The sequence below is a fragment of the Myxine glutinosa genome, chromosome 3, assembly GCF_964187855.1.
Source record: "Myxine glutinosa chromosome 3, kmMyxGlut1.1, whole genome shotgun sequence".
Lineage (NCBI taxonomy): Eukaryota > Metazoa > Chordata > Myxini > Myxiniformes > Myxinidae > Myxine > Myxine glutinosa.
The window spans coordinates 206,752,250-206,824,338 of record NC_136263.1 but is presented as its reverse complement, the minus strand read 5'-3'; the positions used below and the strand labels follow the sequence as shown (position 1 = coordinate 206,824,338).

Here is a 72,089-nt window from a genome sequence, read left to right as displayed (position 1 = left end):
CTGAGCCTCGTCCTGGAGGTGGGGTTGCTATCTTTATAAAAAAAACCTCTCTTCCTCAATCGCCCTGCACTGCCCTCTTTCCACCTCACCCCCAGGAATACCTTTGGCTACGGCTTCCCCTTCGCTCCCACCTTTTGTTCATATGTGTGTTGTACAGTCCACCAAACAGTGATGATGCCATCGACATCTCGCTGTCTGATAATATGGACCAACTTCGATCTACCCATCCCAACTCTCTCTTCCTCATATGTGGTGATTTCAATTGTCACGATGCCAGTTGGCTGGGTGTGGGTACCTCTCTCACCAGCCATGGCTCTTCAGCAAAGGACTTCTGTGACTCACTGGGACTGACACAATCTATCAATTTCCCGACCCAGATCTCAGTCAACGGAGCATCTTCTCTTCTGGACCTGGTTATGACTAACTTCCCTGAAAATACCTGCTGCTCTTCTTCTGCTCCATTCGGCTCATCCGATCATGTGCTTGTTAAAGTGGACATCTCTCTGACCATTCTCAGAGAGCCTCTTCAGCATCGACGAGTCTAGCATTTCACTCAGGCCAACTGGCACAGTCTTCAAGCAGCCATCAATCATCTGGACTGGTCTCCCATCTCTACCGCCTCTGACATCAACTCATCCTGGGAATTCTTCCAAAGTAAACTGCTCTCTCTCATGCACAGATTTATCCCTTCTCGTCTTCAGTTGTCATACCCTTCCTCCCGTCCATGGTACACGGAATCTTGTGGTGAGGCTATTGCCCAGAAACAACTTGCTTTCGTCTCCTGGAAAGCAAATCCAACGGAAGGAAATCTCATTTCCTTTCACAAAGCCCGAAACAAGTGTGTGTCCACCCTCAGTAGAGCCAGGAAACAATATCTCTCTATTCTCAGGACCGAACTCTCTTATCTGTCTCCCTCTTCCAAATCCTGGTGGCGTCTGTTCAAATCTGTTTCTGGTGTTTGTTTCGCCTCCATCCCCTCCCTCACCTCAAACGGCCACACGGCTTACTCCGCACGTGAAAAAGCTGAATGCCTCAACTTGGTGTTTGCCTCTAAATCTTGTGTCCCAAACCCATCCCTCTCTGTACCCACCATACCCAGTCGTACCCAGCTGCTCCTGGACTATGTGTCCTTTCCTCCTGACAAGGTGGAAAAGTTTCTGCCAACCCTCGACTCTGATTCTGCAACTGGACCTGATGGCATCAGCCCATGGGTCCTAAAATCCTGTTCATCCACTCTTTCACTCCCTCTCTCTGTTCTCTTCACCCTCTCTTTTGCTCAAGGTCATCTGCCATCTGCTTGGAAATCTGACAACATCACTGCTTTGAACAAAAAAGGTGCAAAAACAGATCCCAGCTACTACAGACCAATCAGCCTTCTCCCAATTATCAGCAAAGTCATGGAATCCATCATTGCTTCAGATATGAAACCTTTCCTCTTCTCCAATGGCTTGAACTCTGATCATCAATTTGGTTTCAGACCTGGTCACTCTACTCTGGACATGATGCTTCTGCTTTCTCAACAATGGATGGAGGTCCTCAATGCCAAACAGGAAATTAGAGCTGTCTCCCTTGACATATCACGTGCCTTCTATACGGTCTGGCACCCCACTCTGCTCACCAAACTCTCCTCTTTTGGTATGCATGGAAATCTCCACGCATGGCTGGCGGACTTCCTCTCGTCATAGTCAACGTGTGGCCCTGAATGGGTTTCTCTCATCTCCTCTTCCTGTTCAGGCTAGGGTTCCACAAGGCAGTGTTCTGGGCCCTGTGCTTTTTCTGGTCTTCATCAATGATCTCTCTGACTCTCTTGAAAATCCTCTATCTCTTTGCTGATGACTCTACTCTCTGTCACTCCATTCTTCATCCCTCAGATCAGCAGTCTGTAGCCTCCTCACTCTCTGCAGACCTGGACAAAATCACAGACTGGGCAAACAAGTGGAACATGTCTTTCAATCCTGACAAATCTCACACTCTTACGATGTCTCTCCGAAAAGACCGACTGGACAACCCTCCCATCCACTTTCTGAATAATCCTCTCCAAGAAGTTCTGTCACTCAAGCTTTTGGGTCTCACTATCTGCCATGATCTTTCCTGGAAAAACCACATTTCAAATCTGGCCTCCAAAGCCAGTCGCCGACTGGGCATCCTCCGTCGTGCGAAGTCCATCCTTGACACACCTGAGCTCCTCACCACATACAAGGCTTTCATCTGCAGCTCAATGGAATACTGCTCTCCCCTCTGGGCTGGTGCTCCTGCCTCACACCGAGCTCGTCTTCACGCTGTTGAAACCAAAGCATTCAGAATCATTGGAATCTCCCGCGATAAAGCTAACTCCAAGGGCCTCTCACTCACTCACTCACCGCAGGCAGGTTGGTGGTCTTTCCGTTTTCTAACGACTCCTTTCTGGCCTTGCCCCCCCCCCCCAGCTCTCTCTGGGCTCTGTCCTGCAAATATTCCTACACGTCGCACAAGATCTGCCTGCAACCCTCTTATGGTCAAACTGCCAAAATCAAGACTCTCTGCTCACCTTCACTCTTTCGTTCCTCTTTTCTCCCGCGTCTGGAACAAACTCCCACACTCTCTTCAATCCCACTCCTCCCTCCAGGTCTTTAAAACTGCTGTTCACCACCATTTCCCCCATCCAAAACTTTGATCTTTTCTACCCCCGTTAATTTCACCCCAATTCCACTTGTTTGAAATCCCAACTTCTGTCCTGGAAATCCTTGGTGTCCTTGTGTTTTATACTTCTCTCACCCCCCCCCCCCCCTTCCCACACCGCCTCCCCCCAAGCCTTCTCCCTCCCACACATCTCCCTGCTCTCAAATGTTGTGTTTGTGCGCTTCCCCTTCTCTCCCCATCTTGTCTTCCGCTCCGTCTTTTTATATATTTTGTTTGTCTGGTTGATTTGTTTGTGAAGTAAATGTTAGCTCTTTCACGAGCCTCGATTCAGTATCCAAAGAAAAAAAAAAAATCTCCGTTACCCCACGGCGCCCAACCAGACCCTCCACCTACGAGCTCCAATTTCCAGATACCACTGGCTGCCAGGGGTAATTACCGCAGACGGGGGCCGCAGGCATCGCTCCTCCGAGCTTGACTGTACCTGCGAGAACACACACCTTCCCCACCCACAAGATCCCCAAAACACACTTCCTCCCCTGCTGCCATTCAATCCTCAACACAATTCCATAGATGATGCAAAATATGTTACAAAAAGTTGCCATGGCCTGCCCCATGTGAAATCCCAATTCACATTTAAATCACATATTTCCAGAAGCACTTTTCCAATAATCACTTCTTCTCCAATCTCACGACCACATCAAAACACATAACCACAACACCAACACAAACGCCACCCACAAGACTCTGTGGCACACATTCCACCCCCCTCACCGACTATGTCATCACTCTCACCCGCCTCGAACTCCAAAATACATGTCCCAATTTCAATAGCATGTTCTGGAGCCTGGGACAGTAGGGTGGTCCAAACATTTGAAGATTGGATTTGCATTTCTCCACAAGCCTGCCCCTATTCCTATTGAGGAACGTAGTTTGTGGTGAAGATTTGAGCTCGATTGGACAATATTTAGAGATTGCTCAAAATGTTGACAATTTTAATGAAGAATAAGATACAGAATTTTTAGCATCATACATCAATTCATAGATAATTATCTCTTTTCAATACTCAAATTATTTATTATTGTTGGCTTGCACTTGTCTTCAATGGTATGACCAAGAGATTGTGCAATAGCACTGGCCACAAACAGAGCACGCCGATCTGAGAGATTTACGCTGTCCAGAGTTGCCACTATTGCTGGAGTGATCACCTTGATGGGAACCTTTTTCGCCTGTTTGACAGAAGATGGACTTTGGAGTTTGAATTCATTGTCCCCTGAATCAGAGCTTTCAATCTCAGACTCATCATCATCAACCACAGCCGATGTTGATGGAACAGATGGCATTGCTGTTCAAGTCTCAGCAGCATGTTTCCTCTTTCTTTTATCTTCATTCTCAAGCCTGATACGCTTTCTGTTCTCCTTCACTGCCAGGGTGTTGTCCACAGATCCCATACGTGAACACGGGGGATCCTCACGCTGCATGATAAGGAATGCTTTGTCTTCTTCATTCGTCATTTTCTCAAGCGCATCATTTGGTGAGATATCGAAGAGGGATTGAAGATAATCTTTGAACATCTGCTCCTTCACTCTATAGTTTTCGAATGTCTTGGTTCTATTTTTCTTTACCAGTTTGTAGGCATCATACAACTTCAAAAGTTGGCGCTCACAGGAATCTACTCTCTGCACTGGAATTCGTGCTTTCTCCCAGTATGCACACACAGCTTGTACAATAAGTTTGGCACTTTCACGACCTGTATGGTGTTCTTGTATGTGATGGTACACCATTTTCTGCAATGTGTGTCCTTTGGTTGGCAGTCCCCCCACATATTATTTCCTTTTCAGACTTGCCCAGCAACCAAACTGTGGAAGAGCTGCGAGTTTCTGCCATCTGAAAAAAACAGGATATATTAAAAATGCTATTTTTTGAGCAACCTCTAAATAAGTTCCAATTGACCTCATGTTTGGTTCATATGATCTGTATATACATACAAACAAGATTAGCCTTGTGGAGAATGGATGTTCTATCGTATTCATTATTATATATATCTGTGGAAACCCTACTGGGACAATACATCATCAAGGCCTCAACTCGACCTTGATGCACATGTAACTTCCGGTTGGTCAAGCCCAAAGTGCCATCCACCCTCAAAATCCCAAAATTTAACTTTGGACCAATCAAATTTTCCAAATTTCTCTTTTGTCCCCACGACACTGGCAGTATGTGGATCCGCATCCAACAGTGATCATCACTACACAACTATCTGTGGCCACGACAGCTCTGCAACTCTACCGTGCAAGGGTCATCAGGACAAGGTGAGCAGTCAAAACGCCAACATGGCCCATGAGTGTCCAAAAGGGTGCGACCCAACATCCATCCTTCGGCCCCCCTGCGAGGAACACAGCTGCACCAGCCCCAGCTGGCCAATGTGGTGAGCACTTGCTGCCAACAACACACAGTACCGCACACACAACCTCGGCCCTGGGGTAGACGGTCGCAGTGCGTGGCATTCCCCTCACGTCACCTACGCCGCCCTCTCGTCCCCCAGTCCACAGAACCGCAGCCCCCAGTGCTCACCCACACTTGTCCACACCAAGGTCCAGTCGACAGCCATGCTCCACCAGGAGATCCATCTAGAAGACATGGTCCACACCCCTCGGACACATGTATAGCACCACGTTGAAGCCAAGACTACCCAACTACATCCCCATGACTCCGCGTCCCAAATATCAGCACAGTCGCCCCCGCAACCAGTTGAAGGCTGTCCTGCTACCCTATGAATTTTATCACAGCCAATAACATTTTGTTCTCACGCACCTGGATCAATAATGGTGTCACAAAACAGTGTCCACCATTTCTCATCACAAAATTCACCCTTAAATTTGCATCTAACCCTCAGATTACCCATGCCAAACATTTTTCACATTTTACTAAACTCACCAAAGAAAGATGCTTTGCCATACACATGCCAGCCGAGCATGTCCCATATGCTCAGCATGTTACACATTCTCGATTCATCAAACCCGTGGTTCTCTTCCCAAACCGAGAGTCCATAAATCATAACGAGGCACCTGTGGAAGATCATTCTCACCATCATGTTCCACAGATGCCCCAATGGTTGTCCAGCAGGCTATGTCCATCCCTGTCCATTCGGTTCGACCCACGTCCATAGCCCAGCCAGCATGGCAGGTCACCACATGCTGGCTGTCCCAAAGTCTCAGGAGGAGGGTGTCAGGCCGCATGCCTGGATGGCCACCACATCAGGCCCAAGCTGGCCGTCCGCAGTGCCACCATCAAAGCGCGACCCACAACACCTTCCCCTTGTGGTCCTCAATAAATGCCATCTCAGGCTTGAGAGACCACCTCGGACCCCCTGGAGGTCTTAACCCCCACCAGGGTGACCCTGCAGGCCCGAGCCACACGCCCGGACGGTCCCCCGATGGACAAGGGATATCACACTCCACCAGACCCCCCGTGGGGCCCAGGTCGTACCATGCCACCCAAGGCTGGACCCAATGTCCAAATCTCGCCAGCGCAGCCCCCCAGCTGGCTGGCATACCCAAATTTTCAAAGGGGCAACTTTTGCCCGAGGCCATCACCAATGACCTCTCCTGGTCCACATTCCACAGCCCGGGGACCAACTCCAACCAAGGCTGCTCCAAATCAATTTCCCATTTTAATTTTATTTTAGACTTCCTTTTAAAAATTTTCACCACCTGTGTCAAGCCGCAGCTACAGGTAACAACTCCTACAGGTTGTTCTGCCCCTCCCTGCAGCTGCTCCAAATTCCCTACGGGGACCAAATAGTCTGAGGCTCGATCTCCCGACCCGCCAATGTCCAAATTCAGCCCGGAGCAAACACACTCCCCCAACTGGTCATTCAATTTCGGAGCCTCCGTTAGCAAATTCGAGTGCATGGTGGGGGTCTCCACGGTCACCACAACCACCTCCTCGGACCTACTCACCTCATCCCCCAAACTCCTTTGGGCCTGCTCAAACCCTACCTCCATGGGACTGTCCCAGGTCCCCAGCCGCCGAATCACCTCATGCTCATCATCCCCATCATCATCACCAATCATTTCTGGCCCCGACAGGTCTTCTTCCCCAATAAATACCCGGTCCGGCTCCATCGCACGGACCCACAATACTTCTACCCACTGTTGCTCTGCACCACCGCCCTGGTGCTGCAAAGATTCCAATCCATCCCCCTGTTGGTGCGTTGGGGCATCCAGCCGGTCCCGATAAACCTCCAGGCCACCATGTATCAAACATTCGCCATTACAATTTTGGCACCCCACGCTCACCTGTGGACACGCCCCATTTACCTGTATGCATTCCCCATCGACATGTAAATTTGCAGTCTCCCGTTTCAATTCGCTTGCCATTACAATTCCCTGCTCCTGAGCCCCATTGGCCCCATTCGTTTGTTCCTCCTTCAACTCACTCGTCCCGGCATCCATTTTGCTAATCATTCGGTCCATCTGCTCAATCTGAGCATCCATTTTTCCTTCCAATCGCTCACCCTGAGCCTTCATGTTGTTTTCCAATTCCCCAATTTTGCCATTTATTCCCCGAATTTCGTCCTTCAATTCCGCACTGGCTCGCTCACTGCTCTCCCTCATTACCCTAAAGAGTCGATCCCACATCGGTTCGGGTATCGGGCCAAGGGTCATCTCCAATTGGTGAGCTCCAATTGCTCCCGGCTCCCCGGTAGGTGAGGGGGATAAGTTGGTGCTCGGGACGGGGGAGGTTCCAAGACTAACCTCTAATTCCCCTACCTCTGGCTCACCTTCTGAACTGACAGAAGCCTCGCTATGCACCTCCATTTCACCGACCTCTGACATCTGCTTTGAGGAAGGTCGTTTCCCACACGCGTATTTATTTTAATTCCAAAACAAAATTTAAATTTGTCGAAGACGTGATATTGCGCTTCATATGCCCAATTGACTATACAAATTTATCCGCCTCGACTATGAAAATTTCGGTTCCAAATGCTGGGCAGGGTTTTTCACCCAGCCGGCGTCGACTCGCTACCTCCGGACAAAAAAATTATCCGCTAGGTTCGAATCCCTACTGCCTGACACCAATTGTCACGCGGACCGTCTTTGATTAACATCAGACGGTCACGGAAGCCGATCGCGAAGGCCTTAACCTCTGAGGCGAAAACTCAATGGCGGACTCCGGAACCAAAAAGCTACACCAAAGCGCGAGGGGTGGAGGGGGGCGCGAGAGCCCTGCAGCCGTACCTATTAAATCAATCACCCGGGAAACTGCGTTCAAGTATGTACAGTAAAATAATACAAGGATTTATTGACAATAAGACTCGGGACAGGGAAACACCACGATAAACCTAATTCCTAATCAGGACGTCCCCACACATACAGACCTCAAATACAAACGAGGGAAAATGATACCAAAAGAAATGTCTCATCGTGCAATTGTAAACCCGCAGCTCGGTCTTATCTGTCCATGATCTTCAATCTCCGTTGCCCACATGCGGCTCCTTTTGTCCAGCGGCACGCCTCGCTCCAAGCTCCAATCGATCGAGCACCGCTCCGGGCACCGAGCGCCACGAGGTCGACCCTCACGCATGATCGACGAGCAAACTCGGATCGCACCGGGACTGCCAAATCCAGCCGAGCACTGCGAACCAAACTGCTCTCGTTGCGAACTGATTGGGCTCTGGTCACGAACTCCTCACAAACTCCAGTCTCCGGGCAGCTGTGGTCCTCCACTCAACTCTGCTTGCCAACTGGACCTCTCATGCAAAAAGCCTCCCTCTCGTTCGGCGCGCCGCCTTATATCACTTTTCCAGTGTGACGTCAGCCCTGGCGCGCCACCCAATCAGTGCCCTCCACCAAATCACAGGCCTGTAGCGTGGTGCTAGCACGTGGCACTCGAGGCCCAGCGGAGGTGTAGCTGGCTGCAGCCATCACCGGCAGTGTCCCGACCTGGTTTCCTTTTTCTGTTCTCTTCCAAAGTCTTGTCAGGGAAAGGGATTATTTAATGTTGCGCTAGGGACCTAACTATGTGTCTACAGGTGTGCATTGCCATAAGGGACAAAGGTTTGATGACCAGGTTTGACACACAGGGGTTTTATCTTTTAATCCCTATGCTACTTATCACTCGAACCTCCTGGTAGGTTCACAAGTATACATCTTAACTCGACAAACCGCCTACACATGAAACTTATTACAAGTCAGATTCCTTGCCTCGACAGACGAAGCATGTTATCTATTCAGATCTAGCTGGCTCTACATATCACCACCCCACCGACATAACTATATATATATATACTGTATATATATATATATATATATATATATATATATATATATATATATATATATATATATATATATATATATATACATACATACATACATACATACATACATACATACATACATACATACATACATATATATATATATATATATATATATATATATATATATATATATATATATATATATTGTTGCGGATATGAGATTGGCCTCCATCCATATCCGCTTGTAAATATTCCCCTATTTCCCCAATACTTCCCAACTATCCCCAATCCCCCATTCCCTAGTCCCATTTTCTGTAAACAACACTCTGTAGCCCCGACCTTCCCCTATTTCCCCCATTAAATGTCGCATCCAGGTCCACCGCATCTCACGTAGACAACTATAGGACATCTTGCTAGTTATTCTTAGTCTATGTCAGTTAAGGACTCGTTTCCATTAATTCTGACTCTTCGTTGCACCAGAATGTGATTGTATGGCACCGTTAGAAAGTTTAGGACCTCCCAATACCTCCCCGCAGCTCTCCCTCATGGTACAACAACAACAACAACAACAGCGGCGGCGGCGCGGGGAGTGTGCGTCCTCACTCCGGCTTGGTTAGCCGCCATTGAACATGTGCTCCGACGGGGTTACCACGCAGGGGCTCGCTGTCAGCTCCTCGTCAAGGGCGGAGCCCGGTAACCCCCCCGCACCCAATAGAAGCGGCGGACCGATTCCATCTGGGGCGGAGCTAACGAGCCGAGGGCGTGTCACTCCCCGCTGAGCATGCGCAGGAAGAGGGAGGTGATGTCAGATGCGCCTCAGCTTGGAGAGAGAAGGACGCCACCTCCGAGCGCGACAATACCTCCGCATCTCTGGACCGGACCGTGTTGATTCTGCCCCTGAGCCAAGGTGCACCTTGTGCTATCGACTGCCTGTCCTTCCTTGCCATCAATCCCTGTGTAAGTCAGTCTTGTCCCGTTTGTCTGTGGTCTGTCGGGGATAAGATAAGACTGTGTCTAAGTGCCCATCTTTTCTGTGCTTTACCTCTTACTGTGTAATCTACCCTTTTCTGCATCACCAATAATATCCTCCTCCGGAGGTCTTGAGAACTGTACCCCTTGTGTCGTTGCATTAATCCCAGCCGTTGTGTCCTTTCCTTCATTGATTTAGCATAGCGCGATTTGGCCAACGTTCGAGTGGAATCGGGTGAGTTGGGGGTAATCGGGTAAACTGTGCGAACACGGCGGCCATTCCGCTCGGTCAAGCAACATCTTAAGTCGTGTCCGTAATAATTGGTGTCGAGGAATGAGATCGGACCCGAAGCGCGCTTCACGCGCTCGAAATTATTAACGGCGAAATTTGATTTTGTTTTACAAAAATAAAAACCCGAATTTTGAAAGTCGCGCTATGGCAGATCAAGACGGCTGGGTTCCGGTAGAGGAGAGTGAGGCAGGGTCGATCCAGGACCAAATTGAGGGACATGAGGAGAGCGAAGCAGTGAGGGTGGCAGGGTCGCAAAATGGCGCCTCGCACATGGCCACGGCGACCGCGCCCGCGACCGTAGTAGCGCCGCTGGTAGATTTGAACCTTTTTTTTATACAAATGAAGGCCCTTATGGCCCAGAATAGCGAGAAATTGAGGGAGGACATGGGGTCCAATAGCGAGAAATTGAGGGAGGACATGGGGGCCAATAGCCAACGGTTAGAACAAAGGATGGGGGCCCAGATCGGAGGGTTAGGGAGTAGAATAGAGGGATTAGACAATAGATTAGGGGAAATACAGGAGGGGTTAATGGGGGTAGAAAACAGAATGGCCGCTCAAGAGAATCAAATGGAAGGGATGGAAAAGGGGTTAGAGGGGTTAGAAAACAGTATGGAAGGCAAATTGAGGGACATGAGGGACCAAGCGGAAAGGGAAGTTAAACAAATGGGGCAGCAGATAGAGGGGGTCAGAATGGGGGTAGAAACTAAATTGGATGCTCACAGGGAGGAAATGGAGCAGATGAGGGTGGCATCCGGGCAGGAGATGCAAGTGATGGGAGAGGAGATCAGAAGAGGTGTGAGTGAGGAGGTCGGAGGAGTGCGCGAGGAGGTGAGGCACTGTGAGGAGCACATGGAGAAGGAGGTGAGAAAGGGGACTGTAAAGGTACAAGGGGGCATAGAGGACCTGACGCAGGAGGTGGAACAGCTGACGGTGGGACAGACTGAGTTAGTGGAGCAGGTACAAAGGAACACTGCGGTACTAGGAGGGTTAAAAGCGACACAGAAAGAACTAAAAGACGACTTGATAGCGACGAAGAGGCAATGTCAGATGGTACCTGAGGGACTGACAACGAGGTTGGACGAGGTGACAGAGGTAATGGAGACGAAGGACCGGCAGGTGAGGACGCACATGGAAACGGTCAAGGTAGCCTTAGAGGACGAACTAGAGGAGACGTACCGGGAAATAAAAGAGGTGAAGCAGAAATTGGAAGAAGTGGAAGAAGGGGTGAGCGAAATTAAGAAGCGACGGAGAGGGGATAAGAAAGAGATAAAAGAGGAAGTAAAAGAATTGGTCCAAAGTCTGTGTTCGGATCGTGATGATGTGCTCATTAACCGGATGAGGGATTCGCAGGTGATGGAGGAGAAGCGAAGAGAAAGAGGACCCGGTGTAAGTGGTGACCAATATGGTCGTGCGTATGATGCGCCAGGTGATTTAATGAGCTTGGGGGTCGAGATGGACCCGGGTGTTCGTGAGAGGCCGTTGGTGAAGTGTGCGACAGGTCTGGTGTGCGAAAAAGGAGGTGTGCGAGAAAGTCCGACTCTGGGGTGTGTGAGGAAAAAGTGCGTGCCAAGGTGTGAGGGTGCTGTCGAGAGTGAGTCGGTCGTAGCGCGTGTGCGAGGGAGCACATGGAAGCGCGTAGTGAGGAGTGTTACGGAGGGTGTAAAGGGAGAATGCACGCCTGTGGTGAGTGTTACAGAGGATGTAATGGGGGAGGGTGTGCGAGAAAGATGTGTGACGGACAGGTGCATGGGGAAAGAGTGCGCTGTCAAAAGTAAGGAAGAGTGTACACCTGTGGTGAGTGTTACAGAGGGTGTAACGGGAGAGTGTGCGCAAGAAAGGTGTGTAACGGACGGGTGCATGAGGAAAGAGTGCGCTGTCGAGAGTAAGGGTGAGTGCGCTGTCAAGAGTGGAGGTGAGAGTTGTAAGAGTGACACGGAGCGTGAGTTGGTTGTGACAGGTGAGAAAGGAAGCACACCTGGAATGGTAGAGCGTGTGTGGGAATGCACGCTGGAATTGGTAGTGAGGCACGTGGTTGGGTGTGCGAGTGAGAGCACACCTGTGATTGTCACAGAGGAGGTGACCGAGGAAGGGGCGCGAAGAGGTGTGTTGGTGAGGTGTGCGACCAACGAATGTGTGCCAAAGTGTTTGGTGGTCAGGTGTGTGACCAAGTCTGTGAGTGGAATGAGTGTACCTGGGTGTGTAAGGAAAGGTACGAGGAGCATGGGAACGGCTGGAGGTATGAGCAAGTAAGGGGTAGCGTATGCATGTAAGCATGCAGGTGAAGCATCGACGGTAACCGGGTTAGAGGTTAGAACGACTTATAGCCGAATCGGGCCCTCGGTGCGCGTCGGGCAGCTTCGCGTGCCGCAAGGACCAGCGGGGATCCGAACCACGGCGGTTTCGAAAGAACCACCGTACGCGATCCACGCCGGGCCTCGCTTTGAACGGCCGCGTCCGTGCTCCACTAGGCGGAGCGGGCAGCCCGATAGGAAGGGTCGTCATGGCGACCACTTTTTGTTGAGGCATTCCGGCAGGTCGAGATCGGGCCATGGGATGGCTCCGTGCCGAGATGGTGCGTGGGACCTCGGCCCGGGTAAACCTCCTTCCCTGCACCGAATGCGGGACGTATCCAGCCGCTGGCACCAAACAACCCGCATTCATGGCTTGGCTGTACGAAGCCGAGCAGTAGAAGTGAATTGGCGCACCGAGAGGCATTAGTGAGTAGACTGTGTGATGAGGTTAGTGTTTTGGACCCAAAATTAGAGAAAAACAAAATTTGATGATTGGCAAAGGATTGGCAGTAATGATTGGCAGATGATGAGTAGTGATTGGCAAATTTTTGATTTGTTGAAATTTGATGTGCAAAATTGGTAGTGGGAGATGCCCGATGTGGTGGGATGGCAACTCTGTCATCCCTCACAAACGTGGGGCAAATGCACTATAGATTATGGGGTGTATGGCAGTGAAAACTAGCCCGGGTGGGTTAGGTTATATTGATAGGGATCTAGCGAAGATGACATTAGGTAACGTTAAGGTTTAGATAGTGACTGATACCTGTAGTGGGGACGCAGGTAGATTAGAGTGGATGATAATGACGTGGGAGCGCAATAGTTTAAAGGGATGACTGGGAAGCGCAAGTTTCAGAGGGGAGTAGTTAGATGAGATGATGCTGTGTGAGAACTGGACAGGTGTGTGGAGCAGTGTGGAGCAGTGTATGAGTAGTGAGTGTTGTGGATCAGCGCGAATGCGCTTGGGGAGAGAAGGGTGCAGGTGGCACCAGGTGTGAGAGCACAGGTGTGCAAGTACAGGTGTGTGGAATATATGGAGCAGAGAATGAGTGGTGTGGAGAGAGTTGGAGTAAGTGGTACGGAGTGGTGTGCATGGTGCGAAGGTGTGGATGGGGGAAGTGTGGACCCCTTTCACGAGTACCCGGGGCGGGTAGTGTAAGTGTTAGGTAGAGGGTATAGGTAAATTGTGGTTGGATATTGGCATTTGTGGTGCGGTTGCAGAATGGTATTGTGGATGGGTGCATTAGTGTTGTGGAAATGGCTGGGCGTGTAGCCTGTTAGTGTGTGTAGTTGGTTGGGCACTCCATCACTGTGAGGATGTCGGCCAGGTGAGGCCGCAGGTGGGCTCTGGGAGCCGGTAGTTGTGGATGGGGCCCGAGGATCCGGAGGACGGACCCGGGTAGCCCAGTGCCAGAGGGCACCAAGGGGTGACAGAGCCAGGAGAGGGCCTTCCCCAGTTAGTTAGGTTAGGGTGAGGAGCTAGGTAAGCTCGGGTGGCAACTGCAGTGGTGGAGGTGTGCAGGTGGGTAGACCTGCTGGGAGAGCTACACGTCACAGCCCAGAAATCGTGCGAGAGCACCGAGTGTTGAATCGGGGGAGTGAGACCCCAAATTGAGAAGCACCACAGTTTGGGCAATGGCAATTGGTTTTTAGAACCCATAGTGTAAGTTGGCCAATGGATTGGCAGGGAAAGACCCCGGGTAATGTAAAGTTGTTAAAGTCATTTAGGAAATAGTTAGGATTGACGAACCTGTCGCACCATACGCAGCCACTTACCTGAGGTGATGATGATGACTCCACACCTGTGTTCCTTTGTTCTGTGTTGCAGGAAATGAGAATTGCTGTTTGGATTTGTGAGACGCATCACGACGTGGATGAGACATTGGGGTGATTCCATCTCTCCCTCCTTAGGAGGGACTGATGATGAATTGGTGATGGCAAATTTTGATGTTGAGTTGGAAATGGCAAATTTGATTGGTTAGGAGGGAGAGAAGACGAATTTGGTTTATGGGAGGAACGGGGAAGACAGTAGGGACGTTGTTTGATGTGTAAAGTAGATGTTTATGGGTAGTGTTGTGTTTTGTGGATACCGTAAGGGGTAAGGGAGGGGCAATGTAGGTTACCTGGTGGGGGGGGGGGGGCGTACGGTAGGAACGTACCTGTCTCACCTGGTTCCCATGTGCCCCCAGTGTGCATTACCTTATATTGCATGCACTTTTGCGCCCTTACCACCTTACTCACTTGCGCTATTTTTGTCTCCCACCTCCGAGGATCTGGCTTTGGGGCAGAGAGAGAGGAGAGAGAGGTGCTGGCTCTGCAGTTGTGGGCCTGTACTTTCGCTGCTTGCTGCCTGGATCAATACACCATATGGACCGCAATATTTGTGGCCGCCCACCATTGACCGCAGTTCTTTTGTGGTCAAGCACCACCCGTGGATGGACCTCTGGGTCAACGTGGCACCTATGCCATACAGGTGAACCACTTATAGTTGGCCCCCCTGACGGCCACAATTCAGAAATGGACACGGTTGGCGCCTTTCTTTATTTTTAAAGAAGCAAGAAGGCCAAGTACACCACAGGAAGGCAAGACCAGCGGCAGAACATCGGCCGGCTGCGACACCACCGGTGACTATGAACACTTTATTGGTGCACCGGATGGTGCTGACTGTACATGATGGGGTGGTGCTTTTGGTGCTTGGATGGGGTGCTCTGCACATTATTAAAGGCCGTAGGGCCACAGGGCACTCGTGGGTTGGTGTATCGATGCTGGCATGCGTGCTCTCTCTATGCATAACATCTGCATGTGTTCCTCCAAAAACAGGTCCTGGATCGTAGTGTAAATATCAGTGTAGTCTTGTATAAATGATGCTCCCTACCGGCTGTATGTTTAGTTTGAGGATTCTTTCCGCGATTCGGTTGCCTGTGGGTGTGTTTCTGTGAGGAGAAGGGTGCAACGTCGCAGGGGGACATATTTACTCATTTGTGAACATCTGTAAAACTGTCGCACTCAGGGTTGAGTTAATAGTAGAGGGAACTACATCTGAGTGCCACACTAAAGTAAGTAAAAATTTATCGGGTCGGGACGCCCCGAGGTAGAGAAGGGTGCAATGTTGCGGATATGAGATTGGCCTCCATCCATATCCGCTTGTAAATATTCCCCTATTTCCCCAATACTTCCCAACTATCCCCAATCCCCCATTCCCTAGTCCCATTTTCTGTAAACAACACTCTGTAGCCCCGACCTTCCCCTATTTCCCCCATTAAATGTCGCATCCAGGTCCACCGCATCTCACGTAGACAACTATAGGACATCTTGCTAGTTATTCTTAGTCTATGTCAGTTAAGGACTCGTTTCCATTAATTCTGACTCTTCGTTGCACCAGAATGTGATTGTATGGCACCGTTGGAAAGTTTAGGACCTCCCAATACCTCCCCGCAGCTCTCCCTCATGGTACAACAACAACAACAACAACAGCGGCGGCGGCGCGGGGAGTGTGCGTCCCCACTCCGGCTTGGTTAGCCGCCATTGAACATGTGCTCCGACGGGGTTACCACGCAGGGGCTCGCTGTCAGCTCCTCGTCAAGGGCGGAGCCCGGTAACCCCCCCGCACCCAATAAAGCGGTGGACCGATTCCATCTGGGGCGGAGCTAACGAGCCGAGGGCGTGTCACTCCCCGCTGAGCATGCGCAGGAAGAGGGAGGTGACGTCAGATGCGCCTCAGCTTGGAGAGAGAAGGACGCCACCTCCGAGCGCGACAATACCTCCCCGCATCTCTGGACCGGACCGTGTTGATTCTGCCCCTGAGCCAAGGTGCACCTTGTGCTATCGACTGCTTGTCCTTCCTTGCCATCAATCCCTGTGTAAGTCAGTCTTGTCCCGTTTGTCTGTGGTCTGTCGGGGATAAGATAAGACTGTGTCTAAGTGCCCATCTTTTCTGTGCTTTACCTCTTACCGTGTAATCTACCCGTTTCTGCATCACCAATTATATCCTCCTCCGGAGGTCTTGAGAACTGTACCCCTTGTGTCGTTGCATTAATCCCAGCCGTTGTGTCCTTTCCTTCATTGATTTAGCATAGCGCGATTTGGCCAACGTTCGAGTGGAATCGGGTGAGTTGGGGGTAATCGGGTAAACTGTGCGAACACGGCGGCCATTCCGCTCGGTCAAGCAACATCTTAAGTCGTGTCCATAACAATATATACATATATATATATATATATATATATATATATATATATATATATATATATATATACATACACACACACACACCAGCAAAGGTACCCGTCAATGACGAGGGTTCGTAGATGTCTCACCTGAAATGAGCAATTTCCTTTGGAGTGTGTATTGATAGAAATGGGAATTCATTGTAAATATTGAGTGAGCAAATGTTGCAATGGGTGCAGCTGGGAACCTCGACAACCTCGTTCCATTCTTTCAGCTAAGATTTCCAATCCATAGTTGTTCTACCTCCGAAGTACAACTCAGGAGTAAAGGTGATATGATGAAATTCTCAGCTGGGAAACGAGTTGAGGCATGTTTTGGGCCACCAGCCTGACGGAAGATCACCAAAGTTCTTGACATCCCAACCGACTACTTCCAGGCACCTGTCCCTCTTCACATCATTTCTTCAGCTCTGACCTTCCCTCTCTCTCGATAGTCACCATAGCTTTGCTTTGAGCAATTTCCCACAGCATTTCATTCTCGTTTCCCATTCGATGGTCCATAGATCAATAGTTTCAGTTTCACGTTTCAACACAGGTTCACTTTGAGATATCAGTTTAGATTCGTCATCGCAACTTGTAATGTGACGCGAATAGTGCACAGAAAAGGCTGTCAACACCGATTTTGGGAGGAAATATATTATAATTATCGAAGGGGTCTAAAGTTTTTTTGAGGTCATAAATGGGTCTAAAGTGTTTAAAGAACCAATTATCTTAAAAGGGCCAAATGCGGTCTAAAGTTGTCCAATGACGAAAGATAAAATGGGGTCAAAAGTGTCAAAATGGTCTTAAATTGGCCAAAGTGTCTTAAAAAGTCAATATGTCTGAAAAGTGTCAAAAGGTGTATATGGGTATGAAGGGGTCTAAAGGGTGTAAAGGTCTAAGCGGTGTAAAAGGTCTAAGGAGATGAAGGGGTGTAAAGGGTCTAACGGGATATAAACAGTGTAAAGGGTCGAAGGAGTGTGAGGGGTTTAAAGGGGTGTAAATGGTCAAAGGAGTCTCAGGGGTGTAAAGGGGCCAAGAAGTGTTAGGGGTCCAAAGGGTGTGTAAATGATCAAAGGGGTCTAAGGGGTGCAAATGGTCAAATAGTTATAAGGGGGTGTAAAGGGTCTTCAGGGATGCAAAGGGTCTGAGGAGTGTATGGGGTTTAAAAGAGTGTAAATGGTCCAAGGGGTGTAATGGCTGTAAAGGGTCGAAAGGGGTCTAAGAGGTGTAGAGGGTTGAACAGAATCTTTGGGGTTTAAAGGGTCTAAAAATTTTAAGGGGGTTAAAGCAACTAAGGGGGTGTAAAGGGGTCTAAGGGGTGTAAAGGGTTAAAATGAGTGACGGGTGTAAAGCGTTAAAAGGGGTCTAAAGATGTTCTAAGGGGTGTAAAGGGTCTAATGGGTGTAAAGGTTCAAAGGGGTCTGAAGGAGTGTAAAGGGTCTAAGCGGGTGTGAAGGATCAGAGGGGTATAAGGAGTGTAAAGTGTCTGGAGGGTTCTAAGGGGTGAAAAGGGACTAAAAGGGTATAAAAGGGTCTAAAATGGTCTAAAGTGTCTCAAGGAGTGAAGGTTTAGTAAAGACATCACCTCGGGTTCATAAATAAATTAACTCGGGAGTGCAACATGACAATAACGGGCCAAATGACCTCCTCATCACCGTCACGATATAAAACCCATTTTCACGTATATCGTGGTTAAAAATTTGATGGTCGAAAGTTTAGTTGTGATTCACCTTGGGAGCTCAAAGAAGTAAGATACCAATCAAAGCAAAGCAACAACTCACCTTGTGAGGATGAGGTAATCGTTGGAGATTCACCTGTATCAAGTGGTGGTTTGGAATTGGTGTCACGTGGGTCATATTTTGTACAAACTAGTTTTTAACATGAGAGTGAAGTTAGATGAGCAGTAAAATTACCTTTAAAATGATGTGTAGGTTGTGTTTGCACTATTTTCGGTTTTTGAACAATTAGTGCATTTGAGAGGTCACGTGACCCCTTCTTTGCCGAACTTACTGATCATGGTAACGTCTAAATTTAAGAGTTTTTTCTCACATATGATAACATATTTCATTATCGGAGCTCACCATGAAACTAATTATATCGATATCCGTATTTAAAATGCGATAAAAATTTGGCTTTTTATAAAGATTTGTATATGTGGATCGACCCTCGGAGATCATGGCGACAGGTGACGGCTCGGATGGTTTTATGTTCTGAATTGTGAGAAAATAACTGTTTTAAAACCCCTATTTATGTGCAGGCTGGTAAAAGATGTTGTCCTATAAAGTTTCATCCCGATTAACCTTGGGAGCTCAGAGGAGTAGGTTCACAAAGAAACAAACAAACAAACAAATGGACATTTCACTTTTGTATATAAAGTTATATACTGCACCTTTAAACCTCAACTGCACCTCTAAACCTAAACATTTTTGAACTAGAACGGGCACTCGGTAGAGCGCATACCTTCGCCGCAGCTACTTTTGTTGCCAAAATAAAAGACTACAAGATCTGTGTAGCAAAGCATTTTGGCATTAGTTTCATACAAATTGGACACAAATTGACCGCGCTATGGTAAAAAGACGATTTTGACCTTTTCATGACCTTGACCTTGACCTTTGACCCGATCGATTCCAAAATCTAATCAAATGGTTCCCGGATAATAACCTATCATCCCACCAAATTTCATGCGAATCGGTTGAATACTTTTTGAGTTATGCGAATAACATACACACACACACACACACACAGACATACAAATAAATACACAGCGATCAAAACATAACCTTCCGCTTTTGCGAAGGTAATAATACCAAAGTATGCTATTGGTACTTTTTTGGCCACATTTTTATAAAACCAAGTCACAAGAATGAAAACACAGAATGCATTCGGAAGAGTAGTTGGTCTTCCTGTTACCTGCCATGATCGGAAGTTTGTTATAACAGTGCAGGTAGCATTGTCCCACGGGCCTTGACCAGGAACACATTGTTGCAAATCATTTAAGGCATGAGCAACAGCATACGTAGCTATGTATGTGTTGTAGGTCACTCTCATATGAGACACGTCGGTGAATTGCGTCTCAACATCACGTAGATCTTCAAGGCCGGTGCAGGTTCTCAGTTTTGTTGAAATGTTCCAGGAACAGTTGAACATAATTTTCCATAAATCTAAAATAAATACATTTTCCAAACCACCCACATCACAGCAATCATTTTCAAATTTTGTTTGATTTGTTTTCCATATAATGGACTTGCTGTTATCTTCACTGAATGAAACACCATCATTCATATCGTTGTGGTCCATATTATTTGTATTTTCCCCATCACATTCAGTGTTTAATACAATATCATATGAAAATGTCCTGGTATTGGTACTTGGAATCATAGTAAGTTTTGTCAGATTTTTGTTTATTTCACGATTAACATTTAGGAAACTTGATCCAGATTTGCATTTACTTGTTGAACTTTCAGAATGAAAAATAGTTTTTTCGTGTTTTTGGCTCGAAGTTTCAAATCTATTCTGATAGATATCTTTGGTACATTTGTAAAGTGCATTTTTGAAGAATGGTCGGAGAGTGACAAGAAATTCATAAAAACCAGGAATTGAACCATGTCGGAGAGCAAAACCAATGGTCCCTTGAAATATGTGAGCAAGTCGTTCAGAAGTGTATTCTTTGAAAGTTGCCCAATCTTCACTTGCAATCCATATCTTTCCTGTAATGTTTCTTTTCCAAAGTTCCTCAACAAATGGACTGAATCTCCTTTCTGCACTAAAAACAACAATCACTGATACTTTGGTTCTTTGAACAATTTCACCTGCAGTGAAAGAGAAAGTCTTTTCCTGAAGAATATCTAGATGGTATTCATAGAATATTTACACTGCACAGTCAACTAGGTGCGAGCCAACGTTTTCTGTTTTTAAAGGTTTTTTTGAAGGTTTCGATCTAATATGGCTGCCAGACCACGTGACCTCCTCTCCCCCCACTCCGCATGACCCAATCGTTTTAATGCCATGAACAAACTTTGGTACATCATGGGTGGGGAAGATTGTGGTCAAGTTTCATCGAAATTGTGTGTGGAGTTTCTGAGAAAAAAAAGCAAATACCTATTTTGGGGGGGGGGGGGGGGGCAAACCCCTTCCCTTTGATCCTGATTTCATTTTTTTTATACAGGGAGAAAACATTGGTACGTCATCGGTGATGCACGGAATGCTGTGGTCAAGTTTCATTAGAATAATTATTGATGTGGTCTTGATTATTCATGATGTAAAATTATTGATGTCCATCAATAATTATTATTGATGTGTAAAACACACAATTATTGTGTGTGTGGTTTATGAAAAGAAAGCAAATACATATTGTCACGTTCTTGGTGATGACCGATACGAGCTTTAACTCCGAGGCATTTTTCAAATTTGGCCTGTTTATCTTTCCACGCGCACGTGAAGTTTTGAAGTCTTACCTGATCGGACGGCCGACACTGGGTTAATCCGAACCCACAAACACAAATATGGGACAAGTAAAATCCGCATTACAAGAATGAAATCTAAAAATAAAGGATTTAATGAAAACAAATGCAAGAGACAAAAATGAAAGGTGAGGTAAAAACTATAATTCCTACGTCTCAACTCAGACTCGAATACAAACAAGGGGAAAGATTGAATAAAAAGAAATGATGTTCCTGCCGGCCGGCACTTAACTCTGGTATCAACGAGGGGGGTTGGCATTGGTCACCTCCAAACCACCACGCGACGCGGGAAGCGCACCAACAAATGGTGCCAAAAACGCCCAGGCGTGAACAAGCAGCCAACCGGCCCTTCCTAGTTTCCACCGCCAAGCGAGACGCGGCTCTCAGCGCACCCGAGACAACAGTGCCCATTCGAGCCGAGAGCCATAATGAGAGAAAATGCGACTGCCTTCAACGAATGCCAGCACCAGAAGAGACCAATATGGCGAGACGGCTTCTTTTTGCACTCCTAGCTCTCGAATGTTCCACCGCTGATGTCACACTCTGTCAATCATCGACGTACCATTACATCAGTCCATTGCCATGACCAATCGTCATCTTCAGGGCGGCACTTCACGGTCTTGCTTGATGCCCAACGATGAAGGTTGAGGCGTGGCCTCCCCATCACGAGTCATCGGGGGGCAGAGTATAATCTCTGTTCTGGAATGTTTGGATGACGTTGGGGTTTACTTAACGATTGGCAAATGTGCTGGGTTTCTGGCGGGCTTTCATGGCTGTTGTAATGGCGGCCCTTTTTGATGAAATAAAAACGAAGGGAAAAATCACAGGGGCAATTACACACTGGGGTTTATTAATCTTATTCCCCAGAACTAGTTTACACAAAAGCCATGCACGACATATGGCGACCTGAACATTTACCCTGCTTATGCACATCGAGATGGCTTCTTCTTCTTCGCAACACACGGTCGAAACTAAAACCTACACTTTAAGAACTTTCCTAAGGTATTTCATGCCTAACCCCACAAACGTAACGTATTTAATTTAATTACGTATTTTTGTATTATTTTTGGGGGCAACCACAAACGTATTTTTGGGGGAAACCCCATCTGTAAACTCCCTTGGGGCCTGATTTTTTTTAATGCCTTGAATAAACCTTGGTGCATCAAGGGTGGTGAAGCTTGTGGTCAAGTATCATCGAAATTGTGTGTGTAGTTTCAGAGGGAAAAGCAAATTCCTATTTGGGGGGGATCAAACCTGGACCCACTTTGACCCCCGTAGACTCCCTTAGACTTTGATTTTCTTATTGTCTTGAACAAACTTTGGTACATCACAGGTGATGAAAGGTTGTGGTCAGATTTCATCGAAATAGTGTGTGTGGTTTCAGAGGAATAAGCAAATTCCTATTTTGATGGGGGGTGGGGGTGGGGGCTCAAACCTGGATTCACTTTGATCCCCGGTAGAACCGCTTAGATCCTGATTTTTTGTTAATGCCGTAAACAAACTTCACAACATACCAAATATCATTTGTGCCAAGTTTCATCACAATCCCATCAGTGGTTTCGGAGAAGAAGTTACAAGTGTTTATGGACTGATGGACGGATGACGCGGCATCGCATAAGTTCCCCAGAACTATGTTCTAGGTGAGCTCAAAATGAATTTTAAAAATGCAGACACATACGTACGTATGTAACACGTACACACTCAACCAATTGCCTAACCGTGATTTTCGCGAGCGCAGGGTGATGACACGAGTTCCATGATAAGGAATGTCACAGCAGGAGGAGGCCTGTCGGCCCATAAAAGCCTGGATAATGATTGCCAACCTATGGTTGCTTGTATGTGCTTTTGTTGCTAAAAAGGTTTGCTATCCTTTTTTAAATTCCGAGCATCAAGCGAAGACACCGCACGTACCAGTCTTAAAGATTTTTTATGATTCGGGAAAAATTCAAACTGAGCAAAACCCAGACTCAGAGTGGAAGCTCAAAATGTTGTGTCCTCAATCCGGCATTAATTTGAGGTATAATATGTCAACAAAATTTTGCATTTGCAGGAAACAGCAGTAGAATGAAAATGGTACTGCTGGCTAGTTTGTGAAAAAGTGCAGGCTCATACATTCAAACAATCTAAAAATTCAGACAACTGAACCAGCTCAGCCAACACATTTTAGCACTTTCTTATCCTATAAAAATGCTGACTTTCATCCTGTAAAAAAAAAATCAGGTGTTTTTCAGGCTAAAAATGGCCATTTTCAAAGATGTGTCAAATTCCATTATGTACCATGGCTCAGATACAAATAAAATCCACACTTTTAGGCATAAAATGGACTTGGACACTTATTAACTTCTATTTTAGCCCGTTTTGGCTGAGAAATTCTCATTGGTAGGGTAACTGTGGTGATTTTTTTGGATGGATGGCCAGATTTTAAGCAGGGGTCAAATTTTGTGACCTTTTCACCTATAGTGACCTAGTTAATTAGCATATTTGCAAATAATAGATATTTATATGTAGAACACAAAATTTCCAACATTTTGAGTGGTTACTTGTAGCAATTGGACCATTAGTTCGAACGATATTGCAATTTATATTTCCCCGACCCCATAATTTCGGGTGTCGGATCGGGCCCTGTCCTCCATCTTTAAGAGGTGATCACTAGCACTAAGCTAGCGTTCCAAGCTTGGCTTCAAAGTTATTTTTCATCTATGGGTATATGCCTTTCAAGAAAATACAGTGAGATTTCGCCACCCCAGGTGGTACGTATATCTGGTCAGGCTCATGTACTATTTATATGCAACTGTTACTTTATATGCTAAACCTTGCTTTTCGCAACAACCATATGTCCGATTGAGACAAAACTTTCAGGGTAGGAGTGACAACGATGCAGAAGGTTTTTTATGATAATTTTGACGTCATAATTCACGTGATATGGCAGCCAAGTAGTGTAATAATGTTGGTTCTGGGACACCGCAAATCCTCATTCACTTACATGTTAAATTTTCCCCTCCCTCATTGCCCCTAAACACCTCTATTTCTCCCACCCTCATCTTTATGAACCTTTTGTCTGTAGTACCTATCCTTAATGTTGTTCATTAGACCACTCAAACACTACAAATATTTGTTTTCTCTTATAGACCTATCATCCTTCTTCTACATATCATCTGGCAGATTAATCTTTGACCCACTCAAACATTGACCCATTCACTTCCATATTAATTTTTCCCCTCCCTCATTGCCCCTAAACACCTCTATTTCTCTCACCCTGTTCTTTACGAACCTTCTAACCTTTTGACATGTTATCCTTATTCATTAGACCACTTAAACAATGGTCCTTCTGTGTGAACCTGTGATCCTTCTGACCTTATGGACCTTTTAACCTTTTACTCTTAATATCATCTGGTGAATCATCTTTGACCCACTCAAACAACGACCCTACAAATATTTGTTTATGCGTGAGAAATAATTTAATTCTCCTACAACTTCCATCACCATACTCAAACCTTTTTAAAATTAATTATTCGCTTTTGAGAAATGACGTTGTTTCACTGACTTGGATAACTTCCCAGAAAGTTTTCATTGTTTCGTTTCCTGTTTTCACACACGCCTTGAGATTCCTCGAAATGCTGTCAGCCAGTTCTCTTCCCTGAATACATTTTACATTATAAAAAGCCGTATTCAGTTCAATTTTAAACATTGTGAATCGACGAAGATGAACGACAACTTGTCTTATTCCAGTGATGAAGAATACTCACAAGGGTAAGTTTGAACTGTTTGAACATTCAGAATTGAACTGTTGGTGAGAGCTTTGTATGTGATTAATTTAAATTTATATGACATGATATATATTTTTTATTACAGCAATTCAGGTTTTGAAAATGACCTGGTCTTGGCAGAAAATGAAGTTTTTCCGAAAGAGATTTACAACGAGGCGAATGAGCATTTAAACCATTTGCCTGTTTCACCATTCTTGGAAGATTCATATGCAAGGTAAGATACTAAATATTAATACATTTGTGTTAAACGACGCTGCCTTAGTGTGTGTGTGTGTGTGTTCGTGTGTGTATGTGTTTGTGTGTGTGCGTGTGTGTGATGTTTTGTCAAGCTTACTTCAGCATAGTAATTTCTCCTTATTTTGTTTGCAGCCTCGAAGACCAAAGCTTGGAGTGGGACGATTTTGGACTCCATAGGAATGGCAGCCTCGAAGACCAAAGCTTGGAGTGGGACGATTTTGGACTCCATAGGAATGGTTATTTCCTGTCATCCTGTGATATCCTTAATTTTCATCTCGACGATCTGGACGCTAAGCTTGATTTTGTGGAGGTAAGCATGTGTGTGTCAATGTGTGGGTACACCGTTTCGAATAGGTACACCATATCCCTGCGCATTGTGGGAGGTGATTCAGGGTATATCATTCATTTATTTCTCTCCTTGTTTTACCCCTCTTGCCTTTGACAGAAAGAGATTCCAAACGTGAAGATATCTGCTGCTGTTGAAACTACCTTTGACTTATGTTTGGAAGAGATTGATGATTTGTGCTGGGAAGAAGTTAAATGTGTAATACCTCAAGAAAAATGTCTTAAAAATATAAAGATTTTGTTTAAAATATTATTTATATATATATGCTTTGTCCAGAATTATTTAATTATTAATTACAAGAAAATAATAAAGGTTAGAAGGGAGGGTGCGTTCCCCCACCCTTGATTTCCCCCCATCCCACCCCTCCCCTCCCCTTGTGTGTGTGGGGAAGGTGGGGGTGGGATGAGGGGGGATCAAGGGTGGGGGAATGCACGGGGGGTGGGGGGTGATGGGTGTGGGCGGGGTCTGTGTGGGCGGGGTCTGTGTGGGCGGGGTCGGTGTGGGCGTGGCTTATGATATTTTTTTTTTATTTTTTTTTTATTACCACGAATTAAATTAACTAATCTGGGTGGGGTGAATAGAAATGTTGTTTAATGAATTATTAGCTTTGTTTTTTGTAATTCTTGCAAGTAAAATGAACCCAAGATTTCCTCTCCATTTAAATCATATAATTTGTAGGTCCAAGGGACTGTATCCATTACATCAATGATTTTAAATAATTCATTAGTCCATTTTTGTGTATAACCTTTCTCAAAATGGCTTTTCCATTTGTATATCCTTACAATATCACCAACTTTGAACTTGGGCTTTCTCAAATTAATCTCCTTTTCATATTCTAATTTTGTAAATGTTTCTGATGGTTTTGATTTTGTTGATGAATGAACTGTATTATTGTAATTATCTACAATATCCTGAATTAAATACACCCATTTTTGAGAACCGAGTTGTGTGAATTTTTTATATAATTTCTCTTTCAAAGTACGATTAAAACGCTCAATAACAACTGCCTTTCCTTCATTAAAGGTGCTGTATAATTTAATACCCTTCCCCTTAAGAAATTTCATGAATATTTTGTTGTAGAACTCTGTTCCCTCATCGGTCCACAGTTTCTTTGGTTTTCTTTTATCCCTATCAAATATTAGCTTAAAGGCTAACATTAAAGTATCACCCCTTTTATTTTTTAAAGGGACAACCCAGGCAAATCTACTCCTCAAATCAATAACGGTTAAAGCATACCTGTATCCCTTATCATTATTTAGTTCGATTTAATCAGCGGACCATATGTGGTCAGTGTATTTAGAATAAACTTTCCTTCTTTTAAACTTTGTGATTATAGGTTTATGTAATTCATTAGCCAAAAGCTCCTCAGTCTTGATAACATCATTGGAGTTTAATAGTTTTTTGGGAAATAACCAAGACCAAGTTTCAATTTAACACTTATCATTTTTTTCACAATAAACCTATCAACTTTCTCTCTCAATGTCGGATTTCGTATCAAAGACAAATTATACAACATTTCTCTGTCTGCTTCATGTTTTTCATCCAATGTGGTGGTATCCCCATAAGCAATATCATGCTTCATACACACTTCATCAACCCTATTTTTTGGTCTGGACCAAGGTTTAGGATTGTCAGTCTCATCTAATCTTTTATCCAAGTTTGTTCCTGGACCACAGAAAGAATACCCTGGAAGGTGTAATTCCCCTGGAATTCCAGTTGTTGTAAATTTACTTCCTGACAGAAACTTTTGTATATCTCCTCCTCTTTTAGGTGAGATGAATTGACACTTTTTAGAGCCACACACTTGACATATTCCTTTTTGATAAACTCTATTATTTTTAGCTTTAACATAAGAGATATTTTTAGATTTAGTTTTCTTTTTACATTTGAGACAATAACTCATATTTATTTATCAGAAAAATTCCGACAGAGTATCAAAACCTTTTTGGTTTTCAACATATACATTTCAATCTTTATTTTTAAAACATAAAGAATCCTAAGGAATGCCTTCACTCTCTCCTCCATTTATTTACAAATAAAAACTAACTAAAGTCAATAGCATCATCAACCACATAATCTTTTCCTTCTTCTTCTTCTTCCCCACTTTCTCGTGTAAATCTCCTCCCTGAAATTGAACTCATCTCAGCCGTTTTTAAAACCAATATCTTCACAAGAGTCATTCTTTCTTTATTTTCCTCTTTGGTGCGTTGAGATTGATTTATTTGCTGTAATACATTCAATCTTTTACGAATCTCACTGATTTCCATCTTTTTATACTTTTCCTCCCTGTCCTCCTTCTCCTTCTCTCTTTCCTCCTTCTCTTCTTCAACTCCTTCCCTTGCTACCCTTGAGTTTGAACCCCAAAGAATATTATACATATACTCATCTGGATTTTGAGATATTCTTGTATCTATAATTATTTTTCTCATAATAGGATACCAATAAGATTTGTTGACGATTTCTAAAAGAGTTTTATATTTCATAACTTTGAGAAGTTCATTTTTATTTAATATTTTAAACAAGTCTCTATTCGTGGGTTTAACAATATCAGTATAAGGCCAGTTTTTAATGACAAAATTCCCATGTATATGCTCCAAATCATAAGGTATGTAATACCGAGCACCCTTTTCTTGTAGGTATCCTTGAATACCAAAATTATAATTCTCTTGTAGGCTTCTTCCTGCCATTTATGTATCAGAAATATATGTGAGATTAATATTATGACAGGTAATACCACCCCATCTTCCCACTACCAAATCGGTTTGTATTCCTCGGCTTTCTATCCTTATCTCATTACCTTCCTTCTTTGTCATGCGAACCATCGCTATACTATCATATATTTTTCTTTTCTTAAAATCACGTATTTGTTGTTTACTAATTGTACTTCCACATAAATCCTTATCTTCACCAAGTGGATAATATTCTTCTTTACGAGACTGATTTAAATCATGTAGGTCTTCTATGTTTATTGAAAAAGACCAATTATACCCTAAATCAGGCATATCATACCCCCATTTATTAATTCGCATATTAACTAAATGTCCTTCTTTATAAAATTCAATTGTAAGCAGGTAGTTAAATTCAATGAGGAAAGGTGTATGGTCAGTATAACCAGGTGTTGTGGTTGTAAATTTTACTTGTTTAACAAAACGTGCTGTTTTCTTTAAAAATATATAATGTGATAAATCACTTAATCTAATTAAGTCATTCGCATCTGTAGGGTTTGGATAATTGATTAATTTATAAGTATTCTTCATATTAATATTTTTACTTACACTATATTTTTGTCGTTCAGCCTGTGCCTTTGTATAATAATAATTTGATAAATCAATATCCTGAGAGGATTTTCCAAAGATAGAACCATCTTTTCCAACATAAGTCATTTATATTAGATTAAAAATGATATCATAAAAATTTTCATTATTGTTGAGTTGAAATAATACATATAAACATAATTGACCACAACATTTAGAATTAATTTCTTGAACTTGAAATGTTTGATAAACACCATTCTGTAAGAATTGTATTACTTCAACAGGTGGTGGCATACCATAACTATCAAAATAATATTTATCCTGACTATTATGAATACAAACCCAATGAGAACCATTCTGTGTCTAAATTCATAATAATATTCTTTGTATTCTTATTTATATGTATTAATTCATCTCTCATACAAATAATCACATTATCAATTTTTAGTGTTTTACAATACTTAGCTAGTTCTATATTTGACGTTGTATTCTTTACAAATTGTTTAAACCATTTATCCATTTATTTATGAGAAAGATACAATCCATTACCCCGTTTACTTAGTTTAACACCCGCTTGAGCGATAGAGGAAAGCATATCTCCAACCAACAATCTAGCTTTATCAGGTAGACTTTCAAGTTTTTGAGCAAAATCTACAATTACACCACTTCCACTAATTTGTTTCTCCAACTCCTTGTTATGTCTTTCCAATTCTTTTTGAGCTTTTAGTTGTGCATTCCTTTCGTTAGCAGTTTTTACCGCTGCTGAAATACCACCAGTCAATGCTCCCGCCGCACTTAAACCAGCAAATAAAGGCATTAGAAACGGGAGAAATCCTCCTCTTGACTCGTCTATTGAATATTTCTTTAACATAGGTTTCGTCATTTTAATTTTAAGTGATCCAACATCATTTAGTGTTTTTACTTGTGTGTGTGTGAGTAAAACATCAATTCTTACAGCTCCTTTTCTTTGAATTGTATTCACATTAATAATACAAGGCTTTTGATTTTGAATACAACATGTTAATTTATTAAGATTGATTTGATTAACATATACCCCAACCATTTATTTATGAGAAAAAACCTATGTGATATTAATCATAACACCATTATCTGTATTAATCTGTAATTCTGTTTCCTCCAAAAGCAAACAATATGCATTAACCTCTTCACTCTCCCCTCTTTCAATGTATAGAGAAGTATCCACTCGATTAGACTTTATAGTTTCCTTTTGAGAACTCAGGTCAATTGCGTAGATTGTATAAAGTTTTTGAAACGCAACCATATCCAAAATAGGATCATTATTACCATTACTTTCACACACCTTTTGGTAGGACTTGTAGGCTTCCGCATAATCATTTTTTTCCCAATCAATTTCCAATCTATCTCGCGGATAAAATGTGCCATCAAGAGAAACCCGAAGTTGTTTTACCTTAGCATTATCACTCAGCCCATTATTCTTATTAGTACCGTCCTCTCCATCTGGTTTTTTAAAAATGAGCCAGAGGTATCGTGGCTTTCCTTGAAGAACACCCAAATTCCAAGTGTAGGTAGTGTGTTCCAGTTTAACGTGTTGACATCTTCTTTTAAGGTATGATACATTTAGCGGTTTCTTTGAGTTAAGTCTTCTATTTAACATCTCTTCCGTTTTAAGATTAGGAGTATATTCACTGATATACCAACACAAATCATTAATAACAAATTTATTGTTGTCTCCAAAAGCATTTTCATCCCCAAAAAGCAACCTATTTACATTATCATTCCTTTGTAGTTGAAATCGAATTTTAAGACCATACAAAACTTTATCATAATCGCAAAATCCAAATATACCTTTAAGAGGTACTGCTACGGTAAAACTATTCACTGCTTTTGTTTCATCATTATACATTGCCTTCCTTTGACTATAACCAGGGTCTGCGTTTGTACCCGTTGACATATCAGGAATAAAACCTTCAACAGCTCCCTTACCCATTCTATCACCAAACGAATATAGTGTAAATTTCATCATTTCAGATGTAGCAGAGACATAATCAACCGCTTCAACCTCTTGTGTTCCAATATACAGGCGGACACTGTCAAACATTTTCCAGAAGAAATCATTTACGAGTGTAGCATTAGTATTATTCGCAGCCTTAGTGAATTTAAATTTACACAGCAAGAAACTATCAGCTATATTCAAGTAAGTTTGTTGATTATTTATTTCAAAACTTTTTGTTCCGTTTGAATTCCAGTCTGTTCCTGTTATAGCATTTACCTTAAAATAGTCTTCCTTTTTAGTGGAGTTTGAAATGATAATCGTCTCATCCAAATCATAGATACTATCAATCGCTTCCATACTTGTATTTATATAGCATTAAAATTGTTGAAACCCTGACCCAAGTATTTTAATGATTTTTTGTCGTTCTTGTGAAGATAGTTGAGTTTTACCTTTTTTTATTTCTTTGATTGCTTGTAATTTATGAGACTCCTTTTGAGCATCTTTTATACTCTTTATAGCACCCGCAACGGAGCCCACGGCAGAAGCAGTTGAACCAATTAGGTCTTTATGTTTAAGGATGGTTGAACCAATACCCATTAGAGTATCAATTATCCCATCTCCTTTATTTCGAAATTGATGACCTACACCTCGTTGTCTCTTAGGTTTATAGTATCCTCTACCCACATACCTTGTATAGTCTGGTGAAAGGAACATGCCCTCCCCTGTAATTATTTTATATTTTCCCAACTCGTGTTTTCTCACAATAACCATTATTTATTTATTGAAAAACTTCACGTAGGTGAATTCTGATGGATATAATTGAATCATTAAAGGATATCATACGATTATCTTGGTCGGTTATCCTAAAATTTACTCTGTATATGGTTTTTCCTGACACAGGTAAATAGACAAGATTTTTTGGTTCCATATTAAATTTATAACCAATCGGGGTTGAGTATGCACTGAATGAAAATATTGTATTTGTTCTTATTCCATCGTTATAAGCACCATCAATCAAATCACAATGAATTAATACTGAATTTATACCGGAGGATATTTGGATAACATTATCACTGTAAAACGTCCCGTTATTTTCAATCTTTTTTGAAGAGAAACCCAATAGCTCTCTAAACGAATTTTCAATCGTGAAATCAACTTTATAATTATTTTCAAGTTTAATAGTTGATTTTGAAGTGTGTTTTTGAATATCTATTACAATATTTTTTGGTTCATCACCTTTTTCTTTCATAAGGCGAGAGACTTCTGAAGATATTTGAGAAATCTCGTAAGCTCCAGGTGAAACGTTTATAGTTTTATATCCACTTCCTGGATTATAACTAAACTTGTTGTTTTTCTCTGTGATATTAAACAAGGTATTACAAGTTTCCATCGACAATAAAGATGCCTCATATGAGGTAAGGGGGTCAAGTTGTAGTGGGTAAGGGAATGAAGCTGTGTAATCGCTTGTTGTGAAATTAAAACTAAGAATTGTGCTTCTCGTCTTATTTAATAGCTAATAAAATATCTTTGTATTGACATTTATTAATTATTTTCATATTCATCAACTGATCTAAAATGGCTGAGGATTCATTAAAACAATTGTTGTTTCCAGCCTTCTTACTACCTAACAACAATAATAGCCTATTAACTAATTGTGATGGGTCATTTGGAAGAAAACTAACACCCGAACCAAGCTTACTTAAAGCATCAATAATATGTTTCTCCTTCTCATTCTTCTTACTTTTACCAGCAACAGAAACTCCATAATCAAGTGCATTTAGCAACTCAATATATACCCTATCTTCCTCTCTTTCCATATCAAGTGGTTCCTCAAAATATTTTGAACCGCTGAATCCGGAGTTTGTTAGAAGAAACATTAATCTTGGAGTTAATTTAACATTTGGTTGAGTAGAACTCAAGAACATCAATTCATCATTAAATATCAATACCTTTTCTTCCACAAGATGAAACACTGCTGGTTCTTCTGTTGGAATGAGACCTGCTCTGGTTTTTGAATCTGCCAAATATTCATTGTTTTGAAGAGCTTCCACTACATAATTAGGGGGTTGATTTACCTCCTCAAGTTTCTGAAATAATTCTTCATCATTATATTCTAATTTTCCAAGTTCTTGTTTTGTTATCTGACTAAAATCTTTGAGCATTTGAAGTTTTTTCGGAGTAAATTCTACCGTGGGAACTGTAGGGTGTTGAGTTTTTAAAAGCGGTTTAAAAAATTTCTCTTGTTTTCTTTCAAAGGCTTCTTCACCAGTTAGTTTCTGTCTCCGTTTCTTCTTTATCTCTTCCTGTTGCTTTACAACTTTTGAAACCAACTCTTGATGTTCTTTAAACTTTCTTGCTCTTTCTTCGGTATTCATTTTCTGTATTTATTTATTGAAAAATATCATTTAGTATCTCATCTTGTTTCACAACAATATATTTATATTTTCCAATCGTGTGTTTCATATAATTTTCAAATTCTTTTTTACTACATAACGTAGAGCAATTATCTCTCCAAAAATTATTTACATCTATTGAATTTAACTTAAATAAAATAAAAGTATTGGCATTGTTTCTTATTGAGCGTCGAGGGAGTTGAAAATATGATTGACTAAGATATATACAATTACAAGAAGAATGTCTCCCTCTTGTATAGTAGCTATCCATTACTGTTTGGTTTCTCTCATTAACACAATCATCAAAGATGACGAGGTTCTTTTTTGATTTATCTAAATCTTGAGGTGAAGGTATATCATCCGTATTATCACTGAGAATACAAGTTATGGGTTTCGATTTTGATTTCTGTGTATCACAAAATAATTGTATTATATCTTCAATATTATAATCATATAGTTCGTTTTGAAGTTTAAATAAACCGATAATGTCTTCCTTTTTAAGACCCGCATTAAAACCCTGTGAGAGTAGTTGATACTCGGGTTGAAAACTTGAGTTTGTAAAAATTATTAAATTATCATAATCTAAAAAATTAGGACCAAGGAGCATCTTTAAAAGTAAACAGGTTTTCCCACATCCGCTTGAACCAACTATTAGACATCTCAATGAATTTGGAATGTTTTTATGGTTATTAAATTTTATCTTATTTTCCCAAACGGGTAAAAAATCATTCATTTATATATTTGGAAAACAAGTCATCCAACTTTTTTTGAGCTATTTTAGAAACTCTATATTTTATCCTGAGTTCGGGTTTAATTTCAAAATAATTCATTATTTTATTTATGTCGTATCTTGTATTAACATTTCCATTAAAATTATTTTGAATAATAAATATCATTAAACCCTTATACATTTCCTCAATACAAAGAGTCTCTTTCCTTGTAAGAAATGGTGTATTATCACCATAATGCTTAACATTCATCTCTCTTATTAATCTTGTATAGTAATTCATTTTTGGTTCTAATTTAAAAGAGTTATATGTTTTTTTATATTTCTTATTATCATTAATTAGAATATAATCACAGAATAAACATTGTTTATATGAATCCTCATCATTAAGCCCCACTCTATCACAAGCCGGACAATTCTCTAATTTATCATATGGAGAGTCTGGAAATTCTAAATATCCTTCAGAACTTATCATATTTATGTGATAAATTTTTACTTAAACTAAACGCAAGTTTATTCATTAATAAATACAATGTTTCAAAGCACAAAAGACAAATTTCAATCAATCTCTACTTCGGTGGAAGATATAGAAAAATATGTCAAAGATGTTAAATTGAACAAAGATAAATATGGAAATTTTTGGGTAAAACCAGTTATGGAAAATAACATGAGCCCCTCTATTTCATTTAAAGGAAGAGCTCTAACTATACCTGGAAAGACATCCATTAAAGTAAATCTAACAAAAGTTTCTCCTCTACTCCTGGCAATTTATTCAAAGCTTGAAAAAGTGATTGACCACGATACTTTGAAAAAGAATGATAAGACCATTAATAATTCTAGAGGAGACATTTGTATTTTCTTTAATAATCCAAAGGGTGTAGATCTAAGTAAAATGAATGATGTTAATATTTCTGGTGAAATGTCATTTCGTTCTATGATAGTTAGAGATTATTTAAAGATAACTTTTGATATAAAAATTGTAGAGATTGAATCTGTTAATGAAAGAAAGTATATAGATATTGATGGGAATATTTTTCTTGCTAATTAAATATGAGTCAATACAGCAGTGAAGATTTTACTATTTCATTGAACTCGGACGATAGTGATGATAGTATTTCATTGAACTTGGACGATGGTGATGATAGTATTTCATTGAACACAGATGATAGTTATGATACTAATAGTTTGTGCTCAAATGATAGTTATGAGAGTAGCTTTATTGATGACTCTGAGTATGATTCTGAGTATTCATGTGATAGTTATGACTTAGATGATTCTGAGTGAAAAAGTGCTTTAGTTTAAGCACAGCGATATATATAAAACGGAGCTGTAAAGCTCAAAAGTGTTTTATTTTAAGCACAGTGATATATATAAAACACCACGTTTTCTCACGCTATAAATATGGTTTATTGTGATACTTGCGAGAAGGAAGTAAAATATTATAAACAACATATTCTCACCGCAAAACATACATACAACATTTTAAACAAACTTTCCCCTCTTCCACCTGAAACAAAACACTGTTCTACATGTAATAAAAATATCCTCAAGAAAGGCTTCAAAATACATCTTAAAACAAATCTACATTTATCAAATTTTATCACAACTAAAAACTCTGATGGAGCATTCAAAGGACATATTAAAATAAGAGTCTTTAACTTCAAACCTCCTGAACCAGAGTCTATAGTTGATGCTGTAGAAATAGTTAAACCTGCTGTTCAAACGTTGATTGAAAAAACACTAAAGGAAATGAAACCACTTAAATTTTATATGGGAGTAAAATTAGAAATGACAAAGGATGAAGGAGTTATAGATGCACCATACATGAGAACTGAGCCACACTTTATATCTTCATATCAAGATTTTAAAACATCAGGAGTCTATGATGAACTTATTAAACAAGAGCAAGATGTGGATAATTCAATCGTAGGAAGTGGATTCAATATAGGAAAAATTATTTACATAGACATTCATATTCTTAAATCAGATCCTCTAAAAGCTTCTTCTTACATTGATTTACCCAGTGTTATCAAAAATAGAAAAGCAGTTATCAATATCAAAAATAAAGACAATAAATGTTTTCTCTGGTCTATTTTAGCACACTTACATCCTCCACATTTTCATGATGAAAGAGTATCTCATTATAAAAAATATGAGAATACATTAAATACGAAAGATCTAAAGTTTCCGATGACTTTAAATGATATTCCTAAATTTGAAAAGATGAATAATTTATCAGTTAATGTTTATGGTCTAACAGAAACAAACAACATTCAGGTTTTAAAGCTTTCTGACAATTGTAAACAAACTCATATTAATCTTCTATATTTTAATTCAGACGAAAATTCACATTATACATACATCAATGATATTGCTAAATTAATAAAACCACAAGTCGGTAAGAGAACAAATAAAATATATATTTGTTTGCGTTGTCTTAACTTCTTCAATTCACAAGAAAGATTAGATAAACATTCAAATTATTGTGGTGAACATAAATCAACGGTAATCAATATGCCTAAAGAAGGCTCAAAGATCACATTCAAAGATGAAAATAAAAAGATCAAACATCCATTTGTTATATATGCTGATTTTGAAAGTATTTTAGAAAAAATTGATACTGCTTCTCCAGATCCAAAAGAATCATACACAAATAAATATCAAAAACATACTCCTTGTGGTTTTTGTTATTATATCAAATCAGCCGTTGGTGATAAATATAACAAATTAGAGATGTATAGAGGCTCAAATACCCCAGAGGAGTTTGTGAAACGCCTAGAAAAAGACTGTGTTCGATTAACCAAGATAATGAGAGAAACCAATAAACCAATGTCCTTAACAAGTAAAGAAAAAAGGGAATTTATAAAAAACAATGTCTGTCATATTTGTGAGGAGAAAATTGGTAAAGGTCTAAAGGTTAGAGACCATTGTCATCTCACTGGTAAATATAGAGGTCCGGCTCATCAAAGTTGTAATATTAATTATCAACTCCCCTCTTTCATTCCTGTCTTTCTTCATAACAACGCTCATTATGATACACATCTATTTATCAAGGAACTCTCAAAGACTTCTGGAAGTATCTCAGCAATTCCAAACACGGATCAGAAATACATTTCATTCACAAAAACAATTCACACATCTCCTATTACTCATATCAGATTTCTTGATACATTTAAATTCATGGCAAGTCCATTGGTTAACTTGGTTCAAAATCTAAAAGAGTTTCCATGTCTTTCAGAGTATTTTTTAGATAAAGATTTTCTAACACAAAAGGGAATTTACCCCTATGACTATATGGACTCATTTGAGAGATTCAATGAAACACAACTTCCTTCAAAAGAAAATTTATATAACAAATTAAACAACAGTAATATAGCTGATAAAGATTATGTACACGCACAAAATGTTTGGGAAAAATATAACATCAAGGATCTTGGCGAGTATCACGATTTGTATCTCAAAACTGATGTGCTTTTATTGGCCGATGTATTTGAAGCCTTTAGATCTGTTTGTCGCACTGGATATGGATTGGATCCTGCTCACTACTACACAGCACCTGGATTGGCCTGGAGTGCGATGTTGAAAATGACAAAACAAGCTTTGGATTTGATAACCGATGTTGATATGCTTTTGATGATTGAAAAGGCAAAAAGAGGTGGAATTTCACAAGTCTGCTCGAGTAGATACGCAAAAGCAAATAACAAATATCTTCCAAATTATGATCCAACGAAAGAGAGTTCTTACTTGATGTACTATGACGCAAACAACCTGTATGGCTGGGCAATGTCTCAGGCTCTTCCTTATGGAAAACTTAGATGGGTAAAGGAAAAAGACTACAAAAACGTTTTACAAGATGTATGTATCTCTACACAAAAAGAATTGGATGAAGAAAAAGTTGGTTATTATTTTGAAATTGATTTAAAATATCCAGAGGAACTCCATAACCTACACAAAGATCTCCCATTTGCTTGTGAGAAAGAAAGTCCAAAGAAAGAATGGTTGAGTGATTATCAACGATCGTTTGATATAGGTGAATCAACAGAAAAATTACTTACTACATTATATAACAAGAAAAATTATGTTCTACACCAAAGAAATTTGCGACAATATTTATCAAAAGGTCTAAGAGTAGAGAAGATCCATAGGGTTCTAAAGTTCAATCAAAGTCATTGGTTAAAGGGGTACATTGATTTTAATACACAAAGAAGAACAGAGTCAAAAACAGATTTTGAGAAAGACTTTTATAAATTGATGAATAATGCGGTCTTTGGTAAGACTATGGAGAATGTGAGGAAAAGACAAAATATCAGACTATCAACATCTTGGGAACAACCATCAAAATTAATTAATAGACCGAGTTTTACTCGAGCTGAGGTCTTTACTGAGAACTTTTGTGCGATCCATTTGATTAAAGAGAGTATTGAAATGAACAAACCTATTTATATTGGAACAACAATTCTTGATTTATCAAAGTCATTAATGTATGATTACTTTTATAATAACTTGAGGAAGAAATATCAAAATGATGTTAATCTACTTTATATGGATACAGATAGTTTTATTTTGAAAATTAATACCAACGATGTTTATTCAGACATGAAAAGAGACATTAATATCTATGACACGAGTAATTACAGTCCAGAGAGTGAGTTGTTCTCTTCTAAAAATAAAAAGGTGATTGGAAAGTTCAAGGATGAATTAGGAGGAAATGTTATGAGTGAATTTGTGGGATTGAGGTCAAAGGCTTATGCTTATAAATACATTGTGAATAACGTTGAAAAGACTGATAAGAAGTTAAAAGGTGTAAAGAAAAATGTTATTAAAGAAACAATAAACTTTAAGGATTATTATAACTGTTTAACAACAAAGAAAGAAGAGTTTAGAAAGATTAATGGAATAAGAAGTTATAAACATCAATTATATTCAGAAGAGATAAATAAGAAAGCATTGGGGGCTTTTGATGATAAGAGGTTTATTTTAGAAAATGGAATTGATAGTCTCCCTTATGGTTATATAAGTATATAAGTGATAAGATATATATAAGTGATAAGATATATATAAGTGATAAGATATACATAAGTGATAAGATATATATAAGTGATAAGATATATATAAGTGATAAGTTAAAAAGGGGGGGTTGGGGATTTTAACGGGCTACCGCCGCCTTTTTTACTATTATATAAATGATAGAACCAAGTATCAACCAGACTAAAGAGTGGAGGTGTAATCAACCTTGGTATATAAATGGAAAACATAATGAATGTGAAAAATATCAAATAGGTATAATTGAAAAGGCAACTGGTAAAAAAGTTCACAAAACAAATAAGAGAATTAATTTAAATATCGGTGAATTGGGTAAAAAAGATGGAAATATTTTTGAGTGGACGGAAAACTTTGATGGTTGTCAGGAAAATATATACTTTAATTTAAAAATGGTATGTGGCACTGGAGGCGCTCAAACAAGAACATTGAGGGAGGTTTACCATTTTATCTTAGCTCAGTTAAAATATCTTAATAAAGAACCAAACTCAAACATATTTTTTGTTAATATATTAGATGGTGAAGAGAGTGGCAAGAGAATTAAATTATTTCCCACGCATAAACAAATATTTGTAGGGTCGTTGTTTGAGTGGGTCAAAGATGATTCACCAGATGATATTAAGAGTAAAAGGTTAAAAGGTCCATAAGGTCAGAAGGATCACAGGTTTACACAGAAGGACCATTGTTTAAGTGGTCTAATGAATAAGGATAACATGTCAAAAGGTTAGAAGGTTCGTAAAGAACTGGGTGAGAGAAATAGAGGTGTTTAGGGGCAATGAGGGAGGGGAAAATTTAATATGGAAGTGAATGGGTCAATGTTTGAGTGGGTCAAAGATTAATCTGCCAGATGATATGTAGAAGAAGGATGATAGGTCTATAAGAGAAAACAAATATTTGTAGTGTTTGAGTGGTCTAATGAACAACATTAAGGATAGGTACTACAGACAAAAGGTTCATAAAGATGAGGGTGGGAGAAATAGAGGTGTTTAGGGGCAATGAGGGAGGGGAAAATTTAACATGTAAGTGAATGAGGATTTGCGGTGTCCCAGAACCAACATTATTACACTACTCAGCCATCTTGGATTGCATGCAAATAATTACAATTTTATTTCTCGGAAACCACAGAATGGAAAAATTTGAAACTTGGCATATTGTCAAGTTCTCCCAAAGGGGAGCAAAAGCATGATAATGATATCATTGGTGAAGTGGCATACTAGCCAAAAATGTTTTAATCTAATTACTTATCCTAAAAATCTGAAATTGCAGGCACATGATCTATGACCCATTTACATTGAAATGTTAAATTTATGACATCATAGGTCACATGGTTTGGCAGCCATATGGAATTTAACCTCAAACCTTTTTTAAAAATCTCCCAAACCACCAAATTAATTGACTCAAAACATTGTGTGTGTCATTGACGAGGCATGGCGATTAAAAGATTATCATGAAAACATCATTGGTCACGTGGTGTGGCAGCCACATTGGATTGAAGGAAAATATTAAATAATTGTATCTCTGAAACCGCTTACCCTTTTGATGCGAAATTTTACAAATATCATCTAACACCATTGTTGCATATACAGACTTGGCATTTAATATGGAAATTTTTTTTTTCTTGACTTGGGTTTACTTTCTGAACTCAGTATATCAATCTGGTGAGTTTATTTTACCCTTTGGTGATGTCTTTGTTGAAAGAACCATGTCACTGATTGTCTTTCGCAGCAAGAAGTCAACAACAGGATTATATCACAGGTGGCGTGACAAAATGTAAGATCAGGCACATTTGACGATTGGCTTCACAATCAGGTATATAAGGGTTGTTGCGTTCTGTATTAGTGGAAAACAACTGCTGCACGTCTACAAAAGTTATTGCCGCTTCCTTTGGAGATGGTCCGTCAACTTGACAATGCTGTTTGTCATGGAGTGGTGGCTTTACGAAATTCTGGCATGAAACAGCGTGCTATTGCTCGGCAGTATGGCATCACTCAAGGTCAGGTGTCAAAGATCCTGAAACGAAATGCTCAGAGGGGTGTCCCTTCTCCAATAACGAGGCAAGGACGTCCACGCAGAACCACAAGGAGAGATGATCGCCAGCTGCACCGGTTAGTCTGCAATGGCCGTACCAAGTCAGCTAATCGGCTTAGGGCTGAGTGGTAGCAACTGACAAATGTGCCTGTATCCAGAAGGCTAGTCAACCAACGACTGGTTCAAGCAGGCTATCGTGCCAGGCGTCCCCTGAGAAAGACACGCCTGACCAGACAACACAGCCAGCGCCGATTGCAGTGGGCCGAGTGCGCAGACAAGTGCATGAAGCCTACAACAAAGATTGTATAGTGCCAAGAGTCCAAGCTGGTGGTGGGGTGACCGTTTGGGCTGCTTTTCATGCAGGGGGCAAAACTGACCTGGTTATTCTGAATGGAAACCTGAACCAGTTCAAGTACAGGGTCATTCTGGAAGAAACATTGCTTCCATTTGCTCGTGCAGCCTTTCGAGGAAACTTTTCTTCCAAGATGACAATGCACGGCCTCATCGTGCTCGCATGATCCAGCACTTTCTTGCTGACCGTGTTGTCGAGCATATGGAGTGGCCTGCCATGTCCCCGGATATGAATCCGATCGAGAACTTGTTGGCAGAATTAACGTTTCAAATCGACAACTTGGACCAGCAGCCCACCTCTGTGCGTGAATTGCAGCAGACTATTGTCACTGCATGGCAAGCGATTCCTGTCCAAACCTAGGCAAATCTCGTGAACAGCATGCCTCAATGTGTACGTGCTCTCCTGAATGCTCGTGGGGGTTACACGAAGTACTGAACTGTCATTTTACTGTCCGTAATCCCAGTCATAATTTAGCTTTTGTTTTTGTTGAATTTTTTTTTGGCTAATGTGCAAAATAAAGAGATACTTCTGGAAAACGTACAGAAGTTTGACACAGTACTGTCCGTGAATTGAGTTCGATATCAGTTTACATCACTTTCAAGATTCAATTTATTTGTTTCAAAATGTCAAATGTGGTTTTTGTTTCTTTTAAAGGTCACATTAACAAAATCTAGAATAATTTCAACATAATTCCAATGAACTTTTGGTTCTAAGTCATCTTGAAAAGTAAGTTCACCCCCACAAAAAAATATTCCATATTAAATGCCACGTCTGTAGTTTGACAATGATGATGTCATAGGTCACGTGGTTTGGCAGCCATCTTGGATAGAATAACGAAGCTTATCCGTTCAACACAATACTTCACAAACGTGATCCCCGACTCATACATGTGCAGAGTGTACATTTTTAAGGTCATATGTCATGTGGAATGGCAGTCATATTAGCTTGAAAGCCAATATAAAAAAAGCCCATCTCTGAAACTGCTTCACTGATCGATATAAAACCTGTCATGGCTGGTGAAAATGTAATACTTCAAAACAGCTGAAGGGATTTAAATCAAACTTGTTTATTTTTAGGACAGTGAACGAGGGCATCTACCCGTTGTGGGACTATGCGGTGGCATATTGGTGACACCGTCACATTGTTCTAGTTTTAAATGTTGTTTTTTTGACACCTACACGATGATACTCTCCTCCAGTCTGTCTGTCCGTCCTTCAGAGTGAGGCTTCCTCCATTCAGAGAGGGGCTTCACTCATCCAGGGTGGGGCTTCAAAATCACATCTAAGCCAATTTTGTTTGCTTCACATAGATCCGAGGCCTCACAACTCATAAGCCTCTTAAATTGTAAGGCTCAGTCTTTCTGACTCGCTCATGACTTTATCTCAACTCTAATTCCCCATCTGATTTCATCTCTCGTAGTCACGAATATGGTTTAAGTCTCAATTGCAGCAAAAAGTCAGAAAAACATACGAATACACTACTCACAATAAGTTAGGGATATTGGCCGGTTCTTCGGTGTGGTTGATTTTGTGTATTAATTATGTTGAAAAAAGTTGTTGGTCCTAATTCTATGGTTATTAATGAGCGTGAAAAAACACAGCATTCTTGATTTCAATACCATAACCCTAACCCCTATAAAAAATAAACTCACTCCCACAATATCCCATACTTATTGTGAGTAGTGTATTTTCGTTTTAGTGGCAAAAATGCATTGTAATGGCTGTTTTGAAAGTATCTCGTCAGACGTGATGCGGGGAGGGGAAAGGAGGAAGAGGATAGAGGGAAGGAGGGAGGAGAAATGCAGAGGAGAGGAGAGGAGGGAGGAGGGGAGAGTTTGCATTCAGTAACAACAACCTGACAGGTTAAAAGTGCAAAAGGGATTCAGTGGAAACACGCACAGCACATAGTCAAAATGCCTTGTTCGCATTTAAACGTCCCATATTGAAACAAAGTTAGAGAAACTTGCTGATATCCATATACTACATGTTTAAATGGGAATGGAAATATTGTGATCATATTTCTGAATTGAGAAAAATCTCCTCACCAAGAAGACTAATTTTGTCCGCTTCATCAACATTTGGAATTGTTTCAATAAAGTCGAGACAATGACCATTGTTTTCCACTTCATCTGCAAATTGAGCGATCCCTTGTTTTCCATAATCATCATCATCTTGCAATGCTCCAAGAAAAACCCAATGAAAGTGCGACACAATGCGAGCCATTGCTGTGGCCTGGAAAGCATCACTCGGTACGGTGCGAAGGAAAGATGGATATTCCTTTTTGTTACTTAGACATTTGCACGTTGATACGTAGCTTACCTGAAATTAAAAAGTTTCATGCCATTTCCATTTTAGAAATAAATGACATCCTTTGTTTGGAGGTTAAATGGAAACAATATATGAACGAATAATATGTGATTAATATGTAAATGGAAAGAGGAAGTTTTTAGTATGACAATATGGAGAAGACAAATTAAGTATTTGGTCAAAAGGTCAAAGGTCAGCATCTCGTAAAATCGCTAATTTCGATTCAATTGACCTGTAATTTTGAGAATTTGCACATTGGGTCACTGAATTGGTTCACCAACCATAAGCTAGAAGCAGATTGTTTTTTTTTAGATCACAAGTTCATAGGTTAAGGTTGCATAAAATTGTCAATTTTCATCCTATTGCCTTGAAATTTGAGCAGAGCTTGCATATTGGGTCACCATTCCATCTCGGTGGAGGTGGACACTTTGAGACCTAGTAGATCTCTGTTCCATATCCTGAGGTCCTCCCACATGTGGGGATATCAGAAAAAACCACTTTCATGCATACACACACATGCATATACATGCACACACACACACAATGGTGGATACATCGAGTCCTGGAAGGGTTCGATTGCACCTTCTGAAATCCTCATCTGGAGATAACAACCAACGACATATAGAAAATTAATCCTCAAATATTCAAACTGATTGAGAAACAATGGATCTCTGGAATACCACATTGATATTTCAGCACTCGGAAAAAAATATCAAAATACCAGATGTGAAGGTACGGCGTGGGATATTCCAGGCAGACAGTCTTTCTCCCCTTCTGTTTTGTCTGGCCCTGGACCCACTAAGTAGCCTCATCAATGAACAAGGACGCAGATACACCCTAACAACAAAGAGACGAACATCCAAAGAAATAGGAAAGGCGATACTACTACTACACATGGATGATTTACAACTCTTCTCACCAAATGAGGAAAAACTCACAGAATAAATAAAACTAGTAAAACGGTTCTCTGAGGACATTCAAATGGAATTTGGACTAGACAGGTGCGCCAAGTGCACATTTGTACAAGGTAAACCAACAAAAACAGACAACATTAAAATTGACCTTAAAACAACAATACAGCAGTTAGAAAATGAAGCATCAATCAAATACCTCGGAGTAGAAGTGACCAAATATGTCACAAACAAATGCTCAAAATAATCGCCAAAGATTACCTCCGTAGAACAAAGCTGATCCTGAAAACATACCTCTCCCCAAGAAACAATATTAAAGCCATAAACCATCTCGCAGTACCTGTGTTCCAATATAGCTGCGGAATAATAAACTGGGCCCAATCATAAATCAACAAGATAGGCATTAAAACAAGAAACCCCCTTGTCATTAACAAAATATTTTACAAAAACCAGTGCATCCCGAGAATGTACCTGCGTAGACGAGAGGGAGGGAGCGGCCTGATGGAACTCATCCAGGTGCACAGAGCGACGAGTGTAAGACTCGCTGAGGATGGAAATGCTCAACAGACTATCAGATGCAATTTGTAAACAAACATGAAAACAACAAACCTGAAAATGTATCCCTCACTCACCTTGCAAATAATTTCCAAAAACTGGTGCAAATAAAACATGCCGCACAGGAAAATGAAACAGCAACAAATACAGCCCCATCAATTGCGAAAAAAAAAAAATGAACAAAAAGAAATATCAATAAATATACACCAACAACTGGGAGAATGATAAAAGAACAGGAAAATACAAAAAATAATTGGGCAGAGTGGGATAGACAAAGAAGGCTCATTGGAATGGATAATAAGAGGTCAGCTCAACTGGAACAGCGAATGAATCATAATAAATGCCCAATATCAAGGCCACGACACTCATGGATATAAAAAGATGGTGGGGCTGAGTCAGACGGACAAGTGTCGATTCTGCAAGACAGAAACAGAAAGTACTAGTCACCTGCTCTTGGAATACAAAACTATTATCAGAACAACTTTACACACAATGGCCTAATGAAGTATCCAAAGTGATTCATTGGCATATCTGAAATAAGCAAAGGACACGGGCACGTCATCCCTTTCTTTGTTCTCTCTGTTCTTATCTTCTCTCCAGACATCCTGCTTCACAAATAAGGTGTATGCAGACCAAGAACATTTTGTGAAAGCACCTCGCAAGTCAAAGTACTCATGTTGACGAAGTGTTTCATCAACTATTATCTGCTGAAAATTGCTCATTCACATGAGATAGTTCAATATCCAGTGATGACCGGAATTTTTCCAAACTCTCTCAAGCATTCCACAGGGCATAAAATCTAAATACAATGTTAAAACTTGTCACTGTTTGAGTGTACTCAACTTTTTCAATGTCATCTCACCTCAACATATATCGACCAATTTAAATGAAATGAATTCATGCATTGCAAATTACAATTGAGCAATCACACACAACTGCAAATCAATGTGACAGAGGAAAGGACCTGTGGGATATCATCACCTGTGCGATATAGAGTGAACCAAGAAAACGGGCATTGATGCTCGAAAATGAGGAACTTGCACTTCCGATTATCGCTCTTGGTTTGCAGATGTTTTCTTGCACTGGTGCTATCTCTGAACCAATGAAACTTACTGTGGCTTTGACTGCTTTGTGGGTATTAAAACAGGCCTCATAAATCATGTATCCAAGAGTTACATTAGGAAGTAATACAGGGTTGTTGTTAACTTCCTGAATTGCAAATATCATTGCCATAAGCCAGCGAAAGATTCTGCTGTTGAAACTGATGAAATAAATAAATTTGGTCAAAATGTCCTTATTTTAAGAAACAATTTTCGCCTTCATAGTGTTTGATTATAGACTTTGAGGCTTCTCAAAGAAAACAAGCATTACGCCTAGGTCCTCCGTCAGTGAAGTGAAGTGAGTTGATAAAGTGGAAGACGCAAGGCGGCCATCTTGGATTTTGACGTGGTCACCCAATTTTCAATGACGTTCTCCCTTTTGCCTTGATACACCCACACACCAGATTATAAGATAGTAGTTCATTTATTTTTCAAGATATTCCGCTCACAATGTTCAGACATTTACTTTTCAAGATATCGCGCTCACAAGGTTTAGATAGGGTGACAGCCATCTTGGATTTTGACGTGGCGACCTAATTTTCAATAGGGTTCTTCCATATGCCAATATACACCTACACACCAGATTAGAATTCGGTCCTTTGCTTACTTTTATAAAGATATTGCAGTGCACGTACGCACGCACACACGTACGGACGGAAGAACGCACGGACGCACACACGGACGGAGGGTAAAACCATAGTCCCCCTTTCACTCCGCGGTGCGATGGGGGACAACAAGCATTACGCCTCGGTCCCCCGTCGGTGAAGTGATGTGAGTTGACAAAGTGGAAGACGCAAGGTGGCCATCTTGAATTTTGACGTGGCGACCCAATTTTCAATAGCGTTCTTCCTTATGCCTCGATACACCCACACACCGGATTAGAATTTAGTAGTTCATTTATTGTTCAAGATATTCCGCTCACAAGGTTCAGACATTTACTTTTCAAGATATCGTGCTCACAAGGTTTAGATGTGGTGACAGCCATCTTGGATTTTGGCGTGGCGACATAATATTCAATAGGGTTCTTCCATATGCCGAGTTGCACCCACACACCAAATTAGAATTCGGTCCTTCGCTTACGTTCATAAAGATATTGCAGTGCACGTACGCACGCATGGACGCACGGGCGCACACACGGACGGAGGGGAAAACCACAGTCCCCCTTTCGCTCGACAGGGGACAAAAAGTAATTGTGAAATTTCAGTTGAAACGAAGATCATACATTACAATACGTTGTATACTAGTTCATTTAAATTTGTTGAATTGTAAATTCTAAATGAAAAAAATATCATGTCACTGGATTTTTCAGAGTCCACAGCGAAATGCTCATCCTCTCCGACATCTCATATCAAAGATAAGAGATATTTGGAGATGAAAGTAGTGAACACAAATAAAAGAACGAAGATAGAATCTCCAAAAGTTAATAAGAATTACATTATTTGCTTTGTACAAAACAGAATTCTTTAATAATATAAAGGAGTTTGACACCTCGTTTAATAATGAAGGTAATACTGTAAATTTTTCAAAGTTGAAGATATTCGTGAAGAACATGAGAGTGGTAGTCTTCATAAAATAGCTTCTTGAAGACCAAAACAATTATTGCAATGCACAAAATGCGATTTTTTTTGACAAGATTAATCATCGTTTATCTTTGGCAGACAGATCGATCATAATTTGAAACGAAGAAAAAACAGAATCCTTACTTGAAGCAATCCGGTTGCACGGGCAATTCCCTGAACGTGGAGACAGAACTTGGTTTGGATGAATGAACACGGAAAAATCCAGCAAGCATGATGTCTCCTTGCTTCACAACACTCTGCAAATCTGGTATTGCCATAGACTTGCATTTACCATCCTCAGCCCCAGCTTTGTGGATGTATAACAAAATGATAAAATGGAACACAAGTTTATACCGATATTTAAAACAAACTCGTTTCACAGCAAAACTGCACAATCGCTTCAATATATCCATGTGTTTCACCATCGATGTGCTGGAACTGAACACATTTCATCTTCGACAACTAACAATCATTTTTATATTCTCTGAGTTTGTTTATACATCGCTCTTTGGAGGAATATTTAAAAATAAATACACAAATGTAAATAGAACCAATTCAATCTTCAGTTTTAATATTTTAAAAATGCAATTATGTTAATGGAGGTGTCATCACCATCAATTATTTTTAATTTAATAAAAACAATATTCTGAATGACCACTTTGGTTAATCCATTTGAATACAATTATTCTAAAAATAGTTCTCTCAAAAAAGAGATTTAAATGTGCACTTGGGTTTCACGCACTTACATTTCAATTTATATCAATGATATGAAAAGGTCTTGCTTTGATGGATCCCTGCAAGCTGAATGCAACTATATCACACAGTTGGCTGCAGAGTACAGAGGGAATTTCAGAGTATTTATTAGATGTTGTACGCTATGATAATGTCTGAATAAATGGATGACCACGTCTGAATAAATGAAATCCGGAATATTCAGGCATGAGTCGAGTGGGCTGCCAGAACTCCGCATTACCCATTGTTTGTTTGTAGGCCTGAATACATGACGAATAAATGATCAGAAATACATAAACATATGCACGAATAAATCTTATTATAATGGAGCAAACGTATATGTATGTATGTGTGCATGTATATATACACTAGTGGGGTCACCCGTGGGAATCCCACGGGCATGGACATGTGTGACATTTGGACATCTTGATTTAGATGCTGCACATTCATTTTTACAAAATCGTTACTGGCAATTCATCAGATCCAGAAATGGTGTAATGAACACAATTTATTTATTTCATATAATATGTGACTCCTCACTCCTCTCGACCTGACACTCTCCTCTCTCCACCCTCACGCCTCTCCAATCCCACTCCTCCAACAACTCCTCACACTCCTCTCCAATACCTCCTCACACTCCTCTTCAATCCCTCACACTCCTCTCCAATTCCTCACACTCCTCTCCAATCACTCCTCACTCTCCCGTTCAATTGCTCCTCCCTCGCCTCTCCAATCGCTCCTCACTCTCCAACCCCTCGCTCCTCACTCTCCAACACCTAGCTCCTCGCTCTCCAATCCCTTGCTCCTCGCTCTCCAACCCCTAGCTCCTCGCTCTCCAACCCCTCGCTCCTCCCTCTCCAACCCCTTGCTCCTCGCTCTCCAACACCCTAGCTCCTCGCTCTCCAACCCCTCGCTCCTCCCTCTCCAGCCCCTTGCTACTCGCTCTCCAACCCCTCACTCCTCCCTCTCCATCCCCTCGCTCCTCGCTCTCCAACCCCTCACTCCTCACTCTCCAACTCCTCACTCCTCACTCTCCAACCCCTTGCTCCTTGCTCTCCATGCCCTCACTCCTCGCTCTCCAACCCCTAGCTCCTCGCTCTCCAACCCCTAGCTCCTCGCTCTCCAACCCCTCACCTCTCTCTCTCCAACCCCTCACTCCTCACTCTGCAACTCCTTGCTCCTCACTCTCCAACTCCTTGCTCCTCACTCTCCAACGCCTCGCTCCTCTCCAATTTCTCACTCCTCTCCAACCCCTACCTCCTCACTCTCCAAACCCTAGCTCCTCACTCTCCAACCCCTAGCTCCTCACTCTCCAACTCCTTGCTCTCCAACCCCTCGCTCCTCACACTCCAACCCCTCACACCTCTCCAATTTCTCGCTCCTCTCCAACCCCTACCTCCTCACTCTCCAAACCCTAGCTCCTCACTCTCCAACCCCTAGCTCCTCACTCTCCAACTCGTTGCTCTCCAACCCCTCGCTCCTCACTCTCCAACGCCTCGCTCCTCTCCAATTTCTCACTCCTCTCCAACCCCTACCTCCTCACTCTCCAAACCCTAGCTCCTCACTCTCCAACCCCTAGCTCCTCACTCTCCAACTCCTTGCTCTCCAACCCCTCGCTCCTCACACTCCAACCCCTCACACCTCTCCAATTTCTCGCTCCTCTCCAACCCCTAGCCCCTCACTCTCCAACCTAACTCCTCACTCCCCAACTCCTCGCTCCTCGCTCTCCAACCCCGAGCTCCACACTCTCCAACCCCTTGCTCCTCACTCTCCAGCCCCAAGCTCCTCGCTGTCCAACTCCTAGCTCCTCGCTCTCCAACCCCTCACTCTCCAACCCCTCACCCCTCACTCTACAACCCCTCACCCTCACTCTCCAACCCCTCGCTCCTCACTCTCCAACGCCTCGCTCCTCACTCTCCAACTCCTCGCTCCTCACTCTCCAACGACTCGCTCCTCGCTCTCCAACTCCTCGCTTCTCTCCAATTTCTCGCTCCTCTCCAACACCTAGCTCCTCACTCTCCAACCCATAGCTCCTTGCTCTCCAACCCCTCGCTCCTCACTCTCCAACCCCGCGCTCCTCACTCTCCAACCCCTAACTCCTCTCCACCCCTCGCTTCTCTCCAACCCTCCTCGTCGTTGTTGCAGCAGCATCCTGTGCGAGTCTGTGATCACGTTCGTCGAGGGTCTCATTCTCCCGTTTCATTCTTTTTCTTGCTGCAGTCTAGTGGGGTCACCCATGGGAATCCCACGGGCATGGACGTGTGTGACATTTGGACATCTTGATTTCGATGCTGCACATTAAATTTTACAAAATGGTTTCTGGCAATTCATCAGATCCAGAAATGGTGTAATGAACACAATTTAATTATTTCACATAATATGTGACCCCTCACTCCTCTCCACCTGACACTCTCCTCTCTCCACCCTCATGCCTCTCCAGTCCCACTCCTCCTCACAATCCCCTCCAATACCTCCTCACACTCCTCTCCAATCCCTCACACTCCTCTCCAATCCCTCACACTCCTCTCCAATTCCTCACTCTCCTCTCCAATTCCTCACACTCCTCTCCAATTCCTCACTCTCCTCTCCAATTTCTCACTCCCCTCTCCAATGCCTCACTCTCCTCTCCAATTGCTCCTCAATCTCCGCTGCAATCGGCCCTCACTCTCCAACTCGTTGCTCCTCACTCTCGAACCCCTAGCTCCTCGCTCTCCAACCCCTCGCTCCTCGCTCTCCAACCCCTAGCTCCTCGCTCTCCAACACCTAGCTCCTCGCTCTCCAACACCTAGCTCCTCTCTCTCCAACCCCTCGCTCCTCACTCTCCAAACCCTCGCTCCTCGCTCTCCAACCCCTAGCTCCTCGCTCTCAAACACCTAGCTCCTCGCTCTCCAACACCTAGCTCCTCGCTCTCCAACCCCTCGCTCCTCACTCTCCAATTCCTCGCTCCTTACTCTCCAACCCCTCGCTCCTCACTCTCCAACCCCTAGCTCCTCTCTCTCCAACCCCTCGCTCCTCCCTCTCCAACCCCTTGCTCCTCGCTCTCCAACCCCTCGCTCCTCGCTCTCCAACCCCTCGCTCCTCACTCTCCAAGCCCTCACCCCTCACTCTCCAACCCCTAGCCCTTCACTCTCCAACCCCTAGCCCCTCACTCTCCAACCCCTCGCTCCTCACTCTCCAACCCCTTGCTCCTCACTCTCCAACTCCTTGCTCCTCACTCTCCAACCCATCGCTCCTCTCCAATTTCTCGCTCCTCTCCAACCCCTAGCACCTCACTCTCCAAACCCTAGCTCCTCAATCTCCAACCCCTTGCGCCTCGCTCTGCAACCCCTCGCTCCTCACTCCTCTCCCGTCTCATTCATTTTGGAAATGGAAGTTTCCATGCAACGCATGAATTGTCACGATCCTCAAGAGGAAGTGTCTCGTTATCATGAAATGGCAAGTAAATTACATTGTGAAAATTGAAGATTTCAAATAAACATATTTAAAGTGTATGCGCACATAACTAATAAAAAAAAACAAAGAAATATCTCGGTAATTTCCTGAAACATATTTTAGTTTTTACTTCCGGATAATAATGTTGAATGAAATAAGAACGAAGAAATATATGTCGTTTTGTGATGACTGTCATCAAAAGTAAAAGCAATATTTCTTAACGGAAAAGAAAAAGCGAATTTTTAATATATGTCGACATTTTCCCTGAATGTTATTTTCGGCGGTGTATTTTCGTGTATCATCGTGGCGCAAGTTTTAAAAATATATCTCTGCATTTTCCCGTGTGTGCGTGAATGTTCTCAATTATTTCTGACACCGAGCCTAAAACCATCGATAAAAATTAAATCAGATGGTGAATTCGAGATAAAATTGTGAGGGTGACTCAATGAATGGGCTGTATTTTGCAGGCCGTTGAGAAATCATTTCGTTCTATAAACGGAAACTTTCATGGGATTCTCTTCCCGTTTTTTTTTTCAACCGAGTCTAAAACTATATTAGCGACTGTCAAAAATGAAATGATATATCCAATTAGAGTTGAAATAAACCTGTGTGAGAGAGAAAGACAGCATGGGCCTAACTAAACAGGCCTCAAAGCTATTGGAGTTAATAAATGGTGGATATTTGTTTACATGAAGCCTCTCCCAGAATGGGTGGAGCTACTGTCTAAACGGAGTAAGCCACACCCCGGGACAGACAGACAGAATCACCATAGCCTATTATAATATAGATATGTATATATACATATGTGTATATATATATATATATATATATATATATATATATATATATATATATATATATATATATATATATATATATATATATAATTATATATATATATATATTGTTGCGGGTTCGCCGCCAGCCTTCTCCCCTTACCAAGGGGGGATTAGTCCCCTTGTCTTTGACTGGCTTGGCGGGACCCAGGACCTATGACGTCCCTTCCGGACAGCGCAAAATTGGGTATTAGGACCAAATTCGCTATTACCTAAATTGTCACGCTGCCCTGGAAGCGAGGAAATAAGCCACGCAGGAACCATGTGTGTTGATACGCCGAGCGGTTTTGCGTACACGCGATCCGCGCCGTTATCACTAACTAGACCCTGATTCAAGCGGTTCTTATTCGTACCACGCTTAGTCAATGGCGAAATCACAAAGGCGATCGAATTGGAAACAGGAAGAACAAGATTTATTTACACTATTCACAATGATTCAGAAGCAGAGACACAGGGCAATCCTTACAGAGTCTTACTTAATACCCAAAAGACTACGGGCCCATTTCACTCACACTCACACAGGGATTGCAGCTGCAGGATGATGGTCCGCGCGTACAAAGATGGCTCTCGTGCAGCTCCCTCCGGTCTCCGGCGGGTCCCATGCAGATGGATCCAGGAGAGGGCAGGAGTTCGTAGCGTGCCGTTTGGACGCACAGGGTTATTATGGTGCGAACGGTAGGGGGTGGTCTCTGGTGCGGTTGGCGGTTAATCACTGGCGGCTATGGCCGCGTTTACACGCGTGGCTGTAATATTCGCTATTCGCCACCCGCGCATTTGGCTGTGGCCGCGTACTCGTACCGCCAACGCCTCTTCTTCTTCCCCTCTGGCGTGTACGTAATCTGGCGAGTTACAGTTCAAAGCCTCAAAGCGAGCGAGTCCTCAAATCCTCAAAGTGCTTTCGCAATGAAGTTCTCTCCACAAGTCCTTTTCGATGCGCTCCAACAAGTGCTCACAATGCACTCGCCCCTCAAGTCCAGTCCTCTCGATATGCGCTCGCTGTAAAAGTCCTCTCAATATGCGCTCGCTGTAAAAGTCCTTTCGAGGTCTTTTCACGTGGCATTATATAGCCCTGCCCCGCAAACCTTCCCAAACTCACCAGACGTTCTCTGCCATGCCCTCTCACGCCATGCCACCTGAACCCTGATTGGTTGATGACCCTTACCGTCCCCCTACCGCTGCGGCCGATGTCAACCCTCCTTTGGCTTTCGAGGCCCTGCCTCGTGTTAACTCGACTAGAGACAGCCAAATGGGGCATGGGATGGATTCCGCCCATTGAGGTGGAATTGGAGGGTGGACGCAAAATGAACAGGACCTAATCTCATGTCTTTACACAACGCAGATATTAATAGGGGAAATGGCCTATACTTACACATACTATGACATAACTAATACTACAAGTGGGCCTACGTGTTGCTCGTGGAACTAACTATGAGGGTATTGTGACATTTCTTTGAACACTTCTCTGCCAAAACTCAATGAGACTCACTCAATTTAAATATAGATTTATTTAAATCTTGCAAAGAATATTTACACGAAAATATAGTTATACTTTTAAAATAAAAAACATGACGTGTCGTCGCGCGTCGCGTCGTCTCCCTTCTTCCTTCTGCACCCTCAGCCTCGGAGCTTTCTCTCCTTAAGTAGACCTTAGCTGATTTCATCTCGCTCCAGTGGAATTCCGAAGTCACTTAAGGCCAGCCTCCCCGGCGCCATTTGGACATCTGAAACAATTAACTCTTATCCACAATCCGAGCCAAGTCAACACTCTACCTCTTCTCACATTCTTCGAGGTCACAAGGTTATTCCACAGATGGTCGACCGCTTGCTCCGAGCTCCCCGCACACCCTCCTGCATGACTTGAGAATCCTTTTACATTGCAGTACAATCCAACTACCCGCACAACTCACTGACTCTAACAAATATGACTTATATATTTATCTATACTTCCACAAGGGGCAAACCTTTAGCATTTATTGAAGTCATATGTACAGTCTCAAAACCACAGCAATATATATATATATATATATATATATATATATATATATATATATATATATATATATATATATATATATACACATACATATATATATACACATACATATACAGTCTTACTTTACTTACTTTTTACAGTACTTACTTTTTCCACATGCGAAATTTGCATTTATGTTTATTTAAATTATACAATGGAGTACAAAATGTAAATGTTTCATGATATTTGTTATATTATATCACCTTTATCTATCAATATTGTTGAAATGAAGATCAAATAGCTGTATGTTGAAATATGTTGAAAAAGTCAAAACTTTACATGGGGTGTACTTACTTTTTCACGTGACTGTATATAGATAAAGTGAGGCACAAAGTTCCCCTCCCTTTTTATGGAACAGTTGCTCTGTATGCAAGTTTAACATGGGGACTGAAAATTCATTTCTTGGTTTTTACTGGGCGAAATCGGCTGTATATTTCAAATGTAAATTATTTGTACGTCGAGGTAATATGTTCCAAATTTCAGCAATGCCTGTTTACGCATTCTTGAGTTTTATTAACGAAAACCCTCGAATCAATGTTGGTGTCTGCCTGTCAGTCTGTCCATCTATCCATCCATCCACCCGAAATGTGTTGGTGCTCATATCTCAAAGGCTATACATTGAAACTAGCTGAAACTTGGAATATCCATCGGCCAATGAAGTGAAGTAATGGCTCTTGAAAAATATTCCACCGAAGTACCAGTTTTTGTTTGGCTCATGGGGGCCAACCCCAAAAAGTTGGATATAGAAAAATTTTGACACCGGTAGTAATCAATATAGAATGTTTTATTTGTTCAGGATTGGATTGATACCGTATTTCATGACGAGCAATGGGAGAGATGGTTTAACAGTTTCGGATGGGACCCCCATTCAGACTACGGGAAATAACTTGGTTTTCAATTAGTGTTATTTAATTGATGTATGTGATGTCTCCATGTATTTTTTCATCTCTCTTTGTGATGTGACTTACAGTGGCCATAGAAAATGAAGGATATTCTTGGAGAAAATGCCAGGGTCATAGAAAAGACCCCTTTATATGGTTTGTGCCATGTGGACAACTTTAGAAAAGAGGGAACATTCCATTCCATAGCTTGTAGAAAATGCCAACCAATAGACAAGAAGGGATGTTCAAAAATTATTTTGTGCATGCTGTACTACCCTTGTCTTCTTCGGAGGAACCAAGTAATGCTCTAGAAAAGTTCATATAAAGGGGCACCCTACATATATCGGTTAAAACACATTTACTTCTTCACGCACCTGTATGAATCAAATTGGTGCCTCAAATGAAAACCATGAGGTTACCTTGTGGGCCATACAACCATAAGTTTGGGTCATCGTGTCAAACATGGCCCTGGCGATCCAAGAAAATAACTTGGGAGTGAGGCCACAACCGGTATGAGCATGTCAGAATGTTCAAGGACCATAGGCTATTTATTCTTGTTCTTCTGCCATTGCATGGCACTTGGTTGCCAACAACGCCTGTGCAAACCAGTACAATGCAGATATGTTTAAGATATTGAGCCGAGGTTGGAGTACGTTACATCTACGTATATTGGAAGCAACCTTCATACATTGCACGGATCCTATATTGTGTCGTCAAAACGAATTTGTACATTCTCTCATTCTCTTTCAATACGGAAAGATTTCAGGTGTTGCCCCGACCCCTGTCCATGGTATGTCTGCAAATGGTGAGTCCTCTGCTTTGGGGAACCCCATCCTCCCACCCTCCAAGTTATTCGTGCGGTTGAGTCATCGCTCTCAACTCCGCTCCAGCCAATCGGAGCCAGGGATAGTGGTGACTGAGTCAACCAATGGGTGTTCAGATTACCAATAACGTCATGACTGACTAACCAATTGGTGTCACTCTTACATGGGCATGCTTATATATGCACGATCTTTCACCTTGTGCTTTCTCTTGCTGTAATTTACCTTTGGGAGTACAGCACGAAAAGCTTTGGTTAAACTTATTATGTCATGTTTGTTTTCTTGTATTTGAACTTCTTGAAATGTTTCCAAACCCAAGTGAATCGTACTGCATATATCAGTGTGTTCTGCAACAAGGAATATAGGCCATAGGAAAGTTCATAGGAGTTGACATTTTGTTACATCACTGAGGGGATATGTACAATGCAGTTGAAAACTTGTTAAATGCTATGACGTCACTCATATTAATTTTTATCCACGAGATTTTGGCCACTTTGAATGTGGGAGACTTGCAATTGAGACACAGCGGAGGCAATAAAGGAAGATCTGTCAATGCTCATATCCGCAAGAACCAGTCTATACCTGTGATGTTTGTGGTAGACGTTGTCGGTCCCGCGTTGGACTTAGACAGCCATCGTACAATGCACAATGCTTCGTGAGCATGCCAATGAAGGGAAGAGATTCGTCAAAAGCGACAACCTTTTTTGTTGTATAACTGGTCGAGGCTCGTATAAGAGCTAAGATTTACAACATCATCATCATTCATTTTATCTAGTGAATGAAGAGTTAGCAATGCGAAGTGATATTTTACTTCGCCAATCAGAGAGACTGTGGCCTGCAAGCAGTCTGTCTGCAAGGGGTAATGGCGGAATGATTTTGACCAGCTTTTTGACAAATTTATTTTGACCAAATGATTTTGACCTCGACCAGCCCATAGACAGGAATGATTTTGACTCGACATAGAATAAAATATGACAGAAAGTGAAGAAAATCGAGGTTTGTTGTGTATTCTGCATTGGAAAGCTACATAGGGTGAAGTGTTGTTGCCATTTACGAAATAACCGTGGATTAAATTTCAAGAATTCACGCAGATTTGGATGGATCTGGATGGTGAATGTCATGAAGTGTCGAGATCAGAACAGTGTAAACAGTTCATGACTGTTGAGTTTGTCGATTCGCCATGACATCTGGTTTTCACACAAATTGTTGTCAGAGATTTACTGATAAAAACCATATATACAGTCATGGCCAAAAATATTGGCACCCTTGCACTTTTTTCAAATAACTCACAATTTTCTCGAAAAATAAGTTGAAATTGACAAAAGTATTTGGTCTCCACAATTCTTTATTACACTCTTAATATTACAGAACCTTTGTTTTTGATTCAGAACTTAATATATCCTTTTAAATCAGAAAATAAAAAGAAATGGCATTGACAAAATTATGAACACCCTCAAATTCATATGTGGTAGCCCAGTCTTTGGACAAAATAATTGCAGTCAAGCGATTCCTATAGCCATGAATGAAATTCCTACACCTCTCTACTGGCAATTTGGCCCACTCTTCTTGTGCAAACTGCTCCAGTTCTCCCAGATTTGAAGTGTGACTTTTCCCAACTGCTGTTTTCAGATCTCCCCACAGGTGTTTAATGGGATTTAGATCTGGACTCATTGCTGGCCACTTCAGAACATTCCAGCGTTTTGTCTTGAACCATTCCTGGGTGCTTTTCGAAGTGTGTTTGGGGTCATTGTCCTGCTGCAAGACCCATGACCTTCGACAGAGTCCCAGTTTTCTGACACTGACTTGAACATTGCGCTCCAAAATGCCTTGGTAATCTCCTGATTTCATGATCCCATGCACACATTCAATGCACCCAGTGCCAGAGGCAGCACAGCAACTCCAAAACATCATTGAACCTCCTCCATGTTTGACTGAAGGGAAGGTGTTTATTTCTATGAAGTCTTAATTTTGTTTTCTGTAAACATAGAGATGATGTGCTTTACCAAAAAGCTTAGATTTGGTCTCATCTGTCCACAGGACATTCTCCCAGAAGGATTTTAGCTTGTTCAGGTGTGTTTTGGAAAACTCCAGTCAGGCTTTCTTACATCTCTCTCAGCAGTGGGGGCGTCCTGGGTCTCCTACCAGAGGATCCCCTTTAATTGAGTTCGTGACGGATGGTGTGAGTTGAAACTGTCCTACCATTTGTCCGAAGGTCATCTTGAATCTGTTTGGCAGTGGATCAAGGTGCTTTTTCCACCATTCGAACAATCCTTCTCTGCAATCTTCGATCAAGTTTCTCTTGTGGCCTCGTCCGGGGAGGTTGGTTACAATGTCATGGGCCTTAAACTTCCTGATAACATTGTGTACGGTGGACACAGGAATATCAAGATTTGCAGAGATGGACTTGTCGCCTTGAGATTGTCCATGCTTGGCTACAATCTTCTGTCTGAACTCCTCTCAGACAAATCTCTGGTTTTCTTTCTTTTCTCCATGCTCATTGTGGTACACACAGTGACACAAAACAGCAGAATGACTCCTTTTCTCCATTCAAACTGGTTGAATAAGTGATTTTTGTATTGTAGGCACCTGCAACTCACCATAGGTGAGTTCAATTCCAAAGTAAAGGAGAATCACCTGCTTAAAATCTAATTATTTCAAACAGCTTCTAAAAGGTGCCAATAATATTGTCCAGGCCATTTTAGGATTTATGCGTGGAATAAGCTAAGATTTAGTAATATTTTCAGCTTTTTTTTGTTTTTTTCCACTGCAAACCAAAGAAATACATATGTGGATATCAAAATATTTTTTAATTTCAACAACTTTCTGGAATAATTGGTGCATTGTTTGAAAAAAGTGCAAGGGTGCCAGGATTAAAATAGGTATCAGAGATTTACCCCCGAAACTGTGATGATGATTAATGCAATGGGCTTGATATACGTCCTTGGATACACACCAGAAACGTTTGGCGTTTTTTTTTTCAAACCAAGTCGAGGCTCGTTTAAGAGCTAACACATATAACATATAATGAAGGGAGCGGAAGATAAGAGAGGCAGAGAGAGAGGGGAGCACACCAACAGAAGAGAACATGGACATCAGGAAACCTGTGGAAGGGAGAGGGCTGGGGTGGTGTACATAGGATAATCAACATGGACACTACAGGGATTTTCAGGAAAGAAAACTGAATTTGAAGGAGGTTGGTTAGGGGTGGGGGTGGGTTAGGTATATACGAAAGATCAAGGTTTTGGATGGCGGAATATATAAGATGGTGATAAACAGCTGTTATGAAGAACTGGAGGGAGGAGTGGGATTGAAGAGAGTGTGGGAGTTTATTCCCGAGGTGGGGAAAAAGAGGAATGAAAGAGTGAAGGTGAGCAGAGAGTCTTGATTTTGGCAGTTTCACCAGAAGAGGGTTGCTGGCAGATCTTGTGCATCCTGCAGGAATATTTGGGGGACAGAGCACAGACAGAGCAGGGGGAGTTAGGCCCAGAGAGGAGTCAGTAGAGGACAGAAAGACCACTAACCTGCCTTTGATGAGAGAGTGAAAGGCCCTCAGAATCAGCTTCATCGCGGGAGATACCAATGATTCTAAAAGCCTTGGTTTCCACAGCGTGGTGTGATGCAAGAGCACCAGCCCAGAGGGGAGAGCAGTATTCCATCAATTTGCGGAGGAAAGCTTTGCATTTGGTGAGAAGCTCAGTAGTGCCAAGGAAGGACTTCACATGATGGAGGATGCCCAGTGGGCGACTAGCTTTGGAGGCCATCTTGTAAATGAGGTTTTCGCAGGAAAGATCATGGCAGAAAGTGAGACCCAAAAGCTTGCATGACAGAACTTCCTTGAGATGATTGTTGAGAATATAGATGGGAGGGTTGTCCAAGCGGTCTTTTCGGAGAGACAAAGTGAGAGTGTGAGATTTGTCAGGATTGAAAGACATGTTCCACTTGTTTGACCAGTTTTTAATTTTATTCAGGTCTGCAGAGAGTGAGGAGGCTGCTGCCTGCCAGTCTGAGGGTTGAGATATGGAGCGGCAAAGATATAGAGAGGATTTTTCAGAGTTGGAGAGATCATTAATGAAAACGACAAAAAGCACAGGGCCCAGAACACTGCCTTAAGGAACCCCAGCCTGGACAGGAAGAGGAGATGAGAGAAATCCATTCAGGGCCGCACATTGACTGTGACTGGAGAGGAAGTCCGTGAGCCATGAGTGGAGATTTCCTGGATACCATAAGAGGAGATTTTGGTGAGCAGAGCTGGGTGCCAGACTGCATCGAAGGCACAAGCTGCCTACCCTTGTGGCATGAATAAGTTTAGAAATTCACAAACCGACTTTGTCGTGGATAGATACCCAGTCATGCGAGTAGTTCGTTTGAGCCTTTATCACCAGTTTGAGTGTATTCATGTAGTTTATAGAGCTTTGCATGATGTCATAACAACATGCAGTCTACAAAATAAATATACGTCAAGTATTTGGATACGTCTACCTGTTCCATATCAGGAGGTTTGGGTGTATCTATGCTAAGCTAGTGACGAAACTGCTTAAAGACATCTTGCCAGCGGAGACTTCTCAATTAAGGAAATTAAGAAGACTTCACTGTAGTTCCAAGATTTATTCAGTCCTTGTGGGAGAAAACCGAATTCTACACACTAAACATTTACACAAAAAGAACATACAGCACAACATAAAGATAATTCTCTCCAAGTCGCTTTGTGGAGTCCCATTATATCAACAGAGTCTGCTTTGATCTCCTAAGCCAGTGATCTGTGGTCACCACGGAATTGCCCAAGGCTCCGTCTTACCGGTGCCAAATGCCATCTGGTTTCCATTATGTTGCCACTAAGGGGTTTTCACAAGATTTTGATCCAAGTAACAGGGGAAGATGGTCTTTGTTTGAGCCGGAAAGGTCAGCAATCTCTGACAACTTCAATCTCAGATAATTGACTAAGGAATTCAACCCTGGGCTGAGTCAACACTCTGCCCCTGGGCCTTTCACAGAGGTGACAAAGGTCAGCTGACAGATGGCTGATTGTCGTTTTGGTACCATATTTACTCCATTGCTCAGACTGCATGCTTTGAGGAACACATATAGTCTTTAAATCAAAATACAATTTAACTGTTGGCAATAACTTGCCTACCCTTGCCTATACATGTCCTTTATAATTCCACAATCCCTCATTTTTTGTTTTTGTTTATATTAAACAATTAATTTAAACACCAATTGCAAGGTACTCAAATTACAAAAATTTGGTCATCCAATTCTCAATACCTAAGGCATTCACCGTCATCCTGGAAGAAACTTATCATAAAAACATGCCTTTGTTCGTCGACTCTTTCCATGTTGATAGTTCAATTCATTTCATTTGCATTATAAATGTCTCTGCAAACAAACTTCACCTTTTACCAATGCAAAACAATTTTCAGTTCACCATGAACATTTTCACAGTTATTTATTTTCATTCATTTCACCATTTTCGAAATAATACTGTCCGCATAATTCCATATAAAACATCTGCAACATTTGGCAATTATACTTCCAGAATGCATTTTGCTGCAGATTAAATATTGAACTTCTGTTTGAAAAGAAGAGGCTGATCACTTGTGTTTGAAAATCATGTATGAAACATTTTCTTCTGGTGTCTTCATAGCCCCTACACTATTTCGCGTAGCGTTTCCGCTGTCGTGGTAGCTGGGTGGGGTCATGAACTGACCCTGCTCTGCATGTAGCATCCTTGCCACTCCTGCCATGAGCCATGGTAGTACTTGAACAAGGCCTTCATCCAGTTGTAGTTGACTTGCCTCCTCACTCATCATGAGCATGGAGCAAGTGTTGATGTGATGTTGGTTGACCAGCAAGATGTGGAACAGAGATGACAGATGCATCCATAGCGATGTTAGGACCATGGTGTTCAAGTTATCCATGGCCCATGCCAGGGGCAACCAGCAGAGTCATGGAGGCCTGTTGTAGAGAAAGAAGCACAGCCGTCCACTTACAGCTCCACTGTGGTTCCCCGGAAGTTGGTGGAGCAATGGCGTCAAGTCAACGCATCCAGCAGAAGTTGCAGGTAAGATGTTGTCGTCCAACAATTGCTGACGTGATGGATGTTCCAGACACTTGAACAGAAGGAAGTGATCGCCTTTCTTCGATGCATTTTTTTATTTTTTATTTTTTTTATTTTTGTATACAAGATCGAGGCTCGTGAAAGAGCGAACATTAATCACACAGAAAGACAAACCGACACATAAAACATATAACATCGGGAGCGGTAGACAAGATGGGGAGAGAGGGGGAAGAACACAAACACAACATTTGAGAGCAGGGACCGAGAGACATGGAGACATCGAGAGATCTGAGAGAGGGCGAGGGCTTTGGGGGGGGGGGCATGGGAAGGGGGCGGTGGGAGAGGTATAAAACATATGGACACTGCCAGGACTTCCAGGAAAGAAGTTGGAATTTCAAACAAGGTGGATCTGGGGTGAATTAGCGGGGGTAGAAAAGATCAAGGTTTTGGATGGGGGAAGATAAGAGATGGTGGTGAACAGCTGTTTTAAAGACCTGGAGGGAGGAGTGGGATTGAAGGGAGTGAGGGAGTTTGTTCCAGAGGCGGGAGAAAAGAGGCATGAAAGAGTGAAGGTGAGCAGAGAGCCGAGATTTCGGCAGTTTAACCATCAGAGGGTTGCTGGCAGATCTTGTGCGACCTGTAGGAATATGTGGGGGACAGAGCACAGAGAGAGCTGGGGGTGCAAGGCCGGAGAGGAGTCGGTAGAAGACAGAAAGACCACCTACCTGCCTGCGGTGAGTGAGTGAAAGGCCCTCAGAGATAGCTTCATCGCAGGAGATTCCAATAATTCTGAAAGCTTTGGTTTCAACAGCGTGAAGCCGAGCTAGGTGTGAGGCAGGAGCACCGGCCCATAGGGGAGAGCAGTATTCCATTGAGCTGCGGATGAAAGCCTTGTATGTGGTGAGGAGCTCAGGTGTGCCGAGGAAGGACTTCGCACGACGGAGGATGCCCAGTCGGCGACTGGCTTTGGAGGCCAGCTTGGAAATGTGGTTTTCCCAAGAAAGATCATGGCAGATAGTGAGACCCAAAAGCTTGAGCGACAGAACTTCTTGGAGAGGATTGTTGAGAAAGTAGATGGGAGGGTTGTCCAGTTGATCTTTTCGGAGAGACATAGTAAGAGTGTGAGATTTGTCAGGATTGAAAGACATGTTCCACTTGTTTGACCAGTCTGTGATTTTGTCCAGGTCTTCAGAGAGTGAGGAGGTAGCAGACTGCCAATCTGAGGGAAGAGGAATGGAGCGGCAGAGAGTGGAGTCATCAGCAAAGAGATAGAGAGGATTTTCGAGGGAGTCAGAGAGATCATTGATGAAGACCAGAAAAAGCACGGGGCCCAGAACACTGCCTTGGGGAACTCCAGCCTGAACAGGAAGAGGAGATGAGAGAAACCCATTCAGGGCCACACGTTGACGACGACTAGAGAGGAAGTCCGCCAGCCATGCGTGGAGATTTCCATGGATACCAAAGGAGGAGAGTTTGGTGAGCAGAGCGGGGTGCCAGACCGTGTCGAAGGCACGTGATATGTCGAGGGAGACAGCTCTAATTTCCTGTTTGGCATTGAGGACCTCCATCCATTGTTGAGACAGCAGAAGCAGCATGTCCAGAGTAGAGTGACCTGGTCTGAAACCAAATTGATGATCAGAGATCAAGCCATTGGAGAAGAGGAAAGATTTCATATCTGAAGCAATGATGGATTCCATGACTTTGCTGATAATTGGGAGAAGGCTGATTGGTCTGTAGTTGCTAGGATCTGTTTTTGCACCTTTTTTGTGCAAAGCGGTGATGTTGGCTGATTTCCAAGCAGATGGCAGTTGACCTTGAGCAAAAGAGAGGGTGAAGAGAACAGAGAGAGGGTGAGATAGAGCAGCAGAGCAGGATTTTAGGACCCGTGGGCTGATGCCGTCGGGTCCAGTTTTCAGAATCAGAGTCGAGGGTTGACAGAAACTTTTCCACCTTGTCAGGAGGAAAGGACACGTAGTCCAGGAGCAGCAGGGTACGACTGGGTATGGTGGGTACAGAGAGGGATGGGTTTGGGACACAAGATTTAGAGGCAAACACAGAGTTGAGGCATTCAGCTTTTTCACATTGCAATGTGATCCAGGCAAATGGTCATATGAATTTCCCTTAGTGAAGGTAAGCATCCGTTTCCAATCTTACAGAGGAAGGTGCCTTTATCATTCTTTGGGAAGGAGGGTGTATGCCAAGATTAACTTCATTTTTAGCCACAAATTTTATTTTACGGACTTCTTCCCAAAGCCGTTATCACTCCAATTGAGATGTGATCTGGTCTTATCCTTTACACAGCCACATCTGAATCTGCTTTCACCACACTCTGGATCAGGTAGGGTACATCTTGACATGAAATTACCATGTTTTAACTAATCATGTATATCTTATAGCAGCTTCACATTTAACAATTTTCTGTTTTCCTCAAAACATTCAAAAGGTTGTATTCATTTGTATACTTCACACGGATAATATCCAAATCAGGTATGTATTTTCACTACAAAACTAGGAATAGCATTTAAAGTTGCTTTCAGGTTGACATCGTTTGAAAAATTAAACTCATGCAGTTTTTGTAATACTACTCAGAGAGAAATAAATTCATTAATAATGAGTACATGTGATTAAAATCACAAACAGGAATATCTAATTCCCAACAGACTATGCAAACAAACAAACTATGCATAATGTATTCATTATCATAGATTCCCGACTTTTTTTTTCTTTTTTATTTACTTGAGAAATTAGTTCAAAAGTATCTACTACGAGTATGTGATCTTCAAATGGTGCCTTACATCACATTAATTTTCATGGTTTGTAACTTGTGGTGATATGAGTTCACTGATCTTGTAAAACTGGTACAATTCATAACATTTCTATTATGTCATTATCTTGACTCTACCGTATTCATTTGTACCATTACTTGATTCAATCTTTTTATCTCGTTCTCCATGTCATCAAAAAAGTCTTCCTCTTTTGGTTCCACATTTGTTTCCTCATTAGTTTCCTCTCTCACCACCATTTCATTGTTAGTAATTTCATTCAAACACACCGTCACCAACACTTTCAAGCAAGCCACCACCAAAACTATTGTTAATATAACTACCAATCCGACAATAGGTGTTGGAGTATCTTAGCTGCTACTCCTCCAAATACATTTTCTAACCATGCAAAAGCACCCCCTTTTGTGTAATCATGATATCATGCTCCCACTTTTCTTATTTTATCAGCTATGTTATAAATTTCCTCCGAATTATCGGGGATATATGTACAACAATCTGTACCAATCACTGCACATGTACCTCCTTTTTCTGCTAACAGCATATCTAATGCCATACAATTTTGTAATGCCATGGTTCTTGTTGCTGCCAGCTCACTCGAAAGTTTTTCCAGTCCACTAGCTGTTTTTTTTGCCAACTTCTCCATAGCCAACGCCATTTCTCTAAGTTATCGTCCTGCCTTCCAGGTTCCATAAAATGGAAATATTACCATCCCAATACATTCTCCAAATGTAATGGTCCTTTTCTGCCCAGAGTGCAGGGCGTGCATTGGTGACTTTGTTAACAAGTGCATGTGTGGGAGTACAAAACCGAAAAAACATGATACTGCCCAACGCTTTGGGAGATATGTGTATGCCTTGTGTCCACATATGAATTATGTATTATTATACGTCCATATCGACTCCTCCATCCAAATACAGGGAGGGGGTGGGTTATTGATTCTATCCCACCTGATTTGTATACAGAATCGAGGCTCGTGAAAGAGCTAACATTTATTTCACAAACAAATCAAACAGACAAACAAAATATATAAAAAGAGGGAGCGGTAGACAAGATGGGGAGAGAAGGGGAAGCACTCAAACACAACATTTGAGAGCAGGGACATCGGGATATGTGTGGGAGGGAGAGGGCTTGGGGGGAGGAGGCGTGGGAAGGGGGGGGGGTGGGAGAAGTATATGATTACAGATCAAAGTGTCATATCACACATCATATAATAATGCGGTTCATCCCTTGTCAGAGAAGAGACTAAAAAGAAGATGAATGAAGAAAAGAGGTAGATTATACATTGTGAGAGATAGACAGGCAGAGATATAACGAAAGAGAAAAAGGGAGGGAGAGAAAAGGCCACTCGGGCAACTTGCTGTTTATTCGGGACAAAGCGTCTGGGCGGCGTTTCCTGTGCGACACCGGCGCCCAACTGAGCGTCATACCCGCCTCCGAGCAGGACAGGCTGGACGCAGTTTGCGGCCCCTCTTTGGTCGCTGCTAATGGCTCGGCCATACGCACTTTCGGCCCACGCGTCGTCACCCTCTGCTTCGGCAGCCAGCGCTTTCAATGGACTTTTGTTACCGCCAGCGTCCCCGTGGCTTTGCTGGGCGCCGACTTCCTCTGCGCGCACGGGCTGCTGGTCGACGTCAAACGACGTCGCCTTGTCCATGCTGAGACCTTCAGCTCCCTGGCGTGCACAATGAGCAGCTCCGCGCCGACCGAACTGGCGTGTGCACTCCCGGCAATGAACGAGTTCGCTCGCCTGCTCGTGGAATTCCCAGCCCTCACGCGGCCGACGTTTTCGGCCGTCGCGGTGCGGCACGGGATCGAGCACCACATACCCACTACGGGCCCGCCGGTCTACGCCAGGGCCCGCCGCCTCGACCCAGCCAAGCTCGCCGTGGCGAAGGCCGAATTCGACGCGTTGGAGCACCTCGGCATCGTGCGGCGCTCCGTTAGCGCGTGGGCCTCGCCACTGCACATCGTGCCAAAGCCGGGGGGTGGATGGCGCCCGTGTGGCGACTACCGCCGTCTCAATGACGCTACCACCCCCGACAGGTACCCGATCCCGCATATTCAGGACTTTTCGCCCGTTTGGCGGGACGGGTCATCTTTTCGAAAATTGACCTGATACGGGGCTACCACCAGGTACCTGTCCGGGCGGCCGACGTCCCGAAGACGGCCGTCATCATGCCGTTCGGCCTGTTCGAATTTTTGCGGATGCCGTTTGGCCTCAAGAACGCGGCCCAGGCGTTCCAGCGCTTGATGGACGGCGTGCTGCGCGACCTGCCGTTTCTTTTCGTCTATCTGGACGACATCCTCGTCGCCAGCACGTCCCGCGCCGAGCTCCTCCTCCACCTCCGAACACTGTTCGGTCGCCTCAGCGAGCACGGCTTAATTGTCAACCCGGTCAAATGCCACTTCGGCGCGACGATCGTTGACTTTTTGGGCCACCGCATCACCAAGACCGGGGCCGTGCCGCTGCCGACCAAGGTCGAGGCCATCACCACGTTCCCGCGTCCCCGTTCCATCAAGGCCCTCCAAGAGTTCCTTGGCATGGTGAATTTTTATCACCGATTCGTGCCCCGCGCTGCTCAGCTCATGCGGCCCCTTTACAAGGCCCTCTGGGGCAAGCCGGCCAAGCATGACATTGTTTGGTCCGCGGCCATGGACGCGGCCTTCGCCAGCGCCAAACGGGCCCTCGCCGACGCAAAGCTGCTGGCTCACCCGGTGCTCAACGCGCCCATCGCCCTCACTACGGACGCCTCCATCTACGCGGTGGGCGCCGTCCATGAGCAATGGGTGGACGGGGTTTGGCAGCCACTCGCTTTTTTCAGCCGGCAACTCCGGCCGAACGAGTTAAACTACAGCACGTTCGACCGCGAGCTGCTCGGGCTATTCCTGGCCGTTTGCCATTTCCGACACCTCCTGGAGGGCCGCCCGTTCATGGCTTTCGTCGACCACAAGCCGTTGGTCTACACAATGGCTAAGGTCACGGAGCCGTGGTCGGCCCGCCAGCAGCGCCACCTCTCCGCCGTGTCGGAGTTCATCACGGACATCCAGCACGTCGCCGGCAAAGACAACGCCGTGGCCGACTGCCTTTCGTGGGCCAGCGCGAACGCGGTCCACCTCGGCGTGGACTTCGCGCTCATGGCGGCCGACCAGACCACCGACGCCTCGGTGCAGGCACTCCGCGCGGCGGACACGGGCCTCCGCCTGGCCGACATCCCCTTCGCGGGCACCGTCCTGCTCTGCGACGTCTCCCAGGGTCAGCTTCGCCCCATCATGCCCGTTTCCTGGCAGCGCCGCATCTTCGCCTCCATCCACGGCCTTTCTCACCCGGGCCGGAAAGCTTCTCAGAAGCTGGTGTCGGCGCGTTTCGTCTGGCACGGCCTTCGACGAAACATCCGCGATTGGGCCAACGCCTGCACGGCCTGCCAGCGAGCCAAGGTCCACCGCCACACCCAGGCCCCGCTGGCACCTTTCACCATACCTGAACGGCGTTTCGACCATGTCCACGTGGACCTGGTGGGTCCCCTGCCCCCCTCGCGGGGGTTCACCCACCTGCTCACCATGGTGGACAGGACCACCAGGTGGCCGGAGGCCGTGCCCCTCACCTCCACCACCACCGCCGACGTGGCGCAGGCGTTCATCGCCACCTGGGTCGCGCGCTTCTGCGCATCAGCGGACATCTCGTCCGACCGCGGCCCACAGTTCACGTCTGAGCTTTGGGGCGCGGTCGCCCATTCGTTGGGGGTCACGCTGCACCGCACCACGGCCTACCACCCCCAAGCCAATTGGTTGTGCAAGCGGTTTCACCGCTCCATGAAGGCCACACTCATGGCCGGCCTTCAGGACGACGGTTGGGCCGACCGGCTGCCGTGGGTCCTTTTGGGCCTTCGCACGGCCCCCAAGGAAGACCTCCAGGCGTCCGCCGCCGAGCTCGTCTACGGCCAGCCACTCCGCGTCCCGGGCGAATTCGTGCCCGACGCTACCAGTCCCTGGTCCGCCGCTCGCCAGCGCTCGGACCTCCAGGAGGCCGCCCGACGATTTGCCCCCGTGCCAACGTCCCGCCACGGTGGCCCCCAGTCCTACGTCCCCCCGGCGCTTCGCACAGCGGAGTACGTCTTTGTGCCTCATGACGCGCACTGGGGGCCACTCCGGCCGCCGTATGACGGGCCCTTCCGGGTCCTGCGACGGGGCGACAAGTCTTTCATCGTCGACTTCGGTGGCCGGCCGGACCGGATTTCTGTGGACCGCCTCAAACCGGCGCACATGGACGTTGACCGACCACCACGGTTGGCCCTTCCTCCGCGGCGAGGCCGCCCCCTGTCCACAGTTCCCCCCGCTTGACCACCCACCACCACGTCGGACCCCTCCCCACGACCCTCCAGGGGTCGCTTCGGCCGGGTCATCCGGACCCCCCTTAAATTGACCCTGCCGGTGCAGGTCGATTCTGGAGGGGCGTGTGTAGCGGTTACCACTGGATGCACACAATCGCCTTGCACCGGCCAGAACACGGCCAGACGCGCCTCTCCCGGGCATGCCCGGACTCACTGTTCCCGGGCACGCCCGAACCTCCCGGGCACGCCCGGTCTCGTCTTTCCCGGGCATGCCTGCTCTCGCCTTTCCAGGGCTCGCCCAGAGCGTCCGGGCATGCCCGCTATCACCTTTCCAGGGCTCGCCCAGAGCGTCCGGGCATGCCCGCTATCGCCTTTCCAGGGCTCGCCCAGAGCGTCCGGGCATGCCTGCTATCGCCTTTCCAGGGCTCGCCCAGAGCGTCCGGGCATGCCCGCTATCGCCTTTCCAGTGCTCGTCCAGAGCGCCCGGGCACGCCCAGCCTCGACTTGCCAGGCCGCAGCCAAACACGCCCGGGCAGGTCCAGACTCGCCTTTCCAAGGCTCGCCCTTGATACCCGGGCATGCCCGGTATAGCTTTTGCCGGGCAAACTTCCCGACATAAATGTGTATATATATTGCTGCCCGATAAACGGGCTTTTCAGAATACCTGAGCTGTTTTGTTTCAATAAAGCAACTCGGACGAATTCCGTCTTTGGTCGCGTCAATTCTTTCGACTCGCGTTGGAGCGCAGTTCCTTCAATATATATATATATATACATATTGTTACGGACACGGCTTAAGATGTTATGATGGGCCGAGCGGAATGGCCGCCGTGTTCGCACAGTTTACCCGATTCTTCCCCAACTTACCCCCAATTCCACCCGACTTTGACCAAGTCACGCTATGCTAAATCAATGAAGGAAAGGACACAACGGCTGGGATAAATGAAACGACACAAGGGGTACAGTTCTCAAGACCTCCGGAGGAGGATATAATTGGTGGTGGAGAAAAGGGGTAGATTACAAGGTAAGAGGTAAAGCACAGAAGAGATAGGCACTTAGACACAATCTTATCTAGCCCAGACAGACCACAGACAAACGGAACGAGACTGACTTACACAGGGATTGATGGCAGGGAAGGACAGGCAGTCGATAGCACAAGGTGCACCTTGGCTCAGGGGCAGAATCAAACATGGTCCGGTCCAGAGATGCGGGGAGGTATTGCAGCGCTCGGAGGTGGCGTCCTTCTCTCTCCAAGCTGAGGGCGCATCTGACGTCACCTCCCTCTTCCTGCGCATGCTCAGCGGGGAGTGACACGCCCTCGGCTCGTTGGCTCCGCCCCAGATGGGATCGGTCCGCCGCTTCTATTGGGTGCGGGGGGTTACCGGGCTCCGCCCTTGACGAGGAGCTGACAGCGAGCCCCTACTTGGTAACCCCGTCGAGCACATGCTCGATGGCGGCTCGTTGGAAAGGCATGGTGCCCTCCCAACACCCCCCACCAACCAAGCCGGAGTGAGGGCGCACACTCCCTGCGCCGCCGCCGCTGTTGTTGCTGTTGTTGTTGCTGAACCGTGAGGAAGAGCTGCGGGGAGGTATTGGGAGGTCCTAAACTTCCTAACGGTGCCATACAATCACATTCTGGTGCAACGAAGAGTCAGAATTAATGGAAACGAGTCCTTAACTGACATAGACTAAGAATAACTAGCAAGATGTCCTATAGTTGTCTACGTGAGATGCGGTGGACCTGGATGCGACATTTAATGGGGGAAATAGGGGAAGGTCGGGTCTACAGAGTGTTGTTTACAGAAAATGGGACTAGGGAATGGGGGATTGGGGATAGTTGGGAAGTATGGAGGAAATAGGGGAATATTTACAAGCGGATATGGATGGATGCCAATCTCATATCCGCAACATTGCACCCTTCTCTACCTCGGGGCGTCCCGACCCGATAAATTTTTACTTACTTTAGTGTGGCACTCAGATGTAGTTCCCTCTACTATTAACTCAACCCTGAGTGCGACAGTTTTACAGATGTTCACAAATGAGTAAATATGTCCCCCTGCGACGTTGCACCCTTCTCCTCACAGAAACACACCCACAGGATAACCGAATCGCGGAAAGAATCCTCAAACTAAAGATACAGCCGGTAGGGAGCATCATTTATACAAGACTACACTGATATTTACACTACGATCCAGGACCTGTTCTTTGAGGAACACATGCAGATGTTATGCATAGAGAGAGAACACGCATGCCAGCATCGATACACCAACCCACGAGTGCCCTGTGGCCTTACGGCCTTTAATAATGTGCAGAGCACCCCATCCAAGCACCAAAAGCACCACCCCATACACACAGTCAGCACCATCCGGTGCACCAATAAAGTGTTCATAGTCACCGTTGGTGTCGCAGCCGGCCGATGTTCTGCCGCTGGTCTTGCCTTCCTGCAGTGCACTTGGCCTTCTGGCTTCTTTAGAAATAAAGAAAGGCGCCAACTGCGTCCATTTCTTAATTGTGGCCGTCAGGGGGCCATCTATAAGTGGT

General features: G+C 43.4%; 1 long non-coding RNA gene across 1 annotated transcript; it reads left to right on the top strand.

The window, feature by feature from the left end:
- The first annotated feature begins 24,578 nt into the window (after window positions 1-24,578).
- Window positions 24,579-25,811, top strand: LOC137427459 (uncharacterized). The gene is made up of 4 exons (XR_013622931.1): window positions 24,579-24,849; window positions 24,952-25,080; window positions 25,290-25,413; window positions 25,549-25,811. It is a non-coding gene; the product is annotated as an uncharacterized LOC137427459 (long non-coding RNA).
- The last annotated feature ends 46,278 nt before the right edge of the window (window positions 25,812-72,089 follow it).